Below are 72089 nucleotides of genomic sequence, written 5' to 3' on the forward strand. Positions count from 1 at the left end.
ATTGCTGAGCACCATGTGCTGCCGGGGCATAGCTTGGTTACATTGTTTTCCTTGTCCGTGTCGGTTAAGAACCGTCTGTTGCTGTGGATTCTAGTCAGGTCACAGACTTATTATCCTGAGCACATATGAGAGCAGAAAGACTCGTTGCTCTCTTATCGTGGGTCCAGCTCTTTCCAGACCGACTGATTGGAGGCGGGGATGGAGGAGGTCTAAGTACCACACTGAGTCCAGAACTCAGGAGTGGGGGCTTGGAGTCCAAGTTTGAACGGGGACCTAGACCCATTGACTGGAGAGTGATGGGTTGGTCTTGCTTGTGCTTGGGTACAAGCGGGGAGTATGTTTCGGGGTACCCAGCTGTGATACATTGGTTCGCGAATCGCCGTATGATACAATACGACTTGTCTATGGTCTAGCACCGTAGTAAGAACTGAAAGATGAAAGATGGTCAAAAGGATCTGATTGTTCAACTCTTGCTTGAAAGTAGAACATGCGCTTACATAGAATGGTTAGATAATGAACTAATCATAACTGCTAATAAGAAACATACATAAGGATTCACTACTAGTGATGCTTTTCGCAAAAAAGAAACCCAGCAAACCATAAAGCTTATCATATCCTTTGGAGTCGGGAAATTATTCCCACTAGTCGGGTAAGTCTTACGAGTATATTGTGTACTCAAAGTTTATTTACCCCTATTGCAGGTGCAGCTTGAGGAATGACTATTGTGTGGAGGATTCTTCTAGTGGGCACAGACGGATCCTTATATCTTATCGTTAGATGTTTATTTTAATTCCGCTGTTTAAATTCCACACTCTAAACTTGGTATTGTAATAATGTATCTTCGAGAACTCTTGTTGTATAAAATGGACTAAGTATTGTAAACTCGTACTCATTATTGGATCCTGGATGAAAAACGTGGATTGTTCGAGTTCTCCCTTGGGGTGTGCTCGACGGGGCCGTCTGATGTAGCTAGCTTTTGGGGTGCTTAGCGTCTAGTGGAAGACGAGCGCCTCCGGAAGCGTGCTATTTCGGACGATTCTGCCACACCGTGCCCGCTACCTGGGTCATCATAGGTGGAGAATTTCAACTTGCTGAAGCGGGGAACACCTAGGCCCAGGCCCATGTCGTCTGCTAGGGTCGTCGGTGCAATGGGAATGGACGGTCTCAATGGGAACACTGACAGGTTGAGGAGTGGGGATGGTGAGTGTGTGAAGGGAATTTGGTGGATGAGCAGGGGCGGCTCAGTGGTGGGCAGGGTGGCGGGCGACGCATGGGGCGGCGGATAGGGCTATCAGAAATGTTGTCATCCCACACCCCGGTAGGTTGTATGTATGGGGGCATGGTAGAGGCGGGAGGTGGCAACTACTGGACCTCCACGATGTCAAGCGGGCGGAGAGGGCCGCTGGTTGCTGTGCGATTTCAGCCATGGTCTTGGCGCTAGAGGCGGTAGGAGGCGCTGGTGGCACAGGTCGCTGCAGGTCGCCATTATCAAAACCGAACATCTCTGATACCATATTGGAAGAGCCCAGCGTCCGATGAAGGCTCCAGAAAACATAGCTGTGGGCAACCGGAGGCTAGGGATTGAATCCCCGGTGGCATGCAGGATCCGTGAGGCGAGAGCAAGGGAGAATAGGGAGAGAGGCCGGGAAGCCCGGCAAAGATTATTGCCTTCCTTCATTAATTCCATTGCAGTTTACAAATACTTATTCCCTGACCACTCAAACTCAATCTAGATCTTAATTCATGGAGAAAGAAAAGGCAACGGTAAAGAATTAGCAACAGTTAACATGTGTTTGGTTGAGGGGTTGAAGTGGGTATGGGATGGGTTGGACCCAATTTTGGGAGTGTTTGGTTGGAGGAGCAGGGGGTTGGGTTCATCCCCTAAAGGTAATATTCTCGTTAGGTGCGGGTTGGCCCGGTTCCTCCAAATCGAGTGGACTGGGACTTCGCGTGAGCGAGCACGAGCGAGCAGAGGCCAAGCGAGGCTGGTAGCTTGGGGGTGACGGCGAGCGAGCAGAGGCCGAGCGGGGTCGAGCGCAAGTGGCAGCACAGGGCTGAGCGTGAGCAAGCAGAGGACTAGCGTGGATAGCAGTGGCTGCACGTGGCCGAGCAGGCGGCACGTGTATGGTAGCACGGGGCCAAGCGCAAGCCGCACGTGGGCCGAGCGCATGCGACATGAGGCGGCGGCGCGTCTGCCGCGTATGGCCTGAGCGAGAGGAAGAAGGAGGGCATAGCGACCGATGTGTGGGGCCTATGTGGTAGGGACCTCAACCCACGTCCCATGTGTCTCACACCAAACAAAAAATGGGGACGAACCTGACCCACACAACCAAACAAGAAACTGGTTCACTCCATTCCGAGAAATCAGGGATGGATCCAACCCAATAACCCAGGAAATCCCACAACCAAACACATGCTTACATGCCTAGTCTCTACTATAATGGACCAATTAAATTTGTACTAGGTCCCCCAGGAAAAAGTCCCCGCTGAGAGCCTCCAACCATTGTGCACCCAGAAAAATGCACACAGTAATTCATCTGCATTAAAATCAAGGGCTAATAAAACACCTAAACCAAATCCGATGACCACGATTAGATGTGGGATGTCAGGCTTCTCACCCCTGTGCCCTCCTCACACGCCACACGCCGCGACCCGACGCGACTGCGATGTAACGCTCGAAGCCAATCATCACCAAATAAAAAAACACGTTCAAAACCTTCTAGGCCGCCGCTGTGTCGTTCGACGTTGAAACATTCCGATTGCCCGCGCCCACGCCCACACCCTTCGTGGAGAGGAGGAGGAAGCCACGGTGCCCGTACGCGCCCACGCCCTCGGAGGGGAGGAGGAAGCCGCAGTGCCCGTATGTCGTGGCGTGGCACCGCCGATCGCCTGCGCCCACACCCTTCGCAGAGGGGAGGAGGAAGCCGCGGTGCCTGGTGAGCTGGGTCTAAACGACGGTGAGACCCATGTGACCATCGGTGACATTGCCCAGGTACTTAATTATAAGTACAAATCTCTCAGATATGCCATGAATTTTAGTCACTGCAATTTGCAATAGCCTCTTGCTACTCAGAGCGCCGACCTCGCGTCGTCGCACAACGTGCAACCTTCATCTGCCTCAACGACAGCACGCTTTCATTGCTATATTGCCTCAGTTTGCCGGACGTGGTGAGGAAACCCTGCTACCCGTCGCTACTGCCGGCCGGCAGGCCATAACCCCGGTGCCTCGATGAACGCGCAGTAGGCCACTAAACTCGGGTGGCCCGGCTGCATCTACGGACTAGCTGGCAGAAGATCGTGCTCTGTCTGGTTTCAGTTTTAGTTTAAGTCATGTAAACTCTAGCTGCTATTACCGATGAGGACAACGGCCGAACTGTTCATACGGGATGTAAAAAAGAAGGGAAAGAACGAACCGGTATGCAATAACCAGTGGCACGTGGGTACTTTTTGCAAAAAGTTGGAAGCATGTCAATGATGTGCATGATCAGGATGATTTTGGCCTTAGGTTCTTCAATGTGTAAGAGAAAAAGGTTTGAGAAGAGATCTAGACCATTCATTTGTATGAAGTTGGATTACTTTGATACACAAATTTGGGTGGACTTAGAGTAGGCATGACCGTGGGGTGGTTGAGGGGGTGGATTTATTTAGTAAAGAAATTTTTGGTGCATTATAGAGGGGGTAGGGATATAAATTTGGGGTACGCGACTTAAAGTTATTATCTTTTTCCCTAGATTTTCCAACCATTTGCTATTCAGCGCGTCTGTTAATGAGATCCGGCGGTGTTCTAGGTTGGCGCTCTCGATGAGATTCAGCAGCATTCTAGGTTGGTTCATCTCTCGACGAGATTCAGCGGTGTTCTAGGAGGCCCTGCCAACTCTATGACAACCTCCATGTGTATCTCCCCGACAGGTCTTACTGGGAGGTGCTCTCGAGTTTTTGAGGCGAAGAACGGGCTTTAAATCGGCTCAACCGACCTACTGGATGGTCTTGATGATCTTGGAGTTTCTTGCTACGTGATAAGTCGTGTGCGACCTCGGCTGTGCTAGCCCTCGTGGTCGCTGGTGTGTGATCCGATTCAGCGTGAACATATTTTTTGGCAACTTCTCTAGGGAAAAAGATGATCAATCTACTATCAAGATGCCTAAAGACAACAAGATGGAGGGTGATCCCACGAATCCATTCAATCCTGCTAACATCATCCATCCTACAACGATCGGTCAACTCTCAGAGGAATTAACTCTACAAGGTGGAGGAGGGGGAAAATGTTGCTAACCTACAAGCCGCTCTAGCAAGTTGCTCGATGGATCCGTGAGGAGATAATGTGGCCAAGTACAAAGAGTTGTTTTTTATCTCTTTTTTCAAACTGAACTAACATGACTGTTTGAGACCCGTGAGTATGAGAACTTTTAGACCTTGCCTAGTGAGATTGTTAATTTGATATTCAATCGCTTTCAATCCATTGTGAACAAGACGAGAGCCAACAAGCTACAGTACCCTCTAATGATCATGAGAGAGCCCTCAAACTACTACATGCCTTCGATTACCCTATGATGATCATGAGCCCTCAAACTGGCTTTGTCTTCTTTGGTTTATAATATCATTGCCCCTCTCCAGGACTAAGTTGACAAGGCGACGGCTAGGAACATGACCAGAGCTCGTGAGGAAGAGAAGAATCTAACCCAACTCGCGAGGAAGAGTAGTAGATGGTGGCCAAGAACTTGACCCGGAACTCATGAGGTAGAGAACCAGGTGGTGGGAAAGAAACCGACAAGAACTACTACCATACGAACTCGCTCCATCCGAGATAGAGAAGTAGCACGAGAAGAAGATGATGACCCGGACTCGAACTCCTACCATACAAGAATATGGAAATTGCTTACCTTTCGAGTTGATGTGGTATGTTTCTATTTATTAGATTCCCTATTGTTATTGGAAAAAGGAGCATTTGGATTACTAGTACTCCAAACGTTGGGCTCCGTAGATTTAGTACACCAAAAAATTGCTATTTATATCATTGATGCCTTGATTAGTATGCCATTGTTGAGGAGACAACATAGCGACATTATAGAACCTTCCCCACAACTCATGATCATTGATAATTTTGCTAAATATATAGAATGAGTATATGAAAAAGCAGCTTGAGTTGAAGCGCTTGAGTTTGAAGCTTTAGTACACCAAAAAATGGAGTTTGAAGCGCTTGAGTTGAATTTCCTCGAACCGAAATGCCATAGCCTTCAATCTTCATCAAGTGAGGGTGTTAACATGTTGATTTTTATTTTATCCTTGAGCATTGCCATCTTGAGCATTTGACTTGATTCTATTCAACATATGAGAGTTTGTTTCAAAGATATCAAGTCATCCCTTTATAAAGTCATCTAGAATTTGATTCTTCACTTCAATATGACCAACATGATTAAATGCAAGTACTTCCTTCTTCACCCTAGGTTTCTCGGTCGCCAAGCCGTCGCTTGCCCTTCACCCTTGTTTAGGACCTCAAAGCCTTTCCTTGCTATCTTCACCATCTCAAGACATCTAGTCACAGTTGGTGTTGAATCATTCATTAAGTTCATTTGTATACTTGTCTTTCATGTAGCAAGCTTGAGACCATTCCATATGCAATCCTTCTTGTCTCATTAATTATTTTTTAATGTGCCTGCTTTCATATGAGTTATCGAAATCCCACAATGAATAAGCCTTACATGAATTATATTTTCATTGTTGTCTTGTGTTTGAACTAGATTGTTTCCAACAATACATCATTTTGGCTTTCATTAAATATATGTGAGATAACATATTTCCTATTCACACTTAGCAAATGGGTTAGACCTTTAATCACGTTGTCATTCAATCATCCAAAACCCACTAAAGGGCTAGATGTACTTTCAAAAAGTAATTTGGAGCAAATGACATGATACAAAAGAATATTATTAGCCACAAAGCCTGAAAAACCATGTGTCGCACGAGCAGAAAACATAAGTATCATCTTTTATTTGAACTTTTTCAAGATCTATTGGCGTCAACATATCATCACCATCTTCTGAAATAACGTAGGCTTCAAAATTCCATCTTAAATCAGTCTTAGCGAGGCGCAATCTGCATTTTTAACCATACAAGATATGAGAATTAGATCTAGTTTTGACTTCAACACAGTTTCCCTTAAAAATGTTTAGGCTTTAGAAACTTGAAATTGACTTGGAATAGTGGAAAGTAGATAATCAAAACAAGAATAATATGTGGTTTCTTACTCTAAATAAATTATATAACTTAATAAAAGGATGAGAGATCTCTTAATCATGTCAGCAATATGATTCACTATTTTTCTTGTTGGCACATATTCTATACCTGCATTAGAGCATCTCCAAGAGAGGTGCAAAACATAGATGCCAAATCCTTTGATTTAGCCATTATGTAAAATAGAAAACCTCTTAAAAAGACAGTGAACTGCAACAGCCTTCCTAAATAGCTCGCCACATCATCTTTTTAGAAGCACCATGGCGCAGTAGTCCGCCGCCGGAACATCACCGGGCCTTTGCTTCCTCCATGACCGGCCAGCGGCCACCTAGACACAACCATCACGGTGGTAGCTCGACTCGTTGGCTAATTGCACCCAAGCTACAGCAGCGACCCTGCTACGTATTGACGCCCGTGCATCCAGCCATGGCCAGCTGCAGCCGGCCTTGGCTAGCACTCGGAGGTCGCCCAATCTATCAAAATCGAATGTAGCCGGTTGGAAAAGGGATTGGCACCGTCTGACTAGCAAGGATGGGGAACGAGTACGTACAACGCAGGGCAGAGCTCCTGTAGATGGCGGATGCGACAAGCTTGCATAGTGCCACAGCATGATTTTTTGAGGAACTCGAAGGGGCGGAGCAGCGTGGAGAGGAACACGCTTCGAAAAGGGCAGCCGACGAGTCGGCGACTCGCGACGGGGATCGGCCAGGACAGCGAGGCAACAGGCCACGTGTGTGCGAAGCCACACGGGAAAGCGAGATAGCAAGCAGCGCTCACTAGCTTTCTTTGGCCACCGAGATTCACGGAATAGACGGCTGGGTATTTTACAACTCCAGATACAACATCTGTTGGAGTCTATTTTGTAGCACAAAATATCTAAATCTGATTCCACGCTTGGAATAGCAACTCTCTTGGAGTTGCTCTTATGCGTTCTGACTAAAGTAAATCTATCAAATTCAGCATCAAACCAATGTTAAGTAAAAGGATATTCTATCAAATCCATAAGATTGATTTTCTTTCCTTTTTTCTAATACATATTTAGTTGTTGGAATATTTTGATGAATTGACACTTTTAGACCCAGAACAGGAACTACATAATTATTTTGTTAAGCATTAAACTTCTAACACAGAGTAAAGTATGTTTTTTAGTCTCTAAATTTATGTCACTGTATCATCCCGGTCTCTAAACTTGTTAAATGCTTATCTATGTGCCTAAATAGAGTCCAGGTCTCATTACCCCTCCAAATGGGTGTGGACCCACTACCTGACTCCTCCTATGTCTTCGCCTCGGTCCCGTCGCCCCCACCCACTGTCCTTCGTCCTCCTAGACTCCCCACTACGAGAGGGTGGTGAGCTACGCATGAGGGCTGCAGCAGTGGCGCTCATGTTGACCTCTTGTCACCAGCGCCACGTGCTTGCTCGTCATCGACCCCACCAAGCGTGTCAGCGCCAGCGACCATAGGCGAGAGCCAACGACAGGGCTGCCTAAACGAAGAAATGTGTTGGGGCAGGGGCGGCTCGAGCAAGCAGTAGCGGCTCAAGCAAGAGCGGCCAGGGGCCTGGGCGTGTGGTGGAAGGCTGAGCTCTTGGTGCTCTCGCCGGCGTCGTCCAAGAGGGTCGTTATGGAGTTGTGCTCAATGCAATAATGCACACGCATACACTGTCCCATCCCCTCGAACAGAGATGTTGACGGCAACGATAGCGACAGGCTGGATGTGTCAGAGTAGACATTCTAGGTTTTGATTTTCACTGCCAATAATGCAGTGCCGATTCAAAATATGGTAGTAAAGCAGAGACCTGATAGGACTACAGTGAGCTAGACCAAAACATTATTTAAGTACCTAGGTGAGTGTTTTGCAATTTAGAGGATCGGGATGACACAGTGGCATAAATTTAGAAACCGGTAGTGGACTCTACTCCAGTAATTATGTATCTATAGAATTATTAGTACATAACTTCCTTCACACCAGAAAGTAAATGGTAGTAACACAACAACAACAAAAGAAGCCAACAATCCTTATTGATGCCATCTAAGTAAAAAAACAAAAAAAAGAGGACAATGCAAGCATGGCAACACTAACCTCATTAGTTCTCACCATGTAGGCTCAAGAAGCTTCCAGTATGCACACAAACTCGAGAGGAATGCCTTAACATCATCAGACTCCCGAATGTACTTGTTCTTGGGTCATAAATCTGCTGCAGTCCCATAGATCTAATAACCGTGACGATCCTGCCGTCCTCTAACACCAACAAAGGATGCATGGCTGAAAGGTGTCCAGAACGTTCAATCTGCACACTATTCTGCTTGACCCAAAGGCCTTCCTCAGAGTCCTTAAGGAACCACAGGTCCATGATGCGGCTTGAACCATGAACAATGACCAAGGAACCATTCAGGTTGGCCAATGTCACCTGCTTCACATGCCTTCACAACGCGTTCACATGCCTTCACAAGCGAGGGAATCTAAACATACTTGTCGGAATCTGAATATACCTAGAGGTGGGAAAACGACCTCAACGCGTCAATCTTGTCCCAGGCGACGGGCTTAATTAATTAATACTCCCAGCGAGCAGGTTCGTTCGTGTGACAAGGAAATCTCGGATACCAAGGAAGGAGAGTGTGCATGGCCGGAGTAAGTAAAGTGAGCTCAGTTTTCATGCATGCCGTGTTAACTTTGGCCCACTGCTCAGCGGCGCGTTTGCAGGATACCAAGTGGTGGTCCTGTGTCTCATTTCAGCTGTCACGCCCTACAAAACTGCCAAAATGAAAAATAGGAGAGCGCCCTCCAAAGCTACCCGGAGGTACTAGTACTGTAATCCTCACCAGCTTTTGTTTCACTGGAGAATTAAGGGCACGCCCAACGCGAGCTAACACCATCATATGCCCCAGCTAAATTCATCGATCCACGCAAGCGAGGAAACCTTGGGACAGTACATGTCAAATGCTTCTGACAAATGCTGTTTCCCGCGTCAAATGCTCCCCAGCTATCACATCGAATCTTCACCCCAATCATATAAACAATTATGAGCTCAGTTTTCACACAAAGGCCTGGATTAGTTTCCAAAAATTTTCACCCCAAACTATCACATCGAATCTTACGGCACATGCATGGAGTATTAAATATAGACGGAAAAAAACTAATTGCACAGTTTGGTTGAAAATCGCGAGACGAATGTATTTAAGACTAATTAGTCCATGATTAGCCATAAGTGCTACAGTACTAGCATGCGCTAATGACGGATTAATTAGGCTTACTAAATTCGTCTCGCTGTTTCCGGGCGAGCTATGTAATTAGTTTTTTTTATTAGTGTCCAAAAACCTCTTCCGACATCTCCGAAATATCTGATGTGACATTCAAAAATTTTCGTTTCACGAACTAAACACACCCTAAATTCATCGATCCACGCAAGCAAGAAAACGCGGACTGTGCAGACGCATGCTTTTCGTCAGAAGCATTTGACGGTACATGCAACAGCCTTTCTCCCTTTCTCTGCTCCCCAAGCCGTTGGCTTCGGCTGTGTCACGCGAGACTACCGCTTATTCTGCGGGAGACTATAAACAATTATGAGACCACCACACTCTAGATGACTTAGGCTGTCTGCACTCATCGACCTCTATTTCCATCTCTTAAAAGAAATATTATATTCTAGTCATCAAGATTCTCTACTCTATACTCATTTCTCCCGCACCCGTGTTATCTCTATCCTATACTCTATACCACTATTCCATATTTTATTCTCCTCCCTCCCCATTTCTCTCTCTCTCCAACTCTCTCTCTCGCTACAGTGTTTTAGCGTGCCCTCGCACGGCCGCCGGAAGTAGCGTTTCTCTGTTCGGCCGGTACGGTACCGGCTGCTTTACAGGCCTACGGTGCGGGCGCGCGGAACGGTACCGTGTGCTGCAGGCCGGCTTTCAGGTGCGCGGTGCGGTTAGTGTTTGTTTAGTTCCCAAAAAGTTTTCCAAAAAGTGCTATAGTAGCCATCACATCGAATCTTGCGATACGTGCATGGAGCATTAAATGTAGACGAAAAAAAACTAATTGCACAGTTTGGTTGAAAATTGTGAGACGAACGTTTTGAGCCTAAGGGCAGTCCCAATGGTGCATTGATGATGGTTTCTATCCTCATTAAATGACTTACCACGTAGGCAAAACGCTGACATGGCAACGTAATTAATGAAGAAAGAGAGCAAAAATCATAGAAATGGTTTCTTCATGAAGAAATCAGGTCTACTCTTGACCCAATGCACCAAGAAACCATGAAATCGCCATTAGGGAGAAACCACCAGTTTCTAGGGAGCTCGTGTCGCACTCGCATTGGAGAAAGAAGATAGAGTTGGGAGAGAGAAAGAGAAAATAATTATTACTCATAGAAACCATGGGTTGAAAAGCAGTATTTTTTGGTGTGGTATCCTATGTTATAGAAACTACTAGTTTCTTTCATTGGGACTGCCCTAATTAGTCTATGATTAAACACTAATTGTCAAATAAAAATAAAAGTGCTATAATAGCCAAATTCTCAAAATTCGCGAACTAAACACAGCCTTAGTCTCAGAGTCTGGACGCCTACATAGATACTGGGCAGTAAGCCACCGTATTGCGTTGAGGAAGCCCTTGACTAGTAGACTGCTGGAGGAGGGGACATGACTACAACGCATTCACATGCCCTTGTACTGTGACAAAGGATACGCCAAGCCTTCACATGCGAGGGAATCTGAGTATACCTGGAGGTGGGAACATGACTTCAACGCGTCAATCTTGTCCCATGCGATGGGTTTAATTAAATTAATCGTCCTATTCGTTTGGCGGCTGATAAGTCATAACTAAAAGTATTATTGACTGATTTGTTATGAAAAAAAATATATTATTTATTTGTTAAAAAAATATGGATTATAAGCAACGAACTGGACGAATACTCCCTCCGGACAGATTTGAGCTCAGTTTTCATGCATGCCGCCATGCAGCCTTAACTTTAGCCCACTACTCAGCGGCGCGCTTCGTCCTATTTCACGTGTCACGTCCCATAAAACTGCCAAAATGAAAAATAGAAAAGCGCCCTGCAAAGCTGTCCGGAGGTAGTGACCAGCTTTCGCTTGACAGGAGTAGTGTACTACTACTACTGGAGGTGGGAACACAACTTCAACGCGTCAATCTTTTTTCCACGCGATGGGCTTAATTAATTAATTAATTAATAGTACTAGTTTCCCATACCAGTAGACGTATTATTATGTGGTACTACGAGACAATTACGGAGCTCATGTGAACTCACGACTCCCGGGGGTGCATATGCGCATGAATTATGCCCAGCTTGCCCGGCAGCCGCGGCGATCGAAATAGCCAAGAACTTGCCTATTAGGCAAAGCACAATATTGCTAAAGGCATATTTGGGTCGATTAGTCCTAATAACTAGCTTGCTAAGGGAAATCGCAAATGGAAGACACTAAACATCGTGTCCAAAGAACACATGTCAATATCAAACACTCATAGAAAACACTCTCCAATGCATGGTTTCTATGATAAAAAAATAAATATTTTATTATACTGCTTCTTCACTAGTACTTTGTAATAAATATTTAACTTTCAGGTAGTTTTTTTTTCGACAAACTTTCCAGTAGTTGACGCTGTCAGTTACTCCTACGAGTAGGACATTTTATGCATTTGTATTTTATGTTATATGGTTGGTTTTTGCGGAAGTATGTTAAATTAATTATATATGATTGGGGACCCGATCATATATAATATATACATATGGCTCGTGATGTGAAATAGCCACAATTAAATACGAGTATGTAAACGAACCAACATCTAGTGCACGGTACGTTCTTTTATTTAAGATCCTTTGAAACGCACTTGCGTTTTAGCTAGTACACAATAGAAAAAAAACTACTAGTACATCTCATTGCTAGCACGCTTTCTTATTACTGCCAATCACTGATTACTCGTTATCCTCAAGTGTATACAGAGAGTATTAGGCTTTGAACAGCATCTATGAAGAAAGGAAAACTACAAAAACAGGATGAACCAATATTGAGTACAAACCAAACTGAGCCCATGTGCAATATATATATATATATATATATATATATATATATATATATATAGAACTACTATTCTGTAGCTGGCCATAGAATAACTTATTCTGTAGCCACTTTGAGTTACGATAATTACTATGTTAATTTACGAGATTTACAGTAACTCCTTACTAAGTGGTTTACTATAATGTTATGGTAAATATTCCCATGTGTTATAGTAACCCAACTATCGTAAATATGTATTGACATTATGGTAAATTAGTATATAAAATTATGATAAATAGAGGTGGCTACAGAATAACTTATTTTGTAGCCGGCTGCTGAATAGTCTCTCCCTATATATATATATATATATATATATATATATATATATATATATATATATATATATATATATATATATATATATATATATATATATATATAGAGTCGAATTGTTCAAAGCCAATCCCAGGTCAACTCGTTATAGTCATCACACAGCAGATATGCCGTGGTCTACTCTTAAAATAGGGGCTCACTTATGCTTGCCTTCTCATCCCAAAGTACCGCGCGCCGAATGCTTCATGCAAGCAACTCAACACAGCTAGCTAGCTCCCAGCTGCCTTCCCCTCCAGTTTGGTAAACTAAAACCCACTGTAGCCATGCCGGGTTCCATTGTAGCCTCTCTCATCTTCCTTCTCATCCCGCTAACACTTCTCCAGAGGTGTGGCGCTGCCGACAGCATCTCGGACTATCATCAAAACTACACGCAATGCTCCAACTCCGTAAACTTCAGCAGCGGCGGAGGCTTCATCGACTACGTGATGAACCTCCGCCGGTTCCTCGCCACGCTCCCGTCAAATGTCATCAACAACGGTGGATTCTTCAACGGCTCGGTGGGATCCACGAACGCCGTGTTCGGGATGGCCATGTGCCAAGCCGACTTGCGGTGGCCAGACCGCTGCGAGGGCTGTCTCCAAGCGGCCACCGCCCAGGCGCCCAAGGCCTGTCCATCGAGCTACAACGCAATTGTCGCGTACCGGGGCTGCGTGCTCCGGTACTGGGACACGCCCGTTCACGCCGATGCCATTGACAACATCTTCGGCGACACCATTGGGCTATGCCATCTCAACGCCGTCCGGGTTCCTGATTCCACTGCCCTTAATCAGACGCGGACGGATCTGTTGAAAGATCTGAGCAGCGAAGTTGCTACCTCGCCCTTGATGATTGCATCGGACAACCGCAAGTTCAACAGCACGCACAACCTCTATGGTCTGGCGCAGTGCTACAGGGACTTGCCAAAGGAATTATGTTCCTCGTACATTTGGGGGGTCGTCCCCGATTATATTCCGAAGTTAGCACCTGATGCACAATCGTCGTCGGGGCTGACTATGATAGGGCCTGCCTTCTACGTCAGGTACGACTTGACGCCCTTCCAAGTTTACGTGCCAGACAACAGCAGTGAGCCTACGGAAACAGCAAAAGGTAAACATTCAGTGTTCATTGCTATACTATTAATATCACTCGATCACTTCATTGGCAACTACTCCTCTAGTCCTCATCTCCAAGAGTACCTAATATTTTCCTCCTAAAAACAGTGTTTTTCAGCTCCTAAAAAAGTTTTAGGAGGAATAAATAGTACATACAATGTCTAGCGTAAACCATAGCAAGAGACATTTATAGATCCTGTGATATATAAACACCGAAATCCAGAAGTTTCAAATTATAGTTTGGATTTGTTTTTTCTATCTCCCAAGTAAGCTAGGGCTCTTACCATCAGCTGCCATCTTTGCATGTCTGAAAGATTATTATTTAGTTTTGGTACGTTTCCCTATATCTTTGACCTCCTTATATATTATCAGTATATGCAAATAGGAGTATAGACAGGTTCACAAATAGAAATGTCATTATTAATTGATGAGTAACTTCCGCAAAAACTACGGATAGATTAGTGAAACCCTTTTTTTTCTTTTTTCTTTTTTTTTTTTGCCAAAACTGATACAATGAAGGACACTCACAAATACCCTTGCACAGTCACCTTCTATGAACACAAGCAAGAACATCCAAACCCTATGAGCACCTCTTAAAGGTTGGACTCATGGATCTCAATATTGATGGAGAGGGGGTCTCATTGTTGACGGGCACATCCTCTACTACTACAAAAATAATTAATATATAGTGCCACCAATTCCTAGCTTAAATGAATGAAGATGCTAGCATCCATGTTGAGTAGAGTACTCCCTCCGTATCAGTAAATAATGATATATACTCATGGATAGGATTAACGACCTTGATCAACACCAAGGAGTGTTACTAGACCCGTCTTGGTAGATGGACCTACATGCCACCATGGTAACAAATGCTAACAAAATCAATAAAATAATTTGACACACCATCATTGCGAATTTCTCTTTATGACATGGCAACTATTGTCACAATATATATTTGGACTAGCTTTAAGACATTTTTTGTGACATACATTCATTTATGTCACTAAATTGAGAGGCCTCTAGAAAAAACGTCATAAAGTAGCTGATGCAGTGATATTTTAATTAACCTAATGTCATGCCACAAACGTCATAAACCGGCACATTTCTTGTAGTTAAGGGTGCGACATCGTTTGCGCAAATGAAGTCGCTTTAGTTGCGCTAAGCTAGTTTTGGACGCCCCTGACTCTTCGTTTCCTAATGCGCTCATTCATTCACGGGAGTAAATTACGCCGCGGTCCCTTCCGCGTCCCCTTCCTTCCTTGCTCGCTCGCACGCACGGGGTCCGGGAGTGGACGGACGCGCTCAACGGCTGCCATCAGCTCCGCGCCCGCCATCGTCGGACTAGCCGCGCTGCTTCCTTCCTTGCCTACGCTCGCTCGCTCGCCTCCGCTTCCTTCGTTGCCTCCACTCGCTGCACGCATGGACGCCAGGCAATAAGCCAATAAATCGCACGTCCGTCGAATGAAGTCTCGGCGGAGGCCGTCGCGTCGAACGAAGTCTCGGCGGAGGCCGTCGACGTCGTGCCCGAGTCCGTCGAGCCGAACTCTGTCGCGTCCATGCAATCGCTGCATATACTCCGGCACTAGGAACACATTGGTACTATTTCTTCGATCTATGAAACGCACATATGAAAAAGAAAGAAGATGCAAAGATCACGCATCAAGCCCTGTAAAAACAAAATCACACGTAGCAACTCGGCACGTACAGAGCCATGCAAAATCATGCGGCAAGCCCTGTCAAAAAAAAAATCACACGTCATGCAAAAATACAGCTCCAGCAATGGATCGAACCGTGCCCTCCTGCATCTGGCCCGGGCGCGCTAGCCACTAAAGCTATGAAACGTTTGCTGCACAGGACATACCCAAAGACCTATTTTATAAGGGCGAACGGGGGAAAATTCACCCTAATTAATCACTCCTTGGGTATTCTAAATGTTGTCCAAAACGACCTTAATTACCGGTATGGAGGGAGTATAAAACATGGAACTGCATGGATAGAACCACCAAAAGAAACCTAATTAACAAACAGAGGTAGCCATGGTTCACAGTGAAACAATTATTATCGGGTTCATAAACCCAGGGTCCCCGATGGGCCCGGTTCCGAGCAAAAGCTCGGCCCAGCAGACGGCGTTACAACAACGCGCGACTCCTGGACCAGCCCAGATACCTAACGACAGGCCGGAAGAGCGATCTAGTCTTCGACCGGAAGGCCTGGCCAAGGAGGGAACAACGCTCGCTTCCGACTCCGACCCACTTTTCCGACCGGGAATACGCCGAACCTCTGCTTACAGCTCTCCTCCGACCGACGTGGTCGGAGCCGACTGGAAACGACCGACCGGGGACGCCCGCTCGGTGAGGACCCAAGAATCAGGCAGAGCAGATAAGGCAAGGCGCTCAAGTCAATCGTAATTCCGAAGACCATACCATGCATACCTGCAGGACAGTACCGCCAGGGCATACCAGAAGGGTGTTTTCAACCTTTCAGGCATATCAGAACCCAAACAGTGTTGTGGGCGTCGATATTTGCCTTACAGTGTTGTGGGTGCCGTCATTTGCCATACCAAGCGAACACGGTAAAGCTGCCACATGCGTCTGACATAAACAGTATTATGGGCGCCAATGACCGTCTTGTACCCGGCGGCGTGGGCAACAAGACTACGTGCACACTCTCTCTCCCTCTCTTTCACTTGTAAGGCCATCCCCTTTATCTATAAAAGGGGATGCGCTCTCTTCCAACGGAGGACGGTCATTCTGACTCTCTCTCTCTCTCTCTCTCTCTCTCTCTCTCTCTCTCCGCTAAGCTTTAGACATTCTGAGCACTCGAACAGCTCCACAGCTCTAGAACTCCAAAGCTACACGGAGCATATGTTTCAATACTTAGCGCACGTTTGAGCTCCCGTCACTCTTGGCCCTTCGGTTCAGAGTCTGACCGGACCTCTAACACCCCCTTCTTACTATCACTCGTTTGTAACACAAAGCAAACTTCGAGCACCTGGGTTCAGGAATAAAGTCACCGACCGACTAGAACTGGACGTAGGGCACGTTGCCTGAACCAGTATAAACCCTGTGTCATTGAGTGTTAGGCCACATCCGATTACAACGCACGGCAAAACTATAAATATTTACTTGTTGGTCACTTTTTGCACCGACAATTATTAAATATACTCCATGTTTTATCACGCAAAAAATCATTTGGTACTTGGGTAGCTAGGCATAAATCGAAAAAGGTAATCCCTACATCCCAAATAGGTCATCAGTTTATTTATTTCGTGATATGTCATCATCGGCATTAGTTTATTTCGTGATATGTCATCACCAGCCGACTACGAAATGAACATGAACATCATATGAAAATGCATGCTTTCCAATGTGAATCTAATGTTGACACGTACTCCCTAAAATTTGGAACAGATGTGGTACAATACAAGGATTGCTCCGGAAACGTCAGCACCAGCAGCGACCCCTACCAGTTGAACCTCCACCAGTTTCTCGACGCACTCCCCTCGAATGCCATCAACAACAGCGGGTTCTTCAACGGCACGACGGGGTCGGCGAACAAGGTGTTTGTGACGGCCATGTGCCACGCCGACATACCATTGTCGGACCAGTGCAAGAACTGCCTCCAGGCGGCATCCGCCGGGGCGCCCAAGGCCTGCCCGGAGAGCAACAGCGCAAGCGTCGCGTACCAGGGCTGCGTGCTCCGGTACTCGGACATACCCATTCTCGCCGCCGCAGACGACGACGAAGCTTCCAATAGCATTGCCTTCTACACGCAGAACCACGCGGCCAGCGTGCCTGATACCATTGCCTTTCAGCAAACCCGCCAGGATCTGCTGACGGATCTGGCCGGCGCAGCTGTGAGCTCGCCCATGATGATTGGGTGGGGCAACCGCACGTTCAACAGCACGCACAAGCTCTACGGTCTGGCGCAGTGCAACAGGGACTTGCCGAGGGAATTATGCTCCAGCTACATTAAATCGGTCGCGCAGAAATTAGCGGCCGAGGTACAGTGGTCGGAGGGGGTGTCCATCACTGGGTTTAGCTTCTACATCAGGTACGACCTGACGCCCTTTGAAGTCTACGTGCCCCCCACCGGTACCTGCTGTTTGCGACCGGAAGCAGCAAAAGACGTGCCCCCCACCGGTACCGGCCCTTGGCAACAGGAAACAGTAAAAGGTACTCAAATGTAACCTTCGCTTTTCCTTTTTTTTTTTTGTTCTTTCCTTGTTATTAGTCAATTCTGCACCAATATTATTCTAGTAAATCAACTTTATGCATGCACTTGATTAATTTATTCTTACATACTGGATTTCACTATATATAATTGATGCCATAGATAAAAACTACACAAGTTTCATAATGCTTATTGCTTCAATATATTATGTACCAAATGTAATTTCTAGTAAAGCATCTTCAGTGGGGTTTCTGTTCACTTTTGAGGTCCAAGAAAATAAAGAAAGGTTTAGCACGGGTCCATCCTAACATGCGAAATAGAAATGCTCTCTGATTCCCTATCCCCACAAGCGACGCATCCCACCCCAACTTTGTTGTTTACGCCATCTCCCATCCCCTCCTCCTTACCCTCACCACACCCCCACTCCCCTTTCCCCTCGCACGAGAGAGTTGCCAAGCCACTGCTTTGCATCGGCGCCGGTGCGCGCCCTCCTCGTGCTCCTGCTCCCTCAGTCCCTCTGCTATATGGAGGCTTGCTATCCCCTGTGGCCAAGCCCAACCCATGGCTCTCTAGAGCCTATCCGCCTCGCCAAAACACAATAGGGCCAAGTCGAGATCCTCTGCTACAGAATCTCTGTAGGTCGGATGCTTCTCTATCGTGGTTTAGATGCCCTTTACCTTTCCTGTAGGAGGCCTGCTGTGTCACCTGTGCTTGAGCCATAGCCACTCGAGTCTATAGAGATGAGCCTCAAATTCCCTAGCACCACAGAGAGGCGGTGGCACGGACATCAAGGGGGTAGGAGTGCGAACATGGGAGCATTGGAGCTAAGAGAGAGAAGTTGGATTAAAATGACAGGATAACCACTAGTGAGAGGTCCCACTTTTTAGTCTAAAAATAGTGGCTGAGTTGCGCTGGGGCTACTGCTAGAGAATATTGATGTTCTCGATATTGTGTGTTATTTGTGTATGTTTTTCATTACATACCTGATCCGCCTTCTTTTAGAATTAACACATTTTCTTGAAAAAGTTTGCATAATCATATTGTTAAAAGGTAAATTTGAAGAATATGTGGGTCCCTGACTAAAAAGAGGGTGCTTATATTTCTACTAATGGTGAAACCTTTTACAGGTGGATTGGTCCAGCGAGTGGAGATAGTTATCCCTGTTTCCTTTTCAATAATAATTTTTCTTGTGGCATTCCTAGTTATGAGACATTATGAAAAGAAACGGAGACATTTCCAAAATGTAGCCGGTCTAAAGGATTTTCCTTTTGGCCATATAAAGAGTGCCACCAAGAACTTTGATAAAGATGAATTACTTGGAGAAGGTGGATTCGGGAAGGTCTACAAGGTATGTGTATGAGTAGCATTTTTGAATTTTAGATACCTGCACACAATTAGTATACATGTTGATGTAGAGAAAGCATTCTCTTAACAATATGTAAATCAAATCCTATTGATAAAATCTGTTTCTAGAGCAGTGAAATACCAACCATGGAGGGAACTATCAAACACACAGTGGTAACACAACAATGGAGGAAAAAAATATAAAACTAGAAAGATGACATAGTCAGTCCCCAAATTAATAGACAACGTTGGTCCTATTATTTCTAGTCGGGTTTAGGATACACACTGTACAGGGCTGGACAAAAAGCTCATTGAGTTAGGGGGAGTTTGGTTATTTAGTTGCTCCTAAAATTCATGTCACACCGAATATTTAGATACTAATAAGGAGCATTAAATATAGATTAATTACAAAACCAATTACATAGATGGAGGCTAATTTGCGAGACGATTTTTTAAGCCTAATTAATTTGTCATTAGCACATGTTACTGTAGCACCATGTTGTCAAATCATGGACTAGTTAGGCTTAAAAGATTCGTCTCGTAAATTAGTCGCAAGTTGTGTAATTAATTTCGTAATTAGTCTATATTTAATACTCCATGCATGTGTCCAAACATTCGATGTGACAGAAATTTTAGGAGCTCCTGTAGAAACCAAACAGGCCCTTAGATCGGTGGCTCATTTGAAAATTGCTCCGATTGAACTCTTTTTCCTTTTAATAACAAAAAATAGTTATAGATTGATGACTTCCAACTTTAGATTGTCACTAAAAAAACCCCTATACATGATGGTTTACTTTGGTCATAGACAAGCGAAAATACGTCACGGTTAACTAACGATGATGATCCAGAAAAACGTCATGTATCCAAGAGGTCCACGGTTTGATTCCTAGTAGCCGCAAAATTTTTGCAAATTTAGCTCTCTCACCGACAGGTAGGTCCCACCTTCCCTGTTTACATCAGCGCCAGCCCCTGCCTCTCATCAGCATGACACGTAGGAACGAATTTAGCTCCCTCACCGACAGGTAGGTCCCACCTTCCCTGTTTACATCAGCGCCAGCCCCTGCCTCTCATCAGCATGACATGTAGGAACGACGTGGACGCTCACATCAACGCCATGTTCGATGTATGATCTGTGACCTCCCCCATTAGTCCGTCATAGATTTACTATAGAGTGCCAAAATAATTGGTGACGTCCAACCATGACGATAATTTAACCAATCGTCATATATCTATCACCTTAGGTTGAACTGTCACAGATGACTTCATTCTATGATGATTTGCTGGAAGGTCATGGGTAAACCGTCATGTATAAGGGTTTTTGTTGTAGTGTTGGTTCGTGATGTTCGGTTTGAAGTTGGATCCAAACAACACAGGACGCTATAATAGATAAGAACATATCTATATTTTGAAGAAAACTAAAAAAAATAGTTGGCTTATTATCCATCCCTACACGTACTCCATCATTGTTTTTTTTTTTTGAAACTCGTACTCCATCATTGGGAGGGGCTGGGAGGCTGTTTGTTCTAGATATAATATATAATCTGATTGGCAATAATATTATAAACAAAACAAATGGGACTTAAAATGCTTCTGAACTTATATTTTATTTGATTTAAGTATGCTGCATTATGTTTTTTTCAATTTTTTCATTTAGACAATACTTGTGACTCAAAATGATTATTATAATCTAGGGTACCTTCAATATTGACCACAATACGAAGGAACTTGCTGTCAAGTGCGTTACAAATCCTTCAATGGCAAAAGAGCTCAAGGATGAACTAAAGATACTCGCAAAACTACAGCATAAGAATGTGGTTCGACTGGTAGGGTTTTGTAACAATGACGGGTGGTTTCGGCGTGGCAGGGGACTGTACATTTGCAGTGAACTTATCAGTAATGGCCCTCTTGATAAAAAAATATTTGGTACGTTGGCTTCCCTCTCTCTGCTGGTCATGCTCTTCATATATATTGCACGCACACTTTGGCAACTACACAATACATTCAAACCTTTATATATGTGTTGCATTTTTTATACGCTTGTTTGCTTATTGAATTGTGTATATGTTTATTGATCAGCTTCATTGGGGCAATCTGTTATTGAATGGCCAATTCGTTACGAGATTATACGTGGAATTTGCGCTGGATTGCAGTACCTACATCAGGATCATAACAATAAGATTTTGCACATGGACTTAAAGCCCAGCAATATCTTGCTCGATGAGGAAATGAAGCCAAAAATTGCAGATTTTGGTCTATCAAGAGCTTTTCTGAACCCGAAAACTCATACTTACACACGGATCGTGAAAGGTTCACTGTAAGTATCTGTACAGTGTACTGATGTGCATGCGTTTATTAGTTTCACTACTGGACTCGCATGCTTTGCCGAGGGCCTCTGGCCCTCGGCAAAGACTCCTCGGGGAATTTTTAGACGGCGAAGGGGTCTTTGCCGAGGGCCAGGACGGCCCTCGGCAAAGAAAAGAAGCCGTCACGCGCCAGTGCCGTTGGCGGTTTCTTTGCCGAGGGCCGACCCTCGGCAAAGAAATGGTTTTTTTAATTTTTTTTGCCGAGGGCCTGCCCTCGGCAAAGAATTTTTTTTTTAAAAAAAATCTTTGCCGAGGGCCTCCTCCCTGGCCCTCGGCAAAGAAATTTTCAGGATTTTTCCCAAAAAAAACCTTTGCCGAGGGCTATTGCAAGGGCCCTCGGCAAAGGTTTTTTTAAAAAAAAAATTGTTTACTGAGGGCCGGCCCTCGGCAAAGAAATAGTTTTTTTTTGAATTTTTTTTAAAACCTTTGCCGAGGGCCTGGTCCCCGGCCCTCGGCAAAGAAATTTTCAGGATTTTTTAAAAAAAATCTTTGCCGAGGGCTATTGCTAGGGCCCTTGGCAAAGGACCCTTCTTTGCCGAGGGCCTTGGTCATTGCCCTCGGCAAAGAGACAGAAATTTAAATTTTTTTTTTGTTTTTTGCATTCCATCGACACAAGCATTTCATATATATACATATATATATCACACAGAACCCATTTTCTCACAATATATCACAACCATAATTGTGAACCACAAATCACAATATATTACAACGACAAGTCACATGTTCATCATCATTCACATGTTTATTACGACAAGTTAATGAAATCCAAGCACAAGTCACAACCATAAATCACAAATCACGCTAAAGTCCAACCACATCACCTAGCACAAGATCCGCATACCTACGATCGTATCTCTTTCGGACAGGAGACGCCTAACTGGGTTACGCGCGGGCTACGACAGACATGCGCAAAAAGAGGTTATTTATACCTAGGGTGTCGGTGAAGTAAGGCTAGCGGGGCAGTGGCGAATCAACGCAGTGGCGAGGTGACGCAGTGCAGGCAGAACCGCGACGTCGACGAAGACGATCGGGGTCCTCCGGGTCCCCTCCGACGTACTCTTCTCCTGCATAAAAAGACAATAGGTTATTTTTTGTTCAAAATTTCGGCAGCACCTCCCCTGCACGGGGAGGTTTCCAAAACCTACAAAAAAACGACACGATGGTCGACATTCACAACGGCACGAAGGCCGACAACCACAACGGCACAAAGGCCCTCATATCAACTTACGGCACGAAGGCCCACACAACCACATACGGCACGAAGGCCGACAACGAGAGTTTTACCTAGGGTTGCGGTGGCGTCGGGCGTCGCGGTGCGGGGGTCACTTTCTTCTCCGGCGAGGTCGAGCGAGTTGCGACGTCGGATGCCTGAAACCTGCTCGAAACCTTCCCAATTTTTTTACCACAGCCTACACATGCGATAACATGACATCTCGCCAAGTTTCGTGATTTTTGGACTTCGTATGGATTTTATATAATTTTAAAACACTTTTTCGGCAAGTCGGTCGTCATGTTACGCGAACAAGATGCGTGAAATTTGATGCGAGTTCGTGGATAGGGACTCAACATGCACCAATTAACATGAATAACATTTTTCGAAACACTACATTGCAATATTCCATGCACCTGCAGTTCAAATTTGACATATTCGAAAAAATCAAAGAATCAAAATAAATTAATAAAATATACAAAACAAAATCAAAATTAGCCTAAATTTAAAAATTGAGTTCAAAACAATGTATTGTAGCACCACAAAAAAACTGGGCTAAAAAAACCAAAAAAAATTGCCGAGGGCATGGCCCGTGGCCCTCGGCAAAGAATTTAAAAAAAAATAAAAAATCTTTGCCGAGGGCCTATCCTGGCCTCGGCAAAGGGTTTCTTTGTCGAGGGCTTAGCCTCGGGCCCTCGGCAAAGGCGATTTATAAAAAAAATTTGGCCGAAAAACTGGTTTTAAAAAAATCTTTGCCGAGGGCCTGGTCTAGGGCCCTCGGCAAAGACTTAAAAAAAATTGCCGAAAAAGCTGGTTTCACAGAAAAAAAAACCTTTGCCGAGGGCCTAACGGGTGACCCTCGGCAAAGCTTGACGGGAAATGGCCGCCGTGACCCAATGGGCCTAATTTGCCGAGGGCATCTTTGCCGAGGGCCGCGGCCCTCGGCAAAGATTTGATTTGCCGTGGGCCTGTCTTTGCCGAGGGCCGTACCCTCGGCAAAGGCCTCTTTGCCGAGGGCCGTTCTTTGCCGAGGGCTCCTGTGGCTGGCCCTCGGCAAAGAGTGTCTTTGCCGAGTGCCCGAGATTTGGCCCTCGGCAAAGCCTCAGGCCCTCGGCAAAGCACGTGTTTCCAGTAGTGTTTATTTATTATTATATGTTCGGTGAAGTATAGAGGCTTGCATTGACGAGATGAAAGTAAATAACAAACAAATCCAATATATGCCCTCTCGGCAAGAGAGGAAAAAAGGAAATGAAAACTATTTCATATGTTTCAAATTATAGTTCACTTCACCTTTGTTCTAGGTCAATTTTTTTTTCTAATTTGATCTAATTTTTAGAATAATGTACTAACACCTACAGGTTCAAATAAATGCACTATCAAGATATATTCTCCTTTAGAACTTAATGAAACTAATTAATTTGAGTTGCAGGTGTGGGTGCATATTTTTATATAAACTTGGATAAGGTTAAAGAAAGAATAAACTTAGAACAAACTAGAAGTGAGCTATATAGACACCTCATAGCCCATGCCTTTGCCGGGCAGCTCTACATCAGCTGAAACCAAAATTATTATAATTTAGAACGGAGTGAGTACATCTCAAACAAAACCCTTTTACATGACTAATCAAGAGTTGATTGATTCAGTACACATACAAGTAGAGAAGAAAATTAAACTCAGGTCGACCTAACGGACAAAAAGCTAGGATTCTCTTTTTCTTCCTCAGTATATATTTCTAGCTCGTGGAATTATCAGTTGTGTTCTATACTCCCACTATCCCCAAATACAAGGCGCAAACACACTTAAAGATACAAACACGTGTTCTTTGACTACAAATTAGTCTAACAAATTTTCTTTTGCTAAAAAGTTATTACAATAAATCTGTATTTATTTAGAATACTTTCTAATAGTCAAACTTTTATTGCCACAACAAATGATGCTACAAGATGTAGGCGGTTAAAGCGTAAATATAAAGATTGCCAAATCAAACCACGTCTTATATGTGTTTTAATTAAGAAAGGGGGAGTACTTATTATGTCTATGGCAACTATTTGGATTGCCTTGCAGCGGATACATGGCGCCCGAGTTTGTTGACAACGGGAGGGCGAGCCGCCATTGCGACATATACAGTCTTGGTATCCTCATCCTGGGGATAGTTATGAGAGTTGGGCCTCCTAGTACTAGTCGTGACCCCTGTGGTGTATCGTTCATCAACAAGGTCCGCGAGAAGTTTATCGTAGACTTGGAAACAACTACGAGTCTCAAGAGATGCAGCGCTAAGGATCACGAGCAGCTGAAGAAGGATGCATCCTTGCAGGATGATGACAGCATTGAGGATGTGGAAAAATGCGTTGGTTTAGCTTTCGAGTGTGTCAATGAAGAACCAAAAAAAAGGCCTGAAGCCGCGGACATATGCACTCGCCTCAACCAAGATAATCGAGCCCACGTAATCTCATTACAAGTGAACCAGCTGCAGAAGTAATTTGCTCTTGGGTGGGAATTAAAGTCTGCTCAGTCCCTCTGTCGTCAGGGAGAAGAATAAATACTAGGGAAACGAACTATTTGCTGATAGCTATTACGCATGCTGCATTCAACATGGATTGGTCTCCAAAAGATTTGACAGAACTTGGTTTGTAATACCTACATTTTTCGATTGGTAGCTTGTAACGAATAATGTTACCGTTCGCATTGGTTGATCAAAGCTTATGGAATTACTATATTTTTGTTCTTCAGAGGATGAATATTATTGACCTATTTATATTCGATGTGATGAGCAGGTTAGATACAAATTTATCTTCTTCCCAACTTGTGTAGCTAAATCCTATCACTACTAGAAACCGAAGTATCCCTGTCCAAAATATATTGAGTGAAGAAAAATAGACTCAGCTGGTGAGAATCTGAAATTTGCTTTGAAGCGTCAGAAATCCAACTTATACACAAAGCATGTAGAGAACATTCGCATATATTTATAGATGAAGGAAGCTTTATTTCAAGATTCTGGGCTCGATCTATACATTTAAGGTAGTGCACCCACCATTACAACGACAAAACGGAGAAGGAAAACGCACTCAATGCACTGGTAGAGAACCGAGCTTTACTCCCGGTGGGGAACCCCCTCTAGTCCCGGTTCCCCACCCGGGAGCAAGCATCCGGGACTAAAGGGGGGGTCCTTTAGTCCCGGGTCAGGAACCGGGACTAAAGGAGGACCTTTAGTCCCGGTGGGTAATACCAACCGGGACTAAAGGTGCCTCCTGACATGCCACGATGGCCGGCACCTTTAGTCCCGGTTGGTAATACGAACCGAGACTAAAGGTTTTTTTCTTTTTTCTTTTCTTTTCATTTTTTTGTTTTCTTTTCAAAATAGGTTTTCGAAGTCGTATTGTACGCTGCTAATTATACATTTATATGCGCATATAGTATGTTTCGGTTCAAGCACAATGAACGTATTAAATCACACAATTCAAGCATAGAAATATATATATATATATATATATATATATATATATATATATGCATGCATCATATATATATTTACATGCATGCATGCATATGTGTATTTTACATTATATTATTTCATGTGCATATATTACAAAAGATTGCATTATAGTTGTTGTGACATAACAAGTTTCTTCTCATCCTCTAGCTTGGCTTCAATGGCAGTGTTGGGTCGAAGTAGAACTCGCCCTTGGAATCGATGACCTGCTCATTAAAAAATCCGGCTATAGACTCTTGAATTGCTTTGATTTGGTCTTGCCGTATGACCTTTTCCTCCAACCATCGAGTCTACAGGTTTGAATTAAAGGAAAATAAATTAATATATGTACATATATATATAAAGACATAGTAACACAATCAACAATAATAATTAAATGAATATATAGTGTATTTTTAACGTACTTTGAGTCTCTCTGTAGGAGTTCTTTGGGAGAGCACCTTGATAAACTTGCAAACATAGTAACCACAGTAGTTGTTCCCCTGTTCCTGCCTCAGACACCACTTTACGAGAAAAAGATTTGTCATCCAATCTGGTGATCCGGTGAAAGCTATATGTTTAATTAATAAAGATGATGCGATTCAGGGGACTTACTTTCAATGGGATTACATTCAGTGGCGCTTTGCATTTTTCCATGTGTTGCTTCTCAATAAAGGTTTTCCAAACACTGCCCAATAAAAAATTTGCCACGTCATCAGATATAGTTAATCATCATGTTTGTGTGTATATATAGTTGCTAGAGATCCCGAAATTACCTCTGGATAATATCTATCATATCTTGGTAGTCTTGTTGTGGTTTTCTCATCGAGTCATAGATTATCAAGTGACTTTTCACCAGATCGATGTCCATCAATATCCAGTGATTGCTGCATGTGTTTATAGGATATAACGCATAACACTCATTAATTAACTAGAATCAACATATGAGCCATTAAGGCTATGATCGACATGATTAACACTCACTTGAAGTTATAGGGAAAGAGTATATCCTTCTTGTGGCGTTGGTTCACTAAGAAGTTCATGAGGTTACTCTCTGACTCAGACTTCCAATTAGTCATTGGAGTAATTGGGTCTTTGAATACTATATGGGGATCAACAAAACCAATTTCATTGCAGCCTTCCTTTCTGAGCTCTGTCATTGTAAATCTGCATATATATAGTACTTGTTAGGATAATTTATATGCATATACACACATATGATGAGTTTAATAATAGATCGAAAGAATTATTACTTACAGGCAATAGCAGCTAATGATAACTTTGTCCAGAGAGGTAAGGTGGCATAGTTGATGAAATTCTGCAAAGTCAACATACATAACATCATCGCCACGGAACCAATGTTCGTCTCTAATTCTGACACCAACGCAGAAGTCTCCACTGGTAGACGCCTGCATGTACCACTTGTTTAGCAGGTACATTTGCGTCCCCAGATCAGATAAGGCTTGAGGGTTGTATAGACTCTGGCCTAGTACAAATTTTTTCTTCCAAATATCAACCTCCGCCGCACTCTCAATGTTTCCATCACCAAACATCTGGTAAAGGTCGAGACCAGTCTCATCAAGAAATTCACCAAGGTGATCCAAATCGACATCCGGAGGTATGTTTGCCTGATGCATTAATCCTAAATTCGAACCATATTCATTACCAACAACTAGCGGGGGGATTGATTGGTGCGCTTGTTGTCCGAGTTGGGCAACTCCTTTCCCTGCCCGCTTCTTTTTCTGTGCCGCCTCAATTGACTTGGTGAGAGTGCGGTCATAGTCTGATAACGTTGATTTGGACGGCTTACGAGATTCCCGCTGTTGATGCTGGTAAGAAGTCACCTTTTTTCTTAAAATATCCGGAGCTACGAAGAAGTACGGTTTCTCTGGGTTTCTCCTTGCTTCTTGATTCATTTTAAGTTTGTCATAGAATCTAGACATGTCTTTTTTATATGCATCAGTTCCTTCTTCCTTCTCTTCAGATATTATTTTGGGAATAGCCCTTGGTTTCACGGTGGCTTTCTTTGCAGGCGGGGACTGATTCTTCGTTTGAGGGGCTGGCCTCTTGCTAGGCTTCTTGGTAGGCGGGGGCGGGGGAGGCGTTGGAGACCTCCTTGGAGGTGTTGGCAGCGGCGTTGGAGACCTCCTTGGAGGTGTTGGCAGCGGCGTTGGAGACCTCCTTGGAGGTGGCGGCTGTGGCGTTGGAGACCTCCTTGGAGAGGGTGTGGATGCAGCCTCGTCTTCCAACACAATGTCATCGTACAGAGCACTATGATGATCTGGCGATTGAACAATTGGATTTAGGTTGGGGGAGGATCTGCTACAAAAAAAGGAATGACATATTATTATGAGCAGATTGTTAATTATTTAAGCCAATACAAATTAATGATGTAGTGTTTTCATCCGCACGTACCTATGGTGAGGTAGTTCAGAAGGAGGTGGAGCCGACATCCCTGGAATGATGATGTAGCGCTTGCGCCATAGAATGAATGTCTTCTCCGCTTCTCCTAGAGTCTTCTCGCCATCACCTCCAGGAATGTCAAGAGGCAAATCACTAAAACCTTTTTTAGCTTTATCTACCGAGATGGTGGCATATCCTTCTTGGATTATATTCCCATGAATCCTTGGTGTCTTGGTTCGGTCGATAGGATTAACAAGACCGATAGCCACCTTGATTGTGGAATTCTCCTTCGGAATGTGTAGCTCACACGTTGTACAAGGTTCAGTGACGTCATCCACAGGGAAGCGCAGTCCTGTGTCCCCTTGATTTGGTATCTCCGTGGAAGCGCAGCTGCTTTTCAACTGAACAGATTGGCTAATGTTGATTCCTGGCTCTGATGCCTGCTTGCTTGCACTCACTGCTATTTGCACTTGCCTTTTGATTTCCTCCTGCATTCTCGCTTCAAGGTTTTTTTCCCGCTCCTGTGCTTCACGCACCGCTTCCTCCAACCTCTGGAGCTGGTGTGCCTCTTCTTCCTTCTTTCTCTGGCGACTTCTGTAGGAAGGTCTGTCCTGAGGGAATCCATGCTCCCACGAGACACTTCCTTTGCCTCTAGTTCGGCCACCATGTTCAATAGTCCCGATGGCGTATGTCAGCTCATCCTTCTCTCTGTTGGGCCTGAACGCACCACTAGCAGCAGCTCTCTGAGCATAAAACAATCTTTCTGCTGCTTCTTGCAGTCTTGCGCCATAAACGCACTTCCCTGTCTCCTGGTCTAGTGTTCCCCCATGAGCGAAAAACCAATTCTTTGCACGTTCTCCCCACTCGAGTGATTCTGGTCTGATACCCTTGGCAAGAAGGTCTGCTTCCATTTTGTTCCACTTCTTAATGGCAGTCGGGTAGCCACCTGATCCCAAGGTATGGTGGTATGTCTTCTGTTGGGCATTACGTTGGTTCTTTATCACCCGACTCACACCCTCTTCTGAAGTCTTGTACTGTACAAACTCATCCCAATAGGGCCTCTGCTTTGAGATCGGGCCTAGGACAGTAAAATCTGGTGCTATGTTCTTCTTGACATACGTCGTGTATAGGTGTTTCTTCCAAGTCTGAAACTGGGTGGCCATCTTCTTCATTGCCCAATCCCTAACTCGCTCCTTCAATTCATCACCATCTATTATATCATCATAATCATCTGTTTGGAGCGTGAAATGTACCAAGACATCATTCCAAATTAACGCCTTGTCACGATCGGAGACAAAACTGATATGAGGAGCATTGGTCTTCTTCTTCCATTCACGGGTACTAATCGGGAGCCGGTCCCGTACAAGGTAACCACAGTGGTGCACAAATTTCATTTTATTCGGCCCCCCCGGTTCTCCTGTATCCACATTGAACTCCGAGATGATGAAGCGACCCTCCAATGGCTTTTTGGGACCTCGAACATTTTTACTCTTCGTTGTAGTTGTTGATGTCGAACCAGAGGGCTACAAAACATAAACATTATTTTTAATGTCATGAGCACACATAAGACATATGATAATATATATATATAGCTAATAATAAAAAATATATACTTGGCCAATATGTTGTTGCTCATTTTGTTCAAGAGCTAAGTACTGACTCCCGTCATCTACATCCTCTTGCACGTTATTTTTAGCACCATCATCGCCGGCAACTTGAGTGCCAGTGTTGATCAAATTCATCATCAACTCCTCCTCATCCATATTTCTCGGGTCGGCCATCTAGCTTCAAAAAACAAAACCAATATATAGTACGTCAAATCTTTGCTTATTACATGCGTAAAATCTACAAACAATATGCATTATTAAATCTTGCCCCTCGATCACGGACGCAATTCGCCACACTAGGACGAACTACGTCGGTACTAGGGCGAATTAGGGCACGAGAAAGGGCGGTGTGACAAGAGTGGCGGTGCTCCACTCCGCCGTATATATGTCTGTACACATGGGTGAACGAGGGCGGCGGTGCTCCGCCGTATACATAGAAACGCATGGACGAAATGCATATGAATACAAATGACGTATATATACGTGTCGGCGCGGTGGCCGGTGTGCTGACGACGATGACGTGAGGCGGGCCGGCGTGCTGACGACGACGACGACGTGAGGCGGGCCGGGGCGGTGTCGGTGCGTGATGTTGTGATCCTATGTACCATGTGATCAACCATGTAGTCATTCATCATATGAGAAAATTCTATGTTAATAATATAAGTATAAGCCATTATGAAATGTAAGTATATGTGTCTTATTGCTCATATAACCATTACTATTTTCGAAATGATAAGAATTTATTTTCTTCTTCTACAGGCGATCTCTGATGCTATGATATAAAGTTTGAAGATAGTCTTCCCGGAAAAAAATATGTAATGCTCATATTACTTTAGCAACATTAATATATTATATCTGTATATTCAAAGTTCACAAATGAAGAAACATGTGATATTTTTGATAAACTAAAAAACGCTTAGTTTATAAACTGGGTATCAAAATTGAGTTCCTATTTGACCATTATATATCCTACAACAAATCCTTCAAAAAAAAGACCCTACATGAATATATTTGGATAAAATTTCGTTAACAAACATTGATCTATGAAGATAGAAAAAATTCTTCTATTGAAACTGCATCTTGAAATAATGGCATATCATATAGTGATGAATATATGGCGGTTGATGGGCTGGATCATTAGCGGATGGTTCGTAGCGTTGTTTCCAAATAATATATAGCGTGTTTATTATACAAGCCATGGATTTACATCGATCTAATTAATTTCTAAAGTAATTTCATTGGTGATCCTTAATTATACTTGTCATTTAGAGTTCCAAATATTCAAAACTTGCCTTAAGATATGTTTTTATTTAAAATCATTTAGAGTTCCAAATATTCATTTTTAGTTTCTATAGATTTTGTGATTCAAAATTTGGAATTTTCAATCGACCTCGACCGTTGACATGGCTTACACCAAAGTTGTAGTTTTCGACGTGATCTATAACTCGGCAGTGGAGGGCTCGGACGAATGTACAAAGAGATCGACGAATATATCACCTCGAAGCTCGACAGTGTACGTACTGGAGGGCCTCGGGCCGGCGCGGTGGGGCAACACGCGGTGGAGGGCCTCGGGCGCGGAGGAGGGCGCGGTGGAGGGCCACGGGCAAGCGCGGAGGAGGGGCACGGGCGCGCGCGGTGGAGGCCGCACGAGGAAGAAGACGGCGGCGCCGGTGTCACGGAAGGCGAACGGACGCGGCGCGAGGTCGAAGAAGAGGGCGGCGGTGTTCGACGAGGAAGAAGACGAGCAGATCGATCTGCCAGGCGCTGGAGGTTATATAGCAGAGGAGAATTACTCCCGGTGCCAGCCACCAACCGGGAGTAAAAACCCTTTACTCCCGGTGCGTATTACCAACCGGGAGTAAAGGTGCCTTTACTCCCGGTGCGTGTTACCAACCGGGAGTAAAGGTATACCTTTACTCCCGGTTGGTAACACGCACCGGGAGTAAAGGCTTTTTTTTGGCGGGCCACGAAACTGCAGCCCACCTTTACTCCCGGGTGGGCTTCCCACCCGGGAGTAAAGGTGGCCTGCAGTTTCGTTTCCCGCCTGTTTTAAGCAATAGTCTTGTTAAATACAATAGAAATGCAATAGTTTTTATTAAATACATAGTAAATTAAATAAAAGGCATAAAATTATTTTGTTAAAAATATGAATTTTATTTTTGTTTATTGCACATAGGAAAAATCGATAACCTAACTTTTTTTATTTTTTGTTAGAATTATAAAACATAATGTAACTAATATTTATTATTTCGTTAATGCAAAAATGTAGTGTTTAATTAAAATTATTAAAATTATTGGTTTTGGACAGGAAATTTGTTTTCACATCATTTTAACGTTAATATTTTAATTTTTCATCACTCAGTATCCTAATTTACCTTTTTGAGAGAGAAATCCCACCAAATCAAACATTGATTTAATTTGAAATATGACATAATAAACATCTGAATTCACAATTATTACATAATATCTCAAACACACACTATATTAAATCACTATATCATCAAGTGGGCACAGCAGTGAACTTCTTCTTTACGTATGTCCCTTGGTTATGATCGCTTCGTAACCATGGAGTGTCCTCATCATTTACCAAGATGCTAGGGTCTTTGTTCACTTTGAAGGGCGGAATTCGGTCATCCTTTTCATATTCTTCTGACATGTCCGACTTGTCCTCAATTCCCACGATGACTCTTTTCCCTGAAAGAACTATGTGGCGCTTTGGCTCTTTGGTTGAGTCATTATCGTTTTTCCCTCTTTTTGGTTTGGTAGACATATCATTGACATAGAACACCTGATTCACATCCTTGGCAAGGACGAATGGTTCGTCTTTGTACCCAATATTACTAAGGTCTACTGTTGTCATTCCATACTCGTTGTCTACTGTTACTCCGCCTCCGGTCACCTTGACCCATTGGCACTTGAACAATGGGATCTTCAAAGTAGGTGCATATTCTAGTTCCCATATTTCATCTATGCGTCCATAATATGTCTGCTTATTCCCATTCGGGTCTGTGGCATCTATGCGGACACCACTGTTTTGGTCGGTACTCCTTTTATCTTGGGCTACTGTGTAGAATATGTTCCCATTTATCTCGTACCCTTTGTATGTGACGATATGCCATGATGGTTGCATAGCCAATAAATACAGTTGCTCATGGATGCTCTCATCACCTTGACATTTTTTTCGCAACCAACCGCCGAAAGTTTCCATGTGCTTATGCGTAATCCAAGCTTCAGTCTTCCCTGGAAACTCGGATCGTAAGAGATCCTTGTGTGTCTCAATATACGGATCTACCAAAGAGGAGTTCTGTAGAACTGTGTAGTGCGCTTTATTGAAATAATCATCATCCGTACCAATATATGTTTTCCTCCCTAGTGTCCCCTTTCCGCTTAGTCTCCCCTCATGTCTCGATTCAGGAACACCAATCGAGTCAAGGTCGGGAATAAAGTCAACACAGAACTCAATGACCTCTTCTGTTCCATAGCCCTTGGCGATGCTTCCTTCTGGACGAGCACGGTTGTGAACATATTTCTTTAGGACTCCCATGAATCTCTCTAAGGGGAACATGTTGTGTAGGAACACAGGACCGAGAGTGAAAATCTCCTTGACTAGGTGAACTAGGAGGTGTGTCATAATATCAAAGAAGGAAGGAGGGAACACTAACTCAAAGCTGACGAGACATTGAACCACATCATTCTGTAGTTTAGCTAGATCAGTTGGATCAATTGCCTTCTGAGAAATTGCATTGAGGAATGCACATAGCTTTACGGTGGCTAGACGTACATTTGGAGGTAGAATTCCTCTTAATGCAACTGGAAGTAATTGCATCATGAGAACGTGACAGTCATGGGACTTTAAGTTACAGAATTTCTTCTCTGTCACATTTATAATACCCTTTATATTCGAGGAGAATCCAGATGGTACCTTGATGTTGTTTAAGCATTCAAACATGATTTCCTTCTCCTCTTTGCTTAGAGTGTAGCTAGCAGGACGTAAGTAATGGCGTCCATCATCTGTCTTCTCTGGATGCAGGTTGTCTCTTTCTCTCAAACAACGCAGGTCCTGTCGTGCTTCAAATGTGTCCTTAGGCTTTCCATACACACCCATAAAGCCTAGCAGGTTCACACAAAGATTCTTCGTCAGGTGCATCACGTCGATCGAGCTACGGACCTCCAGGACTTGCCAATAGGGTAGGTCCCAAAATATGGACTTTTTCTTCCACATGGGTGCGTGACCGTTAGCGTCTTTCGGAATAGGTTGGCTTCCATGTCCTTTTCCAAAGACGACTTTCACATCATTGACCATATCGAGTACATCCTCACCGGTTCGGTTGCGAGGCTTGGTCAGGTGGTCTGCTTTCCCTTTAAAATGCTTACCTTTCTTTCTTACGGGGTGATTTGCAGGAAGAAATCGACGATGGCCAAGGTACACGACCTTTCGACATTTTTTCAAGAATACACCTCTAATATCACCGAAGCAGTGTGTGCATGCATTATATCCCTTGTTTGACTGTCCTGAAAGATTACTTAGAGCAGGCCAATCATTGATTGTTACGAACAACAATGCTCGTAGATCAAAGTGTTCCTGTTTGTACTCATCCCACACACGTACACCTTCTTTATTCCACAAAATGAGAAGTTCATCAATAAGTGGTCTCAGGTACACATCGATGTCATTGCCAGGTTGCTTCGGGCCTTGGATGAGCACAGGCATCATAATGAACTTCCGCTTCATGCATAACCAAGGAGGAATGTTGTAGATACTTAGAGTAACAGGCCAAGTGCTATGACTACTGTTCTGCTCTCCAAAAGGATTGATACCATCTGTACTTAAAGCAAACCTTAAGTTTCTTGCGTCATTTGCAAACTCCGGGAATTCTCTATCGATTGCTCTCCACTGGGACCCATCAGCAGGGTGTCTCAACATATTGTCTACCTTACGGTCTTCTTTGTGCCATCGTAACAATTTTGCATGTTCTTTGTTTCTGAACAGACGTTTCAAGCGTGGTATTATAGGAGCATACCACATAACCTTGGCAGGGATTTTCTTACGTGGACGTTCGCCCTCAACATCACCAGGGTCATCTCGCCTGATCTTATACCGCGACGCATGGCATACCGGGCATGCATCCAATTTCTCGTACTCTTTGCCACGGTATAGGATGCAGTCATTAGGACATGCATGTATCTTCTCTATTTCTAGCCCCATAGGACAGACAACTTGTTTTGCTTCGCAGGTAGTGGCGGGCAATTCATTGTACTTCGGAAGCATCTTCTTTTGGATTTTTAGTAACTCTCCAAATCCCTTGTCAGATACACCATTCTTTGCCTTCCATTGCAGCAATTCTAGTGTGGTTCCCAACTTTTTCTGCCCTGCATCACAAGTTGGGTACAACAATTTCTTGTGATCTTCTAGCATCCGCTCGAACTTGATCTTCTCCTTTTCACTTTCACATTCTCTTTGTGCATCACGAATGACCTGACAAAGATCATCAGCCGGCTCATCTTCTGCGGCTACCTCTTCTTCAGCTTCTCCCATTGCAGTATCATTGAAGCACGCACCATCAGGAATAATATCATTGTCGTCCCATTGTTCTTCTTCATCTTCTTCCATTACAACACCGGTTTCTCCGTGCTTTGTCCAACAAATATAGTTTGGCATGAAACCCGACTTGAACAAGTGTGAATGAAGAGTCCTTGAGCAAGGATATTCCACCGTATTCTTACATATGGCACATGGGCAGCACATGAAACCGTCGCGTTTGTTTGTCTCGGCCGCACGTAATAAAGAATGCACGCCGTCAATGAACTCTTGTGAGCGGCGATCAGCATTATACATCCAATAACGGCTCATCTGCATTACATGACATAAATATCATATTAAAACCTAGATCATAATTAATTATTTATACAACATGCGTGCCACCACAAAAGATACAAATTTATGAAAGCATCGCTACAATGTAGACAATCCCAACTACCACTAAAAGAACTAAAGCTAAAATACATTTCAGGAGCACAAGGATTTTGCGACCAATCTCAACTAAAACAGACAGATCCCCCGATTGTGCAACATCTTTGGGCTTCTTCGGCTGGATCACTGCCTCATTAGCCGCCGTATCTGCCTGTTGTGCAAGATATTTTTGCACGAGTTCAACATACTCTTCCTCCCAGTAGAAGCCTGAACATCGTCCACTGCCATCCCACTGAAATTAAAACAAAAAACTAGAACTTTAATCACAACCATCATGAAAATAGGTATAAACTAACCATAATCATTAAATACGATAAAATAACTCACATTGCGATCCGGACACTTGTAGAAGATACGATCCTTGTTGGGACCCTCCTTCTTCACTCGGTACTCCATCACAATCTTCATCTCATCACGACACTTGCCGCATGGAATGAGAGGAAGGCCCGGCCTAAGTCGCTTTGGAAACCCATGAGAGGCCGAGGACCCGGAAGCAGTTGCCATCTACTCTCTATACTCATTTTTTAATACACTATAAATTTCTTCTTTTATAAACAAATAAAATTAACAAACTATAAAATTATCTAGATCTCTAAACAATGATATTTTTAATGGTCATTGTGTTCTCGTCTTTTACTGCGGCAGGTAAGTAATTCATATGATATTTCCGCAAATTAACAGAAGAATGGGAATGTACACACATAACAGACTACTACGACGATATCGGGACGTGTGAATAAATAACCATCCGTACTAGTTGACCTTGCTTACGTGATCATCTCGGCGAGCATTTCTCCACCGGACAGCACCGTACTTGGTCAAGGAAGAGCTCCGATTCTATGAGGAAGGGAACACGGTCTCCCACGACCGTTGTCGCTCTCCCTCGTAGAATCAAAGCTCCTCCTTGATGTCCGTTACCGCTCGACAGAGAACATGCTTGCCGAGCTGAACACGGTCCGCAAGTTCAACTAGTACGGATTTTCTATAATTTTCTAACTATTTTCTAAGTTTTTATTTATATATACTACGTTTAGGTACGGTGATTGACAGACTACTACGACGATATCGGGACATGTGAATAAATAACCATCTGTACTAGTTGACCTTGCTTACGTGATCAGCTCGGCGAGGATTTCTCCACCGGACGGCACCGTACTTGGTCAAGGAAGAGCTCCGATTCTACGAGGAAGGGAACACGGTCTTCCACGACCGTTATCGCTCTCCCTCGTAGAATCAAAGCTCCTCCTTGACGTCCGTTACCGCTCGGCAGAGAACATCCTCGCCGACCAGAACACGGTCCGCAAGTTCAACTAGTAAGGATTTGCTATAATTTTTTAACTATTTTCTAACTTTATATTTATATATACTTTAACCTTCTTTCATGTAAATATGCAAGCTTAAAGTGATTTTGAGCTCAAATTGCTTACAAATGAAAAAAAACCACAATAAAGAACCATAAATATATATAGTGAATAAAATGGCATAAGAAAATGGTAAAAAATGAGAGTATGAGATTGGTAACCTTTACAACTGAAGAATCGACGGAGGAATCGAAGAATGGATGGAGGAACAATGGAGGGAGGGAGGAAGCAAGAACACTACTGCAGTGAGCTTCAAAATGTGCTGAGCTCGGGCTCGGGGAGGAAGGAGGAGACGGCCGATTTATAAAGGGAGAACATTTACTCCCGGTTGGAGCCACAAACCGGGAGTAAAAGTATACCTTTAGTCCCGGTTGGTGGCTCCAACCGGGACTAAAGGTCCCTGCCACCTCTGTCTGGCGCAGTAGCCGTTGGGCAGGGACCTTTAGTCCCGGTTGGAGCCACCAACCGGGACTAAAGGTATTTCTAGTCCCGGGGGCAAAAAATTCCGGGACTAGAGCCCATTTTGACCGAGGATCAAAGGTCTGTTCTCTACTAGTGATGCACACCAAGCAACAGAGTATCATCAAACCGTTCTCGTAGTGACAATCCTACAATCCTATATTTAAACAGAGAGGCTAGTTTGCTGCACCAGCATCTCTATCCTCATGCATGGCGCGGTAAGGTAAGAGCAATTTCAATACTTTAGCCCATATGCCCTTTTTACCATGGGACGAAAAACTACTCACATAGAGCCCTTACTCGAACAATTAAAAAGTAGAAGACCACCACTAATGTTTTCTATTATATCCTTGCGCCTGTGGGGTCTCCACGGGGGCCCTAATTTTTATTTTATTTTTGAAAGTAGGCCCTACTTTTTAGTTTACCATTCCCATCCATCTCTTTCTCATTCCGCAGGTAAGGAACACCCTCCATCCCTCCCACTCGTTCACCACCTCTAAATTCAGGCCCTGTTCACTTCGTTGAAAAGACTGGCTAAAAAGTACTGTTCGCTGATTTGTTATGAGAGAAAAACATAATACCGTGGTTAATAAGGCAGGCTGATAAGTTAGGGCCGTTAATCACCACTTCTTCCATCCATGCCGACCGGGAATCAGGTCCCCGGCCTCCTCTGCTCTACTCACACTGGGCATGCATCAGTTATATTTGCGGATTATTATTGATACAATTACCTCCTTCCCACCAGTAAATGTATCCGTAACAGAACACAGAACACAAAACGAATCCACCAGTTGTCCTTAGTGATGCCATCACAGTAAAAAAATAAAATAATAAGGACAATATATGCATGGCAATGCTCACCTGTCACCTCATTAGGTTTTTCCGCTGACCATGTCTGAGCATGTATTTCATTAAGAGAGAGGTTAGTTCTCACTATGTAGGCTCAACAAGCTTCCAGCATGCACACTAACTCGAGAGGAATGCCTTAACATCATCAGACTCGCGAATGTACTTGTTCTTGGGTCATAAATCTGCAGCAGTCCCATGGATCTAATAACCGTGACAATCCTGCCGTCCTCTAACACCAACAAAGGATGCATGGGTGAAAGGTGTCCAGAACGTTCAATCTGCACACTATACTGCTTGACCCAAAGGCCTTCCTCGGAGTCCTTCAGGAACCACAGGTCCATGACGCGGCTTGAACCATGAACAATGACCAAGGAACCATTCAGGTTGGCCAATGTAACCTGCTTCAGATACAAATTGTGCCGGCCGCCACCACCAACGAGGTCGCTGGGTCCCTTGATTCTTGGCCTCCATTCCTCCGCCTCGAGATCGAACCGGACTATCCAGCCTTGCTCATCGGCTCTGCGATTCACGACGGCGAAATACGCCGCCACGCTTAAGCAGTAGACCACCCCACCGACGACCACCCTGGTCCATTCATTCCACACGAAAGACCTCGGAGGTCCCTGCATTCCCCTCCACCGTGCACTGCTGCTGAATGTGCAGACCTCAAACAGGTCGTCACGGTCGCTGCCACTGCCGTCGTGCCGTTGTCGAAATGGAAGCATCCGCAGCACCTTGAGCTCGCATGTTCCGGCGACCTGCCCAAACAAGTGCACGGGCTCCCCATAGTCGCGCAGGCTGAACCCTCGCGCAGCGTGCTCTGGTGCGAGCCTGTCTGATAAATTGTGCACGGCTCCGGTGACCGGGTCGAGCAACCGGAAGCTGCCGCTGTTGATCGTCTTGACGCAGACGAGACCGGGGGCCGCCACGCTCACGACCATGTCGCTCGCGTTCCCTGCCGCCACGTGCCTGACGATCTGGCCCGACGACATGTCCAGGACGTCGACGAGGCTGTCGCGGTCCAGGTCCACGTCGTCGGCGTAGGACGCAACGATGTAGGGCTCCGGGCGTCGCGCGGCGTGCGCGGCGGCGAACCACGGGGCGGAGAGGAGGGACCGCCACGCCCGGCACACGGTGCGCAGCCGGCAGAGCTGCTTGCCCGGGAGACGCAGCAGGATCTCGCACAGCGCGTCCAAGGGCAGAGCGCCGGCGTCGCCGCCGCCACAGGCGGCGGGAGTGGCGGGCGCGGGAAGCCTGCGACGTTGCTGTGCGCGGCGCGGCTCCGGCGACGACATGCTGGATACGATCGAAGGCCTCGAGACGTACCTGCAGCATACAGTGACACGAGAGGTCAGATCGTATCGCGCAGGCTCGCTGTAGTTTGGCCGATCGGGAAGGCACGGTCGCGAGGGCGGAATGAAGAGGGCATACCAGCGGATCGTGATGGATGTCGGTGCCGGATCCCACCGACGGCGGCAGGGAGCGCGCCGCGCGCGGCGTTGTCAGGGGAGTTGGGACTCCGTACGTCGAGCGTCGTGGAAAGGCGGTGGCTCGGTGTTGATCCGCTATCTAGTTGATTCTGGGGACGAAACTGCCGCCGAAAGTCTCTCATGTAGCAGCATCTTGTGCCGTCGAAGCGACGAAAACAAAATGGACCTTGTGGGCCGGGAGAAACGGTCAAGCGCACACAGACACGAAGGCCTGCAGTGGATGGAATCCGGCCTGATATGTGAGCAGTGCGCTGGCAGGCCGCAGTGGCATTTTTGGTTTGTTGAATTTGCCTGCCACGGGCTCGTACTGAGCTGACGTTGGCAAAAAATAAATAAATTTGGCAAAAAAAATCTTCTAAACGACATTAAAAAAACCGCCTAAACTGTAGAAAGCGTTGCTTCCCTTAAAAAAAAGATAATCATACGCCCGTCCCGTTGGGATGGGCTGCTTCGCACGCCCCGTGCTGCCCGCCTACGCGCTGTTGCTCGCTCCCGCTCGTGCCCTCATCCACCTCGTCTGTCGTGGAAGGGGTGGCTAGGGAGGGCTACGCCTGCACCTGCGTTTGTGCCCCCATCCACCTCACACTGTTAGTAAGAAGGGGAGGAATGCGCCACCGCTGTTCCCCACCAGGTATGTCGTGACCGCCGGCGACAATGTGTTTCAAGTGTTTCAGGCGTTTTCAGACATGTTGCAAGCCTATGTTTCAAGTGTTTCAGTTGTTTCAGACGTATGTTTTAAGTGTTTCATCTGGATGTTGCATATGTTGCTATGGTTATACACGCATGTTTCAAGCATATGTTTCATATGTTTTTCAGATTTATGTTGCAAGTGTTTCATCTGGATGTTGCAAAGGTAGATCTGGATGTTGCATATGTTGCTATGGCTACACACGAATGTTTCAAGTGTTTATCTGTTTTCAGACGTATATTGCAAGTGTTTTATCTGGATGTTGCATATGTTGCAAATGACTATGTTGCAAGTGTATGTTCCGAATGTTTCATCTATTTTAGGTGTATGTTGTAATTGTTTTGTCGGTGCGAAAAGTGGCCAACTAGTAAATATTTGTCGTTTTGCCATACGTTGTGATCGGATGTGGCCTAGCACTCAATGACACATGGTTTATACTGGTTCAGGCAACGTGCCCTACGTCCAGTCCGAGTCGATCGTTGACTTTATTTCTGAGCCTAGGTGCTTGAAGTTTGTTGTGGGGTTACAAACGAGTGAGAATAAGATGGGGGGTACCAGAGGTCCGGTCAGACTCTCGCACAGCGCGTCCAAGGGCAGAGCGCCGGCGTCGCCGCCGCCACAGGCTGTGGGAGTGGCGGGCGCGGGAAGCCTGCGATGTTGCTGTGCGCGGCACGGCTCCGGCGACGACATGCTGGATACGATCGAAGGCCTCGAGACGTACCTGCAGCAAACAGTGACACGAGAGGTCGGATCGTATCGCGCAGGCTCGCTGTAGTTCGGCCGATCGGGAAGGCACGGTCGCGAGGGCCGAATGAAGAGGGCATACCAGCGGATCGTGATGGATGTCGGTGCCGGATCCCACCGACGGCGGCAGGGCTCGGTGTTGATCCACTATCTAGTTGATCCACTATCTTTGGCAAAAAAAATAGCTTTGGCAAAAAAAATCGTCTAAACAACATTAAAAAAACCCGCCTAAACTGTAGAAAGTGTTGCTTCCCTTAAAAAAAAGATAATCATACGCCTGTCCCATCTGGATGGGCCGCTTCGCACGCCCCATGCCGCCCACCTACGCGTCGTTGCTCGCTCCCGCTCGCGCCCTCATCCACCTCGTCTGTCGTGGAAGGGGAGGCTAGGGAGGCCTACGCCTGCACCTGCGCTTGTGCCCCCATCCACCTCGCATTGTCAGTAAGAAGGGGAGGCCTATCCCACCGCAGTTCCCCACCAGGTAGGTCGTGACCGCCTGCGACAATGTGTTTCAAGTGTTTCAGACGTTTTCAGACATGTTGCAAGCCTATGTTTTAAATATTTTAGACGTATGTTTCAAGTGTTTTTATCTGGATGTTGCTATGGCTATACACGCATGTTTCAAGCGTATGTTTCATATGTTTTCAGATTTATGTTGCAAGTGTTTCATCTGGATATTGTAAAAGTAGATCTGGATGTTGCATATGTTGCTATGGCTACACATGAATGTTTCAAGTGTTTATCTGTTTTTAGACATATATTGCAAGTGTTTTATCTAGATGTTGCATATGTTGCAAATGACTATCTTGCAAGTGTATGTTCCGAATGTTTCATCTGTTTTAGGCGTATGTTGCAATTGTTTCTTCTGAGTGTTACAAAAGTAGATCGTAGGGGGAGGAAGCCTAAGCCCTAGGTGGTCCAGCTGCTTCGGCTCCCTGGTGTGGCGAAGATGGAGGTCGCGAACGCGGATCGGCCGGGATGTGGAGCGGGATGGGCGCAAGCACGTATCATCCGACGGGATGGGTCACGGGCCTCCATGTTGCGTGCATTGGCCCAAAAAAAAGCTTTGGTAAAAAAACCGCCTAAACTGTAGTAGCGCTGTTTTCCTTAAGAAACTAGGCCATGTTTAGATTGCAAAAAATTTCAACCCGATGAATAGTAGCACTTTCGTCTTATTTGGTAAATATTGTCCAATCGTGGACCAACTAAGCTCAAAAGATTCATCTCATGATTTCGAACTAAACTGTGCAATTAGTTGTTTTTTTACCTACATTTAATGCTCCATGCAGACGGCTAAAAATTGATGTGATGGAGAGAGAGTGAAAAAACTTAGAATTTAGAGGTGATCTAAACAAGGCCCTAGTCATCAAAAACTTGATACCGTACATCATAGAGCATAGATCAACGTGGAATGTAGTTCCTATATTATTTCTATGCATTTTCGAGTATAAATACTAGTAGCGGCAACCACAGTAGAGTGGTGGTACGGACACACGGTCCAAGGTTTTAATGGTGAACATTCAGAGCATTATTCAGTTTTATTTTTTTTTTAGAAAAGGCAATATATTAATATCCCAGCTGCATCGACTAATGTATATGGCTATTCATTATTACAAGCCAGCAAAACAAAGTCCAAGGAATCTCAAACACGAAGTTTTAAACCATGAATACAACAAAATTCTCAAAAGGAAAAGACTAAAGAGCAATTCTGTTGCTAAATCGCTAGCCGTGTCTAGCAAACACCTCCATTACGGTCGTCTCAATAGTCCTATAGCCTGCCATCATGAAATGGCGATCCTTCTCCTTCTGAAGTAAGGTCCAGTACCTAGTCCAATAAATTCCCTTGAAGATAACCTGCAAATAACATGGTGTTATGGCCTTGTCAAACACAACATCATTCCGAGTTAACCAAAGAGCCCTGCAAATGGCACTTGCACCCACAAGAATTTGAGACTTCCTTTTCCTATTTAACCCTTTCAACCAACCTGTAAACAAATTATGTACACTAGTTGGGGGTTTTAGGTTAAAGGAAATATGAACAATTCTCCACATAAATTTAGCATAATAACAGTCAAAAAGTAAAATGTTGTATGGTCTCATTGGTGAAACAGAAACAACACTTTCTATCTCCTTGCCACTGTCGCCTAGCTAAATTTTCCTTGGTCAAGATTACGCCTTTGTACAAGTACCACATAAAGACTTTAATCTTGAGGGGTAGTTTAAGTTTCTAAATTAAACTGTTGTAAGGTAAAGCCAGTACACCTAATAATGCTTTGTACATGGAATTAATTGAAAACAACCATTTCTGATGCAGCCCCCACACAAAGCGATCCCCTTGGTTTCTTAAGTGTGCATCTGCAACCATGGCCACTACATTGTGCCATGCTTGCAAATTAACCCCCATCAGAGATCTTCTGAAAGCTACATTTAATGATGTCGTAGACAGTATCGTCCTAACAGATGCACTTTTCTTTCTCACAATGTTATATAGTGACAGGAAGAGTGTCTTGAAAGGGCGTGGCGTTATCCACAAATCCTCCCAAAAACACACTTGGGATCCGTCAGCTAGATCAAACCTACCCATCGACAGGAACTCACCCTTGACCTTCATAAGGCCAACCCAAAGCTGAGAGTCCCCGGGCATGTATTGAACCTGAGTCAAAGTCTTGTCCCTTAAATACTTATTTTTAAGCAACTGTTGCCAGACGCCATCACCATTTATCAGTTTGAAAAGCCACTTTCTTAAGAGGCACTTATTATGGACACCTAGATTTAGGACACCCAATCCTCCTTGGTCTTTTGGTGTACATACTATTTCCCATTTTGTCAATCTATATTTCTTCTTGTGTTCATCGCTTTGCCCAAAGAACTGAGATCTAAAATAATCCAATTTTTTTTTAAATCCCTCTAGGTATTTCAAACAAGGACATCATGAATATAGGAAGACTACTCGAAACCAAGTTAATGAGGACAAGCCTCCCACCCACCGAAAGCATCTTACTCCTCCAACCACTTAGTCTCTTTTGAAATCTTTCTTCCACATGTTACCAGTCCTTATTCATTAGTTTTCGATGATGCATAGGAATTCCTAGGTATCTAAAAGGGAATGATCGTACATTACATCCGAAAATTTGTGTATATTCAAATTGATTAGCATTAGCTGCTCCATAACAAAATAATTCGCTCTTATGGAAATTGATTTTGAGTCCCGATAGTTGCTCAAAGGCACAAAGTAAGAGCTTCATATTTTTGGCCCTCTCTAAATCATTGTCCATAAAGATAACAGTGTCATCCGCATACTGAAGGACTGAGAGTCCTTCATCAACCAAATGCGGAACCACTCCATGGACTTGTTCGGCCTCTTTTGCTCATGAAATGAGTATAGCCATCATGTCAACCACTATGTTAAACAAGATTGAAGATAATGGGTCTCCTTGTCGTACTCCTTTTCTTGTTTGGAAATAATGGCCTAAATTATCATTGACCTTTACTGCAACACTCCCTCTAGACATGACTTTTGAAATCTATTCACACCAAACTGGTGAGAATCCTTTCATTCTGAGAACTTGTTGTATAAAAGGCCACTTAAGATTATCATACGCTTTTTCGAAATCTAGCTTTAGGATCACTCCATCTTTCTTTTTCCTATGCAGCTCATGTATTGTTTCATGTAGTATTACAACACCTTCCATTATATATCTTCTCGGAATAAAAGCCGTCTGAGACGGACCTATCAACTTATCTGCTATTTTCAAAATTCTATTATTTAACACCTTCGTAAAAACCTTGAACGACACGTTTAAGAGACAAATAGGCATGTACTGTTGTATCCTAGTCACATCCGTGATCTTGGGTAATAGTGTAATTACCCCAAAATTTAAACTATGAATCTGCAGTCTCCCCATATAGAATTCATAAAAGAGGCTCATCAAATCTTGCTTGACAACATCCCAAAAGAATTAGTAAAATTCTACGGGAAAGCCATCCGGACCCGGTGCCTTATTATGTTCCATAACAAAGATTGCCATTTTGACCTCCTCCTCACTGAATGGAGCCACCAATACTTCATTCTCCTCCTCCGACACTTGAGGTATATCATGCCTCAGAGTCTCGTCCAATGAGAAAGAATTCTGTAAATGAGGTCCAAACAATCTTTTGTAGTAATCGGTTATATAATCTTTCAATTTCGCATCCCCAAAAATAATTCCTTCTTCCTGTTCTAGTTGTGTGATTTTTGTTTTTCTATGTCACCCATTTGCCAACATATGAAAATACTTAGTATTATCATCTCTCTGCAACAACTTTGTTGCTTTTGATCGTTGGAGCCAACAAATCTCCTCCTCTCTTAGCAACTTAGTTAATTGCCCTTTAAGACGATATCTAAGCTCTACCTCCTGAGATGACAGCAAAGTTGTTTCTGCCTTTCTGTCGAGGATATCTATTTTATCCATCAGGTCTAGTTTATGTTTCTTGTTTTGGGAGACTAAATTTCAAGCCCAACCTCTAAGAAAACGTCACAACCTCCTTATCTTAGAGTGCCACCGTTCCAAGGGTGTTCTACCCCTATTCTCAGACTCCCACACCTCTTTTACCAAATCAAAAAAACATTCCCTTGTCAGCCATCCTAGCTCAAATTTAAAATTCCTATCGTTGCCTCTGTGAGATGGTTCCCCTTCATCAAGTAAGAGTGGTGTGTGATCAGAGATTTCTGGAGTGAGAGTCTGGACGGTCACCAACGGAAATTTTTGTTTCCATTCGGTTGCCACCAAAATATGATCTAACTTCTCATAGGTTGGAATTTCAGCATAATTAGCCCAAGTGAACTTTCTACCCGTCATTTCTAGTTCCCTTAGATTCAGAGTTTCGATAATGGCATTAAAGAGAAGTGGCCATTTATTATTATACCTTGAATTATTTTTTTTCCGACGGGTTCCTAATTATATTGAAATCCGCCCTACTATAAAAGGTAGATCACTGCAGCTAGTGCAAGCACGTACTAACTCTGATAAAAAGTTCTCTTTGTGCTCTTCGTGTGCTGCGCCATAGATAGACAAAAGGGCCCATCGAAAATCATCTACCTTATTTCTTAAGACAAATTTTATGTAGTAATCCCCATCAATAATATTTTCTACTTCGAAGCTTTCTCGATTTATCCCCATTAGCATCCCCCAGACATACCCCGAGGACATCGCCAATGTCAAACAAAATTAGCCCCCGCACAGAAATTTTCCAGACACTGAGTTGAGAAACTATTTCTGTTGGTTTCTGATAAAGCTATAAAATCAAGTCTCTTATCTTCGGCCACATCATGTAAAAAGGTATGTTTAACCAGGTCACATAGACCTCTGCAATTCCAGAAGATCCCTTTCATTGGAACATTTTTTTCTTTGCAGACGTCTTCCTATTAAGGAGTTTCTTAAACTTTTTATTTTTTGCCACCTTGATGAGTTTGTTAACAAGTACTCCATCAACGCCCACATTACTATCGTCCATCACCTCCTCCGTCAAGTCGCCACAGAGTCGATCGATGGTGGAAGTATCAGGATCGACCTCATCCTCCTCTGATTCACATTCTTTATCAATTGAATTACCAACATACGATGGTTTCGATCTCTATTGTTCTACATCTTTAATTAAAGCTATAGAACCAGCAATTAAGTTTTCTCTACCACCCAGACTGATCCCCATCCCTCCTAAATTTTGCTCAATACGATCACTAGAAAAATAACATACTGAATTAATAACTGCCTTAGCATTACCTTGGGGATCCTCGAGATTTTTTATGGCAACTCTTTTTTCTGCCTTCTCAAGAGAGTGTACATCAGCCACGTCCGCATTCCGCTTGTTGCGCCGCACTGGAGTAAGCTCTATGTCAAACAACACCGCCATCGTCATAACACTTCCCAATACATTGCCATCCGCTGACACTCCAGCCTCTACCATGGCCTCAAGAATGGCCCCAAGGTACTGATCCTCACCCACAAGCACTCCATCTGATGTCCCATCAACCTGCCTTGCCTCAACTGATTCTCCAATTAGTGTGGAAGGCTGCTGGTTATGAATTTTTTGCGAACCTCAACTAGCAGCCCCCAAACTGGCCGACGCCTGTATCCCTGCCGAAGGCGGCTGCTGCTGCCCCTTCTCCTTCCCTTTCAGTAAATTTCCTGAGACCAACTTGCCACCCGACCTTGATAACTGTGATGAACGTTGCTGCATACGCGCTGGAGCTGAGGACCCTGAAGGTACCAGAGAAGTTGCTACTCGCACATCCACTGAATGACCTTTCTTGACTCCCACAAAATCGTGTACCGCATCACTCAGATCATTCTCCTCATCTAATAAATCATCTGCCCGTCTCAAAGTCGACTTTGAGCTGTCTGATAAATACCCAACCATATACTCTAGGCATTTGCATGGATTGCAACAGGTCCTGACCATCTATAATCACAACTTGTTGCAACTAGCCCACTTGTGAGCGTTGGATTTGATTGCAGAATGCAACCGCTAGAAGATGCCGTTTCTTGGCGTGTCATCAATTGAACTAATCTCATAATTGTGACCGTTTCGAGTCCAGGCCCACACAGTTTGATCCATTTCTTTCCATCAGAACGGTTGGCTGAAAAGACAGTTTATTTGTCCCTATTATTTGATTCGAGTAAAACATTTACGACGGTGCTAACGTGGATAAGATGCTTAATTAAGTGCGTTCCTACTTATTGTTTGCTAACATGATAACAGAGCCTACTTAAGCACCAATAATTTGCAATGTCATATAATGTATTCCAAAAAAATTTAGACAACTTAAAAGGAAATCCTCAAATGACGTATGTACCATAGATTAAACCCAATTAAGGTGTTTCTCTTCAAATTATGGTTTTCTTCTTAACAATTTTTGTCGAATCTAGACATTAACACCATGTAGAATGCGCTATATTTCAGTATAAATTTTAGAGGACTGAGGGAGTAGGGAATTATTTTTATACAGATGCTTAATTTATTTATATAATAATATTTTCTTATTAAGAGCTTGTGTACTAATAGTTTGGAATTAATCATTTTGCATGAACTTTGCAAAGTTGCTCCCCCTTCTTGTAAAGTTTGCATTCTTTTTTGTTGCTGTGCTGTTGTCGTTGTTGTCGCTATGCTGCACACACGCCAGCCTCCTCCATGCCGTGCCGCGCATGACCTCCACAGCAAGCCCACGCGAGCTCCTCCATGGTGAGCTCCACAACGCCGCAAATCTCGTCGGAACAAGAGAGACGGAACCTGCGGGGTTGCGGGAGTCGAGCAGAGGTCCACAACACCCTATAAAATAATATTTCAAGAAGTCGAGTTTCCGTGGCGTGTTCCTGGGACAATTCTTCAGGCAGGGCAAATCACTCTCCAGTGACTAGGTTGAGCAACTGGCAGCGCATGCTGTTCCCTTTTGCAAAGCAGGCGAGGTTGTGATTAGTGGATATGAGCATCAGCCGCTCGTCTTCTCTCGAAGTCCAGCGGATATACTTAATGACCCGGCCAGAGAGGTCTATGATGCGGCAAAGGATGCCATCAGCAAGATATGATTTGTCGTGGCCTGCGACGAAGAGCGGCCGTCGGTGACGGGTGGCATGAGCGGCGATGAACTGAGGATCGGAGAGAAGGGATCGCCACGGCCGGCAGACGACACGGAGGCGACAGAGCTCCTCGGCTGGAAGGCGGATCAGGATCTCATATATCGCATCGATAGGTAGCACGCTTCCCCCTGTTTCTGCTTCTGTCCCGGAGCGCAGAGTCGACGACGCCATAGTCGATGCTGGTAAGTGGTAACGACCGATCTGCAATGCAATCGCCGGAGAAAAATTAAATTTTGCGCCGAACTGATTGCACGGATCCAACAGCAGGTAGACGACTAGAGGTTAGCTTACCAAGCAAGCGCGGTGGAACCCCCGGGATGGACCGCCGAAGATGAGCGTTAAAGTCTCCCGCCGGTGGTTAGGTTAACTTGATAGCCTCTGCCGCCGTGCCGCTGCGTTTGCCTGTTGTCTGCGGCTTCGGAATAGAAGATCTGAGTGCTTGGTGTTGATAATCAAATTTGACCCAGGTCAAGTTTTACAATGGGTCCATGCTAATTTTAGTACAATTATAAGAAAAATTATAGTAAACGATATAAAAATAGGACCATTACTTTTTTTCTTACGTTGAACCACGTTACTTTCGATAGGATAAGACCATCTATACTCCATTAGTAATGTGTCTGTGCTAACGTAACGTTAAATACAAAATCTATTACCACCTAAAAAGGGAAAGGAGGTCCTTTTTAGATTAAATCTGAACCTCCTTTCTCCATGAAAAAGATCGTGCCTTATCTCGCGCCAGAGTAAATCAAGGCGCAAATTCCTTGCTGGAACTCGTTGGGATGTCGCAGCGTAGCTGCATCTGCATAGGCGTCAGCATGGAGTGTCCAGTTCTTCAGATCACAATGACAACCCCGCGTGAAGGTGAGCGCCGTCGTCTTCCCCTGTGGATCAGTGGATGAAGCGGCTCCAGGAAGCCCATCGGTTGGTGGACGAGGTCGCCGAAAGGGCCAAGCGGGTTGCTGAGAGGGAGTCCGTGCCACCGTCGCTGCCGCGCGAACTGCAGCGCCGGAACGCCGAGATCTGGCACGTACCGTACACATGGCTTCCCTACCACCGGTGGCCCCAAGGCCCAAGATGAAGAGGATTGTGGCCATCTCCCATCTACAATTCTACACCAGCATTCACCTCGTCCTCGAGCATGGACGCCGCCACGCTGAAGGAGCGTGCGTCGGTGAGGACACGGGTGATGTTGACGGCCGCGGGCATGTGGAACTCGGACCGTCGGATGCCGTGAGGCCGTTCACCGCCAGCACGCTAAGGTTGTACAGCACCGCGGTAATGGCGTTGAGGACGGTGGCATTCGAATCCGGGGACGGTGCCAGCAAACGGACAACGGCAAGGGAGGAGCCCACTGTGGTGATATTGACGGCGCCGAGGTCCACGGGGGCGCGGCTGGTGGTTTGGAATAGCGTGGTCACAATCTTCACGGAGGCAGGCAAGCGGCGGATGTCGGCGGGGGCAAGGAACTCGAGTAGGACGTGGAAGCGGAGAACGTCGGCGAGGTCAGCGCCCGACGCGGCCACGAATGCGAACGACGACAGCCATTGTGGGAGGTTTCCCATTCGGCACGACAAGTAGCGTCAAGGACGACCGGCCCCCTCCCCTCGGCCGCTCCACCCGGTAATTCTGTCGCCATATATTTTCCTTTTCCGATGAAAGCAGCATGTGAAATTCCTGGTCCAGTCATAGACAATAGTGGCCAGCCCATGCCCAAGTATGCGAGGCCTGAGAAGCCTAAGAAGGCCCAACAAATTTTTCGGAGAATGTTATATGTTTACATGCATGGCGGATCATGTAGATCTCTAAGCCATGTTGCTATAGATGTCGACAAAATTCATGTCCATGGTGCAACGCACGGGCATATATCTAGTAAGATAAAGTTTATGAAAAATAAAATGAATAATAATCATATTCATTAAGTTTCACGTTTTATACATTGTATTGTATAACTAAATATTTTTGTCACATAATGAATGCACATAACGACCGTTAGTCTGTCTCACTTATGAGTGGACCCGCTTGTCGGTCTCATGGCCTGCTTCTTCTTCCTCTCACAGCAGCTCTTCGCCGGTGGCCGAGGAGAGGAGAGGCCGTGGCAGAGCTCGCGTCAGAACGACGGTGGCGGAGTCCGCGCGTGCCCGTGAGGCTGCGACAGAGCTCCCAGAGTCGTGGAAACCGAACCGCGACGGCGGAGTGGAGAGCATGCTCGCTCGCATCCTCTAGCGTCCTCCGCGCAGTGCTCTCCCAATGTCCTCCGTGCATCCGCTACTACCGATGAGGACAACGGCCGAACTGTTCATGCGGGATGGGAAAAAGAAGGGAAAGAACGAACTGGTATGCAATAACCAGTGGCAGGTGGGTACTTTTTGCAAAAAGTTGGAAGCCTGTCAATGATGTGCATGATCTGGATAATTTTGGCCTTAGATTCTTCAATGAGTAAGAGAAAAAGGCTCGAGAAGAGATCGGATCATTCATTTGTATGAAGTTGGATTGCTTTTATACACAAATTTGGGTGGACTTAGAGTAGGCATGACCGTGGGGTGGTTGAGGGGGTGGATTTATTTACTAAAGAAATTTTTGGTGTATTATAGAGGGGGTAGGGATATAAATTTGGGGTACGCGACTTAAAGTTATTATCTTTTTCCCTAGATTTTCCAACCATTTGCTATTCACCGCGTCTATTAATGAGATTCGGCGGCGTTCTAGGTTGGCGCTCTCGATGAGATTCAGCGACATTCTAGGTTGGTGCGTCTCTCGGCGAGATTCGATGGTGTTCTAGGAGGCCCTGCCAACTCTATGACAACCTCCATGTCTATCTCCCCGACAGGTCTTACTGGGAGGTGCTCTCAAGTTTTTGAGACGAAGAACGGGCTTTAAATCGGCTCTACCGACCGACTGGATGGTCTTGCTGATCTTGGAGTTTCTTGCTATGTGATAAGTCGTGTGCGACCTCGGCTGTGCTAGCCCTCGTTGTCGCTGGTGTGTGATCTGATTCGGCGTGAACATATTTTTTGGCAACTTCTCTAGGGAAAAAGTTGATCAATCTACTATCAAGATGCCTGAAGACAACAAGACGGAGGGTGATCCCACAAATCCATTCAATCCTACTAACATCATCCATCGTACAACGATCGATCAACTCTCAGAGGAATTAACTCTACAAGGTGGAGGAGGGGGAAAATGTTGCTAACCTACAAACCGCTCTAGCAAGTTGCTCGATGGATCCGCGAGGAGATAATGTGGCCAAGTACAAAGAGCTGTTTTTTATCTCTTTTTTCAAACTGAACTAACATGACTGTTTGAGACCCATGAGTACGAGAACTTTTAGACCTTGCCTAGTGAGAGTGTTAATTTGATATTCAGTCGCTTTCAATCCACTGTGAACAAGATGAGAGCCAACAAGCTACAGTACCCTCTAATGGTCATGAGAGAGCCCTCAAACTGCTACATGCCTTAGATTACCCTATGATGATCATGAGCCCTCAAACTGCTTCATGCCTTAGATTGTAGGGTGTGGGAACTCAAGGTAGCAGCTATATAGAATCACCGAGTCACCCAACTATGATACCTTACAGTTGACGATCTATTCAGCAAGCTAAGTCCACCGACATCGACAAACAATAGAGAGCCAAACTTTAGAGCCCTTCCACCCGAGCCATGACCTGTTGATGATGTCGAGTCCAAGTGGGTTGTCAACTAACCCTTCACCTTTGTGTTTTGCTTTGTCTTCTTTGGTTTATAATATCATTGCCCCTCTCCAGGACTAAGTTGACAAGGCAATGGCTAGGAACATGACTAGAACTCATGAGGAAGAGAAGAATCTGACCCAACTCGTGAGGAAGAGTAGTAGATGGTGGCCAAGAACTTGACCCGGAACTCATGAGGTAGAGAACCAGGTGGTGGGAAAGAAACCGACAAGAACTACTACCATACGAACTCGCTCCATCCGAGATAGAGAAGTAGCACGGGAAGAAGATGATGACCCGGACTCAACTCCTACCGTACAAGAATATGGAAATTGCTTACCTTTCGAGTTGATGTGGTATGTTTCTATTTATTAGATTCCCTATTGTTATTGGAAAAAGGAGCATTTGGATTACTAGTACTCCAAACGTTGGGCTCCGCAGATTTAGTACACCAAAAAACTGCTATTTATATCATTGATGCCTTCATTAGTATGCCATTGTTGAGGAGACAACATAGCGAAATTATAGAACCTTCCCCACAACTCATGATCATTGATAATTTTGCTAAATATATAGAATGAGTATATGAAAAAGCAGCATATGAAACTCAAAAAAAAAAGGAAAAAAAAGTGGCATAGATAAAGCAAAGCATAAATATATAGGATGAGTCAAACTAAGCCAATTAATAAATATCAATATGTGATAGTCAAAATGGAAAAGTGAGAGAACTGAGGATGCCGCCTAGAGGCGGGTGAATAGGCGTTTCTAAAAATTCAACCCTTCAAAATACGGAAACGATTGGAAACTCCGAATCAGAGAAATAAACCGCTCATGAGTTAGCTAACAGAGTAAACAAGGTATGTGTAAGGTATCTAGGAGCTAAAACTCTGCACCACAAAGGTTAGAAATGAGATTGAATAAAAATAACAGAGTCCACAAATACCGGACGTGTCCGGTATACACGGGTTCTGCCCGATCAGCTCTCAACTTGATCCTTTTGATTTCTCCTTTCACACCAATTTGCTTGCACTTAGTAGTAACCTGTTCTCAAGCTCAAGAAACACAAGTGGATCACAAATACTCAGTGAAAAGAGAGATCGAGACACACGATATGTTTTACCGAAATTCACCCTCCGGCGAGACCTACTCTCCGTTGAGCGGGCTGCAAGATGGATTTGCAAGATTGAATTAATCACTCACTAAGAGAGGGTTGGAGAGTGTTCTCAAGGCTCAAAAACATGTGAGAGAGTCAGCAGAATCAGCAGCCTCCAAAGGTGGAGGCTAAGTGATATTTATAGCCCCTTTGAAAAACTAGTCGTTATGTGACTGTTGGGCAATACCGGACACGTGACTGTATAGCCCCAACGGTCACTTTGTCAGTGACGCTCGAGACGTCGGAACTCTCGACGATCGCTGGAACTCCTGATCCCCGGAACTCCCGACTCACGTCGAAACTCCTGACAAGCCAAGCTGAGACAACGAAGGAATTGTTATGGCTGGGCAAATACCGGACACGTCCAAGTATCAATACCGGACACGTCCGATATTGCCAGACCTAAAGAAAACAAGTTGGCCCTTTTGTCTCTCAAACACTCAGAACTCACATGGGTTGGCTTGAGCACTCATGAATGATTATCTATCAATATGATGCATCCCTCTTAATAGTACGGCATACCTATTAACTCAAGATCAAATGAAAATAGAGTTTGAAGCACTTGAGTTGAATTTCCTGGAACCAAAATGCCATAACCTTCAATCTTCATCAAGTGAGGGTGTTAACGTGTTGATTTTGATTTTATCCTTGAGCATTGCCATCTTGAGCATTTGACTTGATTCTATTCAACATATGAGAGTTGGCTTCAAAGATATCAAGTAATCCCTTTATAAAGTCATCTAGAATTTGATTCTTCACTTCAATATGACCAACATGATTTGATTGGTGCCTTGACTAAATGCAAGTACTTTCTTCTTCACCCTAGCTAGGTTCCTCGGTCGCCAAGCCGTCGCTTGCCCTTCACCCTTGCTTAGTATCTCAAAGCCTTTCCTTAATATCTTCACCATCTTAAGACATCTATTCACACTTGGTGTCGAATCATTCATTAAGTTCATTTGTATACTTGTCTTTCATGTAGCAAGCTTGACACCATTCCATATGTAATCCTTCTTGTCTCATTAATTATTTTTCAATGTGCCTCCTTTCATATGAGTTGTCGAAATCCCACAATGAATAAGCCTTACATGAATTATATTTGCATTGTTGTCTTGTGTTTGAACTAGATTGTTTCCAACAATAATCATTTTGGCTTTCATTAAATATATGGGAGATAACCTATTTTTTGTTCACACTTAGCAAACGGGTTAGACCTTTAATCACGTTGTCATTCAATCATCCAAAATCCACTAAAGGGCTAGATGCACTTTTAAAAAGTAATTTGGAGCAAATGACATGATACAAAAGAATATTATTAGCCAGAAAGCCTGAAAAACCATGTGTCGCATGAGTAGAAAACATAAGTATCATCTTTTATCTGAACTTTTTCAAGATCTATTGGCGTCAACATATCATCACCATCTTCTGAAATAACGTAGGCTTCAAAATTCCATCTTAAATCAGTTTTAGCGAGGCGCAGTCTGCATTTTTAACCATACAAGATATGAGAATTAGATCTAGTTTTGACTTCAACACAATTTCCCTTAAAAATGTTTAGGCTTTAGTAACTTGAAATTGACTTGGAATAGTGGAAAGTAGATAATCAAAACAATAATAATATGTGGTTTCTTACTCTAGATAAATTATATAACTTAATAAAAGGATGAGAGATCTCTTAATCATGTCAGCAATATGATTCACTATTTCTCTTGTTGGCACATATTCTACACCTGCATTATGCGTTCTGACTAAAGTAAATCTATCAAATTCAGCATCAAACCAATGTTAGGTAAAAGGATATTCTATCAAATCCATAAGATTGTTTTCTTTCCTTTTTCTAATACTTATTTAGTTGTTGGAATATTTTGATGAATTGACACTTTTAGACCCATAACAGGAACTGCATAATTATTTTGTTAAGCATTAAACTTCTAACACATAGTAAAGCCTGTTTTTTAGTCTCTAAACTTATGTCACTATGTCATCCCGGTCCCTAAACTTGTTAAATGCTTATCTATGTGCCTAAATAGAGTCCAGGTCTCATTACCCCCTCCACTGTCCTTCCTCCTCATAGACTCCCCACTACGAGAGGGTGGTGAGCTACGCATGAGGGCTGCAGCAGTTGCGCTCATGTTGACCTCTTGTCACTAGCGCCATGCCTGCTCGTCATCGACCCCACCAAGCGTGTCAGCGCCAGCGACCATAGGCGAGAAGGGTGTCGGCATCAGCGACACAAAATGTGTTGGGGCAGGGGCGGGTCGAGCAAGCAGTAGCGGCTCAAGCAAGAGCGGCCAGGGGCCTGGGCGTGTGGTGGAAGGCTGAGCTCTTGGTGGTCTCGGCGGCGGCGTCCAAGAGGGCTTGTTATGGAGTTGTGCTCAATGCAATAATGCACACGCATACACTGTCCCATCCCCTCGAGCAGAGATGTTGACGGCAACGATAGCGACAGGCTGGATGTGTCAGAGCAGACATTCTAGGTTTTAATTTTCACTGCCAATAATACAAAATCTGGTAGTAAAGCAGAGACCTGATAGGACTACGGTGAGCTAGACCAAAACATTATTTAAGTACCTAGATGAGTGTTTTGCAAGTTAGAGGACTGGGATGACACGGTGGCATAAATTTAGAAACCGGTAGTGGACTCTACTCCAGTAATTATGTATCTATAGAATTATTAGTACATAACTTCCTTCACACCAGAAAGTAAATGGTAGTAACACAACAACAAAAAAAAGAAGCCAACAATCCTTATTGATGCCATCTAAGTAAAAAAAACAAAAAAAAGAGGACAATGCAAGCATGGCAACACTAACCTCATTAGTTCTCACCATGTAGGCTCAAGAAGCTTCCAGTATGCACACTAACTCGAGAGGAATGCCTTAACATCATCAGACTCGCGAATGTACTTGTTCTTGGGTCATAAATCTGAAGCAGTCCCATGGATCTAATAACCGTGACAATCCTGCCGTCCTCCAACACCAACAAAGGATGCATGGGTGAAAGGTGTCCAGAACGTTCAATCTGCACACTATACTGCTTGACCCAAAGGCCTTCCTCGGAGTCCTTCAGGAACCACAGGTCCATGACGCGGCTTGAACCATGGACAATGACCAAGGAACCATTCAGGTTGGCCAACGTAACCTGCTTCAGATACAAATTGTGCCGGCCGCCACCACCAACGAGGTCGCTGGGTCCCTTGATTCTTGGCCTCCATTCCTCCGCCTCGAGATCGAACCGGACTATCCAGCCTTGCTCATCGGCTCTGCGATTCACGGCGGCGAAATACGCCGCCACGCTTAAGAAGTAGACCATCCCACCGACGACCACTCTGGTCCATTCATTCCACACGAAAGACCTCGGAGGTCCCTGCATTCCCCTCCACCGTGCACTGCTGCTGAATGTGCAGACCTCAAACAGGTCGTCACGGTCGCTGCCACTGCCGTCGTGCCGTTGTCGAAATGGAAGCATCCGCAGCACCTTGAGCTCGCATGTTCCGGCGACCTGCCCAAACATGTGCACGGGCTCCCCATAGTCGCGCAGGCTGAACCCTCGCGCAGCGTGCTCTGGTGCGAGCCTGTCTGATAAATTGTGCACGGCTCCGGTGACCGGGTCGAGCAACCGGAAGCTGCCGCTGTCTATCGTCTTGACGCAAACGAGACCGGAGGCCGCCACGCTCACGACCATGTCGCTCGCGTTCCCTGCCGCCACGTGCCTGACGATCTGGCCCGACGACATGTCCAGGACGTCGACGAGGCTGTCGCGGTCCAGGTCCACGTCGTCGGCGTAGGACGCAACGATGTAGGGCTCCGGGCGTCGCGCGGCGTGCGCGGCGGCGAACCACGGGGCGGAGAGGAGGGACCGCCACGCCCGGCACACGGTGCGCAGCCGGCAGAGCTGCTTGCCCGGGAGACGCAGCAGGATCTCGCACAGCGCGTCCAAGGGCAGAGCGCCGGCGTCGCCGCCGCCACAGGCGGCGGGAGTGGCGGGCGCGGGAAGCCTGCGACGTTGCTGTGCGCGGCGCGGCTCCGGCGACGACATGCTGGATACGATCGAAGGCCTCGAGACGTACCTGCAGCATACAGTGACACGAGAGGTCGGATCGTATCGCGCAGGCTCGCTGTAGTTCGGCCGATCGGGAAGACACGGTCGCGAGGGCCGAATGAAGAGGGCATACCAGCGGATCGTGATGGATGTCGGTGCCGGATCCCACCGAAGGCGGCAGGGAGCGCGCCGCGCGCGGCGTTGTCAGGGGAGTTGGGACTCCGTACGTCGAGCGTCGTGGCAAGGCGGTGGCTCGGTGTTGATCCGCTATCTAGTTGATTCTGGGGATCTGGGACGAAACTGCCGCCGAAAGTCTCTCATGTAGCAGCATCTTGTGCCGTCGAAGCGACGAAAACAAAATGGACCTTGTGGGCCGGGAGAAACGGTCAAGCGCACACAGACACGAAGGCCTGCAGTGGATGGAATCCAGCCTGATATGCGCGCAGTGCGCTGGCAGGCCGCAGTGGCATTTTTGGTTTGTTGAGTTTGCCTGCCAGGGGCTCATGCTGGGCCGGCGTTGGCAAAAAAAAAAAAAAAAAAAAAAGCTTTGGCAAAAAAATTCGTCTAAACGACATTAAAAAAACCCGCCTAAACTGTACTAAGCGTTGCTTCCCTTAAAAAAAGATAATCATACGCCCGTCCCATCGGGATGGGCTGCTTCGCACGCCCCGTGCTGCCGGCCTGCGCGCCGTTGCTCGCTCCCGCTCGCACCCTCATCCACCTCGTCTATCATGGAAGGGGAGGCTAGGGAGGCCTACGCCTGCACCTGCGTTTGTGCCCCCATCCACCTCACACTGTTAGTAAGAAGGGGAGGCCTGCGCCACCGCAGTTCCCAACCAGGTTGGTCGTGACCGCCGGCGACAATGTGTTTCAAGTATTTCAAGCGTTTTCAGACATGTTGCAAGCCTATATTTCAAGTATTTCAGTTATTTCAGATGTATGTTTCAAGTGTTTCAACTGGATGTTGCATATGTTGCTATGGTTATACACGCATGTTTCAAGCGTATGTTTCATATGTTTTTCATATTTATGTTGCAAGTGTTTTATCTGGATGTTGCAAAGGTAGATCTGGATGTTGCATATGTTGCTATGGCTACACACGAATGTTTCAAGTGTTTATCTATTTTTAGACGTATATTGCAAGTGTTTTATCTGGATGTTGCATATGTTGCAAATGACTATGTTGCAAGTGTATGTTCTGAATGTTTTATCTATTTTAGGCGTATGTTGTAATTGTTTTGTCGGTGCGAAAAGTGACCAACTAGTAAATATTTATCGTTTTGCCGTATGTTGTGATCGGATGTGGCCTAGCACTCAATGACACATGGTTTATACTGGTTCAGGCAACGTGCCCTACGTCTAGTCTGAGTCGGCCGGTGACTTTATTCCTGAGCCTAGGTGCTTGAAGTTTGCTGTGGGGTTACAAACGAGTGAGAATAAGATGGGGGTACCAGAGGTCCGGTCGGACTCTGGACCGAAGGGCCGAGAGTGAAGGGAGCTCCTACGGGCGCTAAGTATTGGAACATATGCTCTGTGTTGCTTTAGAATGTCTAAAGCTAGTAGAGAATGAGTCGGAATGATCTGTGTGTTGTCTGTTGTTCGTTGAATCGATCCTCTTTTAGGAGAGAGCGCATCCCCTTTTATAGATGAATGGGATGGCCTTACAAGTGAGACAGAGAGAGTGTGTGCTACCTAGTCTTGTTGCCCACGCTGTCGGGTACGAGATGGTTTGTCGACGCCTCCAATATTGTTGACGCCCTGATGCATGTGGTTGGTTCCATCGTTTTCTTCTATTATGGCAAATGTCGGCGCCTACCATACTGTAGGACAAATATCGACGCCCACAACATTGTTCGCGTCCTGACATGTTTGAAAGGTTGCAAAGTACCCTTTTGACATGGCCTGACAGTACTGTCCTGCAGATGTGCATGGTACGGTCCTCGGTATTGCGGTTGACTTGTGCGCCTTATCTTATCTGCTCCGCCTGATTTCTTGGGTCCTCACCGAGCGGGCGTCCCCGTTCGGTCGTTCCTAGTCGGCTCCGATCGCGCCGATCGGAGAAGAGCCGCAGGTAGAGGTTTGGTGCCTTTGGGTCGAAATCAGAAGTGAGCGCCGCCCCTCCTTGGCCAGGCCTTCCGGTCGGAGAGAGCGGGTCGGAGTCGGAAGTGAGCGGCGTCTCTCCTTGGCCATGCCTTTCGGTCGGAGAGAGCGGGTCAGAGTCGGAAGCGAGCGTCGCCCCTCCTTTGCCAGGCCTTCCGGTCGCAGAGAGCGGGTCGGAGTCGGAAGCGAGCGTCGCCCCTCCTTGGCCAGGCCTTCCGGTCGAAGAGAGTGGGTCGGAGTCGGAAGCGAGCGTCGCCCCGAGAGCGGGTCGGAGTCGAAAGCGAGCGTCATCCCTCCTTGACCAGGCCTTCCGGTCGGAGACTAGATCACTCTTACGGCCTATCGTTAGGTATCTAGGCCGGCCCAGGAGTTTCTCGTCGTCCGCAATGTCATCTGCTAGGCCGAGCTTTTTGCTGGGAAACAGACCCATTAGGGACTCCGAGGTTATGAACCCGACATGTTTCTTCTGAGTGTTGCAAAAGTAGATCGTAGGGGGAGAAAGCCTAAGCCCTAGGTGGTTCAGCTGCTTCGACTCCCTGGTGTGGCGAAGATGGAGGTTGCGAACACGAGAGCGGCGGGGGCGTGATACTGTGGCGGATCGGCCGGGATGTGGAGCGGATGGGCGCAAGCACCTACCATCTGGCAGGATGGGTCACGGGGCTCCATGTTGCGTGCATTGGCCCCAAAAAAAAGCTTTGGTAAAAAAACGCCTAAACTGTAGTAGCGTTGTTTTCCTTAAAAAAAACTAGTCATCAAAAACTTGATACCCTACATCATAGAGCATAGATCAACGTGGAATGTAGTTCCTATATTATTTCTACGCATTTTCGAGTATAAATACTAGTAGCGGCAGCCGCAGTAGAGTGGTGATACGGGCACACGGTCCAAGGTTTGTTGGTGGACATTCAGAGCATTACTCAGTTGCCCGTCTCAAAGTCGACTTTGAGCTGTCTGATAAATACCCAACCAAGCATTTGCATGGATTGCAACAGGTCCTGACCATCTATAATCACAACTTGTTGCAACTAGCCCGCTTGTGAGCGTTGGATTTGATTGCAGAATGCAACCGCTAGAAGATGCCGTTTCTTGGCGTGTCATCAATTGAACTAATGTCATAATTGTGACCGTTTCGAGTCCAGGCCCACACAGTTTGATCCATTTCATTCCATCAGAACGGTTGGCTGAAAAGACAGTTTATTTGTCCCTATTATTTGATTCGAGTAAAACATTTACGACGGTGCTAACGTGGATAAGATGCTTAATTAAGTGCGTTCCTACTTATTGTTTGCTAACATGATAACAGAGCCTACTTAAGCACCAATAATTTGCAGTGTAATATAATGTATTCTAAAAATTTTTAGACAACTTAAAAGGAAATCCTCAAATGACGTATGTACCATATATTAAACCCAATTAAGGTGTTTCTCTTCAAATTATGGTTTTCTTCTTAACATTTTTTGTCAAATCTAGACATTAACACCATGTAGAATGCGCTATATTTCAGTATAAGTTTTAGAGGACGGAGAGAGTAGGGACTAATTTTTATACAGATGCTTGCGTACTAATAGTTTGGAATAAATCATTTTGCATGAACTTTGCAAAGTTGCTCCCCCTTCTTGTAAAGTTTGCATTTTTTTTGTTGCTGTGCTGTTGTCGTTGTTGTCGCTATGCTGCACACACGCCAGCCTCCTCCATGCCGTGCCGCGCATGACCTCCACAGCAAGCCCACGCGAGCTCCTGCACGGTGAGCCCGTGCTAGCTCCTCCATGGCGAGCTCCACAATGCCGCAAATCTCGTCGGAACGAGAGAGACGGAACCTGCGGGGTTGCGGGAGTCGGGCAGAGATGCTGCCGGCGATGGTGATGGAGACCAAGTAGTAGGCACCATGGTTGATTCGTGTGGTTGCGGGAGAAGAACTCGTGTAGTCGGCCATGGCTGTTGATCCGATCCGAGGGAGAAAAAGGACCACGGGCATGGCTATCGATCTGATATCCAAGGGAGAAAAAGGTGAGAAGAAAACAAAAAATAAATAAAATAATCTCTGATCCGTGGGTCCCATATATTGGGGGTTTATTGGTGATCTGTTGCAGCATCTTCTTTAGTAACCCCAAAAATAGTATTGGTGATCACTAATACCATCCTGTTAGAGATAAAGTATTGAAAAAACTGCTGGAGATGCTCTTAATAAGATGTCTTTATCTGCACTTACTATTAGTACAACAGCAGAGGCAGATGTTTTTAATTTCCGGAGGCGGATAAACCAACCGCTTCTAATAAATTATCATTGTTAATGGTTATGGACGGAGGCAGTCAACATGTCCATCTTTTTGGGACAGCAAAAACTGCCGATCGGAATGAATCGTCTTCGGTGTAATCTGCCGTACTCCTAGTACAACAACAAAAAAAGAATTACCAAGCAGATGACTTTCACGGTCCGGATATTGGTCCATACATATTCCGTCGAGCCCCATCAGCAAATTATTATTTTCTCAAATGGAAGCGGGACTTATATTAAATTTTACCATAGTACATTCCCAAATTACATATAAAAAATCAGAAACAAAAAATACATAATACTATCTAGATCTTTCATCATCTTCTTTCCCAACGGCTTCCCTCAAATGCCGTGGTCAAAGTGTAATCCTTGTGCCGAATCCAACGATCAACCATAAAACATTAGGCATGCCGTAAGATCCAACGGTTCGGAACTAGTACAAAACGCATCTAAATCGCTGAAAATATATCGGCAGTTGCATCGTCGGCACCACATAGGCAAATTATTAACTCTACACATATCTCAAAGCAGCCATCTGATTAATTAAACATTCTCTACGAATTAGCCAGTCATCCGGTGCCCGTTCCTTTGGTTTCCATGAGGGCGTCCTCAATGGCAGAGGAGAAATCGTCAGCTTACCTGGCCTAGTGTGGAAATAAAAAGGTACAAAATATATCAGCCATGGAGGTGGGTCAAGTAGCCAGAGACAGTACAGTTACCGGGAACTGTGCGAGACTAGCGAGATGCCAAGCGCTAGCGGCGAGTTTTCATTCCCTCTCTCTCCTCCACGTGATCCTTCCGGCTAGGGTAAAGATGGCAACGGGGAATTCCCCGTCGGAGGATAAGCCACCATCCCCGTCCCCGCGGGGGGGAATTTTCCCCGGCCCCGTCCCCATGAACAACCACGGGGAGCCTTCCTTCCCCATCCCTGATCCCCGGCGGGGATTTCATCCCCGCGGGGATCCCCGTCCCCGATACAACAACATACACATGCATAAATCTTGCAAGGTTGACAGATTCACACATGCATAAATCTAGCAGCAAGGTTCATAGATTCATAAAAGATCACAGATTCATAAATCATGTGATACTCATTAGTCTAATCAATCTAGCAACATAGTCTTGCGTGTATATATACTTCAGGGCTAATGGGCCTTTTCTTACATGGGCCTTGCGCCCCTGGCTACTGCGATTCGATGGTGCTGCTTCACGGGGCGGGGATGCGGGGATCGGGGTCGGGGACCAGGGTACCATCCCCGTCCCCGCCATCCCCGACGGGGACAACAATTCTACCAATTCCATCCCCGTGGGGATCAATTCTCCACCATCCCCATCTCCTAATGGAAGAATTCCCCGCGGGGAATCGGAGATCGGGTCCCCGTTGCCATCTTTAGGCTAGGGCAAGCTCCGAGCCCCTTGTTGGGGACGGCCTAAGGTCCGGCAAGGCGACAACACTGTGCGTCTGTGCTGTGAGCTCGCCGTCGTGGCGTCGCTGCACGCCGCCACCAAACAGAGCTCATGCATGTGATCGAGTAGGTCCGAGTCTCTTGCTGACGAATGACGATGTGCCGTAGCCCATAAGTCGTTGAGAAACCGGCACACGCCGGCAGGGTCATCCTCGCCGCATGCGGACGAGACCAGCGTCGTCGTCCAGTCTCCGGTGCTCACTGGTATTCTTGCGCTCGCTCGCTCTTCCACCAGTTCACCGCCTCGAGGAGCCAAAAACAGGCACCATGTCCATGCCTTTCTTTCGATTCCTCCTTGTTTCTGTTGGTGGGTGGTAACGGCGGCTGCTGCTGCAACAATGTGCTATGTTTCCATTGCTGAGCACCATGTGATACGGTACGACTTGTCTATGATCTAGCATCGTAGTAAGAACTGGAAGATGAAAGTTGGTGAAAAGGATCTTATTGCTCAACTTTTGCTTGAAAGTAGAACATGTGCTTACATAGAACATGTGCTTACATAGAATGGTTAGATAGTGAATTAATCATAACTGTTAATAAGAAACATGCATAAGGATTCACTACTAGTAATGCTTTTCACAAAAAAGAAACCAGCAAACCATAAAGCTTATCATATCATTTGGAGTCGGAAAATTATTCCCACTAGTCGGGTAAGTCTTGCGAGTATATTATGTACTCAGGGTTTATTTACCCCTATTGCAGGTGCAGCTTGAGGAATGACTGTTGTGTGGATGATTCTTCTAGTGGACACAAATGAATCCTTATATCTTATCGTTAGATGTTTATTTTAATTCCGTTGTTTAAATTCCGCGCTCTGAACTTGGTATTGTAATAATGTATTTTCGAGAACTCTTGTTATTTGAAATGGACTAAGTATTGTAAACTCGTACTCATTATTGGATCCTGGATGAAAAACATGGATTGTTCGAGTTCTCCCTTGGGGTGTGCTCGATGGGATCGTCTGATGTAGCTAGCTTTCGGGGTGCTTAGCGTCTAGTGGAAGACGAGCGCCTCCGGAAGCATGCTATTTCGAGCGGTTCTGCCACACCGTGCCCGCTACCGGGGTCATCATAGGTGGAGAATTTCAACTTGCTGAAGCGGGGAACACCTAGGCCCGGGCCCACGCCGTCTGCTAGGGTCGTCGGTGCAATGGGAAAGGACGGTCTCAATGGGAACACCGACAGGTTGAGGAGTGGGGATGGCGAGTGTGTGAAGGGAATTTGGTGGATGAGCACGGGCGACTCAGTGGTGGGTAGGGTCGCAGGCGACGCATGGGGCGGCGGATAGGGCTATCAGAAATGTTGTCGTCCCACACCCCGACAGGTCGTATGTATGGGGGCATGGTATAGGCGGGAGGTGGCAACTACTGGCCCTCCACGATATCAAGCGGGCAGAGAGGGCCGCCAGTTGCTGTGCAATTTCCACTATGGTCTTGGCGCTAGAGGCGGCAGGAGGCGCTGGTGGCACCGGTCGCTGCAGGTCGCCATCGTCAAAACCGAACATCTCTGATACGAGATTGGAAGAGCCCAGCGTCCGATGAAGGCTCCAGATAACGTAGCTGTGGGCAACCGGAGGCTAGGGATTGAACCCCCGGTGGCATGCAGGATCCGTGAGGCGAGCGCAAGGGAGAATAGGGAGAGAGGCCAGGAAGCCCGGCAAAGATTATTGCCTTCCTTCATTAATTCCATCGCAGTTTACAAATACTTATTCCCTGACCACTCAAACTCAGTCTAGATCTTAATTCATGGAGAAAGAAAAGGCAATGGTAAAGAATTAGCAACAATTAACATGTGTTTGGTTGAGGGGTTGAAGTGGTATGGGATGGGTTGGACCCAATTTTGGGAGTGTTTGGTTGGAGGAGCACAGGATTGGGTTCATCCCCTAAAGGTAGTATTCTCGTTAGGTGCGGGTTGGCCCGGTTCCTCCAAATCAAGCGGACTGGGACTTCGCGTGAGCGAGCACGAGCGAGCAGAGGCCAAGCAAGGCCGGGGGTGATGGCGAGCGAGCAGAGGCCGAGTGGGGCCAAGCGCAAGTGGCAGCGCGGGCGAGCAAGCGGAGGACTAGTGTGGCTAGCGGTGGTGGCACGGGGCCGAGCAAGCGGCACGTGGATGGTAGCAGGGGGCCAAGCGCAAGCCGCACGTGGGCCGAGCGCATGCGACACGGGGCGGCGACGTGTCTACCGCGTACGACCTGAGTGAGAGGAAGAAGGAGGGCATAGCGACCGATGTGTCGGGCCTATGTGGTAGGGACCTCAACCCACGTCCCATTTGTCTCACACCAAACAAAAAATGGGGATGAACCCAACCCACACAACCAAACAATAAACTGGTTCACTCCATTCCAAGAAATCAGGGATGGATCCAACCCAATAACCCAGGAAATCCCACAACCAAACACAAGCTTACATGCCTAGTCTCTACTATAATGGACCAATCAAAATTGTACTAGGTCCACCATGAAAAAGTCCCCCGCTGAGAGCCTCTAACCATTGTGCACCCAGGAAAATGCACACAGTAATTCATCTGCATTAAAATCAAGGGCTAATAAAACACCTAAACCAAATTCGATGACCACGATTAGATGTGGGATGCCAGGCTTCTCACCCCTGCGCCCTCCTCACATGCCGCACGTCGCACGTTGCGACCCACCGCGACTGCGATGTAACACTCGAAGCCAATCATCACCGAATAAAAAAACACATTCAAAACCTTCCGGGCCGCCGTCGCGCCGTTCGACGTTGAAACATTCTGATCGACCGCGCCCATGCCCACACCCTTCGTGGAGAGGAGGAGGAAGCCGCGGTGCCCGTACGCGCCCACGCCCTTCGTGTAGGGGAGGAGGAAGCCACGACGCCTCCGCGATAGAAAGCTGCACCTCGGTGCCTCCGCTTCTGCCTCCTCGCCTTCTCCTCTTCCTTACCTACGCCGCGGCAGATGCAACACATGGCCCTACCAACGGATGTGCGCGCGGCCTCCATCCTTTCCTACATTTGCCCCCGTTGATCCGCTGCAGCTGTTGACACCGCCTCCTCATCCTGCTCATCTTACATCTGGACATGAGAGCTGCCATTGGTGGACCTCCGGAAGGGGCACAAATCGGGACTCGGGTGCGGTAAGAGATGGACGGGAGGGCGGACATGCTCGGGGCCACGGTGCCCGTACGCACCCACGCCCTTTGCGGAGGGGAGGAGGAAGCCACGACGCCTCCGCGATAGAAAGCCACACCTCGGCGCCTCTGCTTCTGCCTCCTCGCCTTCTCCTCTTCCCAACCTGCGCCGTGGTAGATGCAGTGCACGACCCTACCGGCGGCTGCGCACACGGCCTCCATCCTTTCCTACCTTTGCCCCCGCTGATCCACCATAGCTGTCTGCACCGCCTCCTCATCCTGCTCTTCTTACATCTGGACATGAGAGCTGCCAATGGTGGACCTCGGGAAGGGGCATAGATCGGGACTCGGGTGCGGTCAGAGATGGACAGGAGGGGCGGACGTGCTCGGGGCCGTGGCCCCGCCATGCTCAGCATCTCTCCCCAAACTCCGACACAGTGAATTGGAGCTACGAATCGATAGACCCGGCCAACCTCCCCTGCCACCACGTTAGGCTCACCAGGTGATAGCTCAGGTACTTAGGTGTGCATTTCTTCTCCTTTAGTTTCCATGTTCCTTCTGATCCTTGTTTAAAAAAATGTTCCTTCTGATCTACATCTGGTTTAGTTTTTGGCTTTGCTCAGTTTATCTTCTTTGGGTGCCTTCCATGTACGGAACCGGAGAAATGAGGAAGCATGTTTTTTACTCCCCGCTAGCACCACGAACAGAGACATTGTTTTCCAGCAGGCTTTCTCAAGACAGTGTAAGTTTCTGTGCCTCAACTTCCCCATTGGCAAAAAACTGTTCTTAGACGTTCCCTATCCCCATCATGCTTCATGAGTCTATATGTACTACTAATCTGTTTGGTTATCATATATAGCATCCCCTCCCTAAGTTATATCGGATGGAGCTTCGTTGAAGTCCTGGCACAATTTTCTGTATGTGCTGACACCTTGGATTTTTACGGCGGATGGCATTTTGTCCATTTCATGTTCTGCTTACCCGACTGCGAAACATCAAATGATGCCATTTTGTTTATTTCTGAGGCTAGCGCTTCCTTCCCTTCTTTTCCAAATTCTTTTTTTATTGTTCTAATTCCTAATTGATAATGAACAGAAAGAACATCCTCTCGTGACTAATTTTTATTGTCCGGCCATCTTATTTTAGTGGTATAGTTGGGAATTAGCTGTTCGAGTTTGATCTTGGAAGCTATATGATCTGTCGTGGCGACTGATTCAGTTTTAGCTTGCTTTGTTCAGTTAATGATTGGAAAAATGATTAAGTTGCCTAAGCAGCTATCCGTATTTAGAAATCTTAATGCTAACATCAGTTTATTGGTTTGCTTCTTCCCAAAAAGAATTATTGGTTTGCTTCACAGCCAAATACATTAACACTATTTAGTACTTATCCTTCAGAATCCACCTGTATTAAAATGGTCCTAGGTTCAAAATCTAGGATGATGGCTCTATGCTATTTGTGTTTTCATTCTTCATTAAACGTCTTGCTGCCAAGACTATGGCTCTAACTGCTATAGCTTCTAGGCCCTACAACATCTACCACCGCTTATTATGCCATTGAATTGTTTGACGAAATGTCAATGTTATATAGTAGTATGCTATATAGCAATTAAGTCTGAGTTGTAGCTGGAACTTGAGGACAGATATTTTATTTTTTATAAGTGCAATGAATTTTTATTGTTGTTCTTCCCTTTCGTAAAATTTCATTGTGCACCTAGGAAAATGCACACAGTAATTGAAAATTGTACTAGGTCCCCCAGGAAAAAATCCCCCGCTGAGAGCCTTCAACCATTGTGCACCCAGAAAAATGCACACAGTAATTCATCTGCATTAAAATCAAGGGCTAATAAAACACCTAAACCAAATTCGATGACCACGATTAGATGTGGGATGCCAGGCTTCTCACCCCCGCGCCCTCCTCGCACGCCGCACACCGCGACCCACCGCGACTGCGATTTAACGCTAAAAGCCAATCATCACCGAATAAAAAAAACGCATTCAAAACCTTTCGGGCCGCCGCCGCGCCGTTCAACGTTGATACATTTCGATCGCCCGTGCCTACGCCCACACCCTTCGTGGAGAGGAGGAGGAAGCCGCGGTGCCCGTACGCGCCCACGCCCTTTGCGGAGGGGAGGAGGAAGTCGTAGTGCCCGTATGTCGTGGCGCGGCGCCGCCGATCTCCCGCGCCCACACCCTTCGTGGAGGGGAGGAGGAAACTGCGGTGCCTGGTGAGCTGGGTCTAAACAACGGCGAGATCCATGTGACCATCTAAAAGCTCTAGTTTGGTTTTGGTTAATTGATGAAACCCTGAGTGCTAACCTTGTTTATCAAAGTGATTATGAGATAGGTAGCACTACTCCAAGTGATGAAGCAATAGTGAAGATCATGACGATGGTGATGGCATGGTGATGATCAAATGCTTGAACTTGGAAAAGAAGAAAGAGAAAAACAAAAGGCTCAAGGCAAAGGTATAAATAGTAGGAGCTATTTTGTTTCGGTGATCAAGACACTTAGCGAGTGTCGACAGAATATGCTCGGCAGTCCACCGAGGGGTATCCCACGATGGTAGATTTGTCGGTGGGGGTGTGCGTAATCAGAAACCGGATGGTGACACAAGGCGCAGAGACATCGATTTAGACAGGTTCGGGCCGTCTGATCGACGTAATACCCTACATCCTGTGTCTTTGGTGTATTGTATTGATCTATATGAAGATCCGATCTGATGGATCGTTATAGATCGTATCCACTAGGGGACCCCTGCCTCTCCTTATATAGTCCGGAGGGACAGGGTTACAAATAAAGTAGCATATTTGGTACTATACAATATCTTGCGATGCACGCCGAGCAGCGCCGTGCACGCCTTGATCTTGTGGGCTGGGCCACCTCCGATGGTGCGGCCCATGTCTTGGGGGCCATACCCCCGTAGCTAGTCTTCAAGCCTGACAGTAGGTGACGTAGTCACGTGGTGCCAAGGTCATAAAGTAGAAGACCAGCCGAGCATGCAGCCAGTCCCTGGGCGTAGCCTCGAGATGAGAACAAACACATTCACCGCAAGGTGAAGTGTGCCCACTTAGTCCCCGAGCCTGCTGGAAGATGAAGAATGAATCTTGTAGCAGGGTCAAAGAAAAAGAAGTCTAAAAGCTTGCTGATGTCGTCCGACATGTGCGTATCAAGATCCTAGACATGCTGCCTAAGATCAGCACCTTGATCCGAACAGCATGGAGCAGCTTGATAGCACACCGACGAGACGCAACAAGATCCGAGCACCGAGGAGTCCCCGGCATAGCCGGTGATGTCCAACCAACCAGGGAGTTCCCAACGTAGCTGGCGATGACCGAGAATCGAGGAGCGAGGAGTCCCCGGTGTTGGCGGCGATGACCGAGCACCGAGGAGCGAGGAGTCCCCAACGTCGCTGGCGATGACTAAGCACCGAGGAGTGAGAAGTCCCCGGCATCACTGGCGATGACCGAGCACCGAGGAGCGAGGAGTCTTCGGCGTCGGCGGTGATGACCGAGCACCGAGGAGCAAGGAGCGAGGAGTCCCCGGCGTAGGCGGCGATGACCGAGCATCGAGGAGCGAGGAGTCCCCGGCATCGGCGACGATGACCGAGCACCGAGGAGCGAGGAGTCCCTGGCATAGGCGGCGATGACCGAGCACCGAGGAGCGAGGAGTCCCCTGTGTCAACGACGATGACCGAGCACTGAGGAGCGAGGAGTCCCCGGCGTCGCTGGCGATGTCCGAGCACCGAGGATTGAGGAGTCCCCGCCATCGTTGGCGATGGCATCGCTGGCAATGACCGAGCACCAAGGAGCGAGAAGTCCCCAGCATCGGTGGTGATGACCAAGCACCAAGGACCGAGTAGCGAGGAGTCCCTGGCATAGGCGGCGATGACTGAGCACCAAGGAGCGAGGAGTCCCCGGCGTCGGCGGTGATGACCGAGCACAAAGGAGCGAGGAGTCCCCGGCATCGCTGGCGATGGCGTCACTGGCGATGACCAAGCACCGAGGAGCGAGAAGTCCCCCGGCGTCGCTGGTGATGTTCAAGCACCAAGGAGCGAGGAGTCCCCGGCGTAGGCGGCGAGGTCCGAGCACCGAGGAGTCCCCGGCATAGATGGCGATGACCGAGCACCGAGGAGCGAGGAGTCCCCGGCGTCGGCGGCGATGACCGAGCACCGAGGAGCGAGGAGTCCTCGACGTCGCTGGCGATGACCGAGCACCGAGGAGTGAGAAGTCCCCGGCGTCGCTGGCGATGTTCGAGCACCGAGGAGCGAGGAGTCCCTAGCATAGGCGATGAGGTCCGAGCATCGAGGAGTCCCCGGTGTAGACGGCGATGTTCGAGCATCGAGGAGTCCTTGGTGTAGGCGGTGAGGTCTGAGCACTGAGGAGTGCCCTGCGTAGGCGGTGAGGTCTGAGCACCGATGTAGCTGACGATGTTCATGCGGTGAAGTGTGCCCAGAATGTCTGGTCGGCGACGTATGGCGTTATCTGGTCGGCGTTGACGAAGTTGCCTGGCCCTCGAGCTTTCTGAACTATCGTCATGGTGGCAGTCGCGGTTGTCACGACGCTGTTCTTCGCGATGATCTTGATTGTGACATGGCAGGTGGTCGGAGCAAGTAGTCCGGACAGCTCGCTTAGCGGCTCTAGCGGGAGAGTGGAGTCGTAGCAGAACAGACGTAATCTATGGCCGTGGCTGAGTAGACATGCCAGCTTTTTTCTCTCATACACGTACCAGTACATGCGTACATGTAGAACAAGGCTTCTTCAATAACTTGGTCCCATCCCATAGCTAGCTT

General features: G+C 46.0%; 4 protein-coding genes across 4 annotated transcripts; 1 reads left to right on the forward strand and 3 right to left on the reverse strand.

The window, feature by feature from the left end:
* Window positions 1-12778: 12778 nt before the first annotated feature.
* LOC136551099 (cysteine-rich receptor-like protein kinase 5) lies at window positions 12779-25476 on the forward strand. The gene is made up of 6 exons (XM_066542681.1): window positions 12779-13723; window positions 17139-17903; window positions 19029-19249; window positions 20937-21168; window positions 21322-21559; window positions 24886-25476. The coding sequence occupies exons 1-6, from the start codon at window positions 12901-12903 to the stop codon at window positions 25298-25300; spliced, it is 2694 nt and encodes an 897-aa protein (XP_066398778.1). The 5' UTR covers window positions 12779-12900; the 3' UTR covers window positions 25301-25476.
* Window positions 25477-38803: 13327 nt separating this feature from the next.
* On the reverse strand, window positions 38804-40488 carry LOC136551100 (F-box protein At3g07870-like). The gene is made up of 2 exons (XM_066542682.1): window positions 40372-40488; window positions 38804-40266 (listed from the first exon to the last, which is right to left on the reverse strand). Exon 2 carries the CDS (start codon window positions 40233-40235, stop codon window positions 39015-39017), a length of 1221 nt encoding a protein of 406 aa, XP_066398779.1. The 5' UTR covers window positions 40236-40266; window positions 40372-40488; the 3' UTR covers window positions 38804-39014.
* A 10111-nt stretch (window positions 40489-50599) lies between these two features.
* Window positions 50600-51040, reverse strand: LOC136548202 (fasciclin-like arabinogalactan protein 4). The gene has a single exon (XM_066539810.1). It carries the CDS (start codon window positions 51038-51040, stop codon window positions 50600-50602), a length of 441 nt encoding a protein of 146 aa, XP_066395907.1.
* A 4600-nt stretch (window positions 51041-55640) lies between these two features.
* On the reverse strand, window positions 55641-58619 carry LOC136551101 (F-box protein At3g07870-like). Its single transcript, XM_066542683.1, has 3 exons — window positions 58489-58619; window positions 57128-58383; window positions 55641-55795 (listed from the first exon to the last, which is right to left on the reverse strand). The coding sequence occupies exon 2, from the start codon at window positions 58350-58352 to the stop codon at window positions 57132-57134; it is 1221 nt and encodes a 406-aa protein (XP_066398780.1). The 5' UTR covers window positions 58353-58383; window positions 58489-58619; the 3' UTR covers window positions 55641-55795; window positions 57128-57131.
* Window positions 58620-72089: the final 13470 nt, after the last annotated feature.

This window comes from Miscanthus floridulus, chromosome 4 (assembly GCF_019320115.1).
Source record: "Miscanthus floridulus cultivar M001 chromosome 4, ASM1932011v1, whole genome shotgun sequence".
NCBI classification, from domain to species: Eukaryota; Viridiplantae; Streptophyta; class Magnoliopsida; order Poales; family Poaceae; genus Miscanthus; species Miscanthus floridulus.

Bases quoted from the DNA above. Each gene is read 5' to 3' on its own strand.
- LOC136551099 (XM_066542681.1), top strand. From the start codon at position 12,901: ATGCCGGGTTCCATTGTAGCCTCTCTCATCTTCCTTCTCATCCCGCTA. The intron at 19,250-20,936 runs GTATGTGTATGA...ATTATAATCTAG, and splicing joins GATTCGGGAAGGTCTACAAG to GGTACCTTCAATATTGACCA. The intron at 21,169-21,321 runs GTACGTTGGCTT...TTTATTGATCAG, and splicing joins TCTTGATAAAAAAATATTTG to CTTCATTGGGGCAATCTGTT.
- LOC136551101 (XM_066542683.1), bottom strand. From the start codon at position 58,352: ATGTCGTCGCCGGAGCCGCGCCGCGCACAGCAACGTCGCAGGCTTCCC.
- LOC136551100 (XM_066542682.1), bottom strand. From the start codon at position 40,235: ATGTCGTCGCCGGAGCCGCGCCGCGCACAGCAACGTCGCAGGCTTCCC.
- LOC136548202 (XM_066539810.1), bottom strand. From the start codon at position 51,040: ATGGGAAACCTCCCACAATGGCTGTCGTCGTTCGCATTCGTGGCCGCG.